Here is a 64,728-nt window from a genome sequence, read left to right as displayed (position 1 = left end):
ATTCCTAACTCACATCTTAGAACGGTTTTGAAGCACTAATGCTGGGTTTTTGTTTCATCTGCAAATGGTAAATTATGCCTTTAAAAGGGACTGTCACTAACGACTACACTTATTTGCCATTATCTTACTCTTCATGATAGAGTAAGCAGTCAAATTTACTCAAACCGAATATACAAATGATTTAGAACAGCACTCTTTAAATCAATAATCGGCACGTAACACTCTTCATGGACTTTTTAATACTAAATACCTCTTGGTGCAATCCTGTCATTTTCAAAACTTTGATTTTAATTCACCAAACATTGGCGAATGCCTTTGCTGCCTTTGGCAGTGGAGGCATTATATGACCCAATTTTAATCTCTGTAAATACAACCTTGCTTCAACATTTTATCATATTCAACAGTTTTCTCTGGAATAGAATGTGCGACAATAATGCATTAAAGTACAGGGGACTAAGAAAATCCGAACAACTAAATAAACAACGCACACGAAGACAACTTGCATGGACGTCATTTACTGGTATATTTCCAATATGAATGATAACAGACTGTGAACTCTGAGAACTACATTTCTTTGAGACAAAACAAAAACACGTAAATCAAAATCATAAATAAACATTGAATTGCTTATCTTTTTGTGTTTAAATGCGACAGTCATACAAATATCTTTCAGTAGTAAACATATAAATACCATTGAGTACTGGAATCTGAGTACATGACAAGTAACCGAATACACTGCTTATAAAAGCTACAACATAATTTGGTCCATAATGTTATTGTTGTATGCCTGTGCTTCATTTTGGTAGACAGAAGGTAAGTGCTGGATCTGTTGAAATGAGACATGACAGAATAATATAAAGATCCATATCTTACACACGAACATTTCACACAGAGATATATCGTTTGGTCACAGGATAGTATTATATTATAGCTTTTCCTTCCTCTTTATAAATGAACGAGAGCAATGACATGTAATCGGAAATTCTTCTGGCACTTCGGCGATGTCAAAAACAGGACAAATTGATACATAATTAGTCATGTCACAAAAGTATGGTTATTAATGTAAAATGCAGTGGCAATATACTTGATTTACACCGTTGCACATATACAATGTACCTGCGTCTCATTTGAAATGATGTTATTTCCAAAGTAAATTAAGATTAAACAAGGCCGGCGTAACGTGTGGGGGGGGGGGGGGGGGGGGGAGCTCGCCCCTCTTCACTATTTTTTTTTCATAATACGTAGGAATACATAGGCTGAAACAACTACCTATTTTTCTTTTCTTGTTTTTTAACCCCCGAAGTGGCACCAGAAAAACAAGGAAAAGTAGAAATTACGCGGTGCGTAATATATGTCCCCGCCGGAAGTAGCATTTAGTAGCAAAATGTACAATATAGGTAAAAAGATGAAGGTCAAAGGTCAAAGAAGTCAAAGGTCAAAATTCTATGTAGAAGTTTTGAAGCCCTCACCTAGTGCCATCACATAAAGCAAACGGAATCGAAATCGGGTTAGAAATGGCGAAGGAGTAGCATTTTGTAGCCAATGTACAATATAGGTAAAAAAATCAAGGTCAAAGGTCAAAGAAGTCAAAGGTCAAAATTCTGTGTAGAAGTTTTGAAGCCCTCACCTAGTGCCATCACATAAAGCAAACGGAATCGAAATCGGGTCAGAAATGGCGAAGGAGTAGCATTTGGTAGCAAAATGTACAATACAGGTCAAAAATCAAGGTCAAAGGTCAAAGAAGTCAAAGGTCAAAATTCTGTGTAGAAGTTTTGAAGCCCTCACCTAGTGCCATCACTTAAAGCAAACGGAATTGAAATCGGGTTACAAATGGCGAAGGAGTAGCATCTTGTAGCAAAATGTACAATATAGGTCAAAAATCAAGGTCAAAGGTCAAAGAAGTCAAAGGTCAAAATTCTGTGTAGAAGTTTTGAAGCCCTCACCTAGTGCCATCACATTAAGCAAACGGAATCAAAATCAGGTTAGAAATGGCGAAGGAGTAGCATTTTGTAGGCAATGTACAATATAGGTCAAAAATCAAGGTCAAAGGTCAAAGAAGTCAAAGGTCAAAATTCTGTGTAGAAGTTTTGAAGCCCTCACCTAGTGCCATCATATAAAGCAAACGGAATCAAAATCGGGTTAGAAATGGCGAAGGAGTAGCATTTTGAAGCAAAATGTACAATATAGGTCAAGGTCAAGGTCAAAGGTCACAACTGAAATTCTGTATAGAAGTTTCAAAGCTCCCATGTAGTGCTATCATATAAAGCAAACAGAATCAAAATCGGGTTAAAAATGGCGAAGGAGTAGCATTTTGAACATTTTGATCACACACGGACGCACACACGGACGGACACACGGACGGACGGACGGACGGACGGACGGACACACGGACGGACACACGGACACACACACGTACGGAGCCCGTTTCATAGTCCCCTGCTCGAACTCGTTCGGCGGGGACAAATAGAATGTGGTTAAAAGCAGTTATTGTCAAATATAGCCGACCGTGTTAAATGAACACTTGTAAACAACAGAAACAAAGTCATAACCCTTCTGGAAAGAAAAATTAAATGATCGTGAGAGTGGCATGATCTCCATTATGCCCTATATTCACAAGTCAGTATTCAAAGTTGTTCAGTGCTGTTGCCATCTCCGTATCTGAACGCACTTTCGGTATACTTAGAAGTAAACAATATCAGCTCTGAGTAAAATAAAACCGCATCAAGCCACGAAACAACACTTTTGACTGAAACATATCCTCTTTAGACCGACTTTCAACGAATATAAAGTAGACAAAATTCAGGTTTATGAGGTGCTGACAAAAGGTGCATTTTCCCATTAGTTTTATGTAGACATGAGAAAATAAAGAAAACCGACCAGAAAGCAACCTATAGTCAGCAATTTTGCCAGCTATGTCGTCATTGCAAGGCAAAACGAACGGATCCGTAGCATTGTAGATATTTGTAGGATACATCAAATCGAACGCATTGCACTCATTTTTATTTTATTTTCATTTGATTTCAAAATAACCACTATAAATGGCAAACGCAATCTTATAGAGCGTCCTTCACTCTATACATGTTCATGTGGTGAGATATTTTATGGACAAGCCTTAATGAAAAATTATACACTGGAATCTGTCATAAAATGTTTATCATGGGTAAATGAGGAGCTCTACTGTGCAGCAGAGAATAGAGAGGGGAAACCCATATAAGTCCTTAAAAGCAGGTGAATAATCCCGGGCGCACATGACGTGAACGCTGAGATACCCATTCCAGACCGAATCCAACTTTGCTGCCAATAATCATCCCACAGCCGCCAGCGCTTCTGAAACATTACTGGTCTGGAGGCATTTGCGAATTGGGGTACACTGAAATTTCTTTTGAAATGTCCTCACGTGAAAATTTTTCCCGTTTCTATCGCTGGCTATGTGGACTACTCCAGAGAAGATTACAAGCGTTCATATATTTTGGGAATGCATGGTATATCAAAATCCGTTGACTTCTGCGAAGCTGTAACGGGTACGGGTTGGCATCATCTTGACCTTATGTGTTATAAGGCTATTACGTCTTTGGACAAGGCAACACCTTGAAATGTACATCACATACATTCTCTCGCTATACACGTCTTGATAGAAATCTTCCGAATTCCCGTGAATCAGAAAACCGGATTTGAACTCACGTCATGCGACGTTTCACCGACCGTATTAGCTTCTTCTGGCATCCTTCCAGTGGAAGAATGGGGGTTATACAATAAGTACTTCAACTTGATGAATAATAACCTGACGTGTCTGTTTTTATAAATACTTCAATATAGAAAAACAACACTGATTGGATGGAAGGCGGCTTATTGATTTTGTAAGGTTTAGCAGAGTATGGTAATTCTGTGTTAGCTTGAGGTACGTGCCGACGGGAGGGGAGGGAAATAGCACAAGGACAAAGACCGGAAGGGAAATAAGGTGGAGGAATTTGATTAATATTGTTTGTCTAAATTAGCTCATTTTTCAATTCTGCTGCCGAAGCAGCTGACGAAAGTATAGAAGGCAAGGTAGCTTGTCCGTGCTCAACGGATACATCGCAAGTTGAGGCGGTGGTCTCACCGCCTCGGCAACATCGGCAAGCCAGCAGACGGTCCATGGGCTTTAGCGAGTGCATCCAGGCGGGAAGAAAGTCCCAAGTTTTCAGGAATTCCGGTAACACTCGTGGAAATTTCCTCTGCAGGATACTCACGACCACGACGACGGCCGAGACGGCGAGAATCGGGATTCCGACGCCCATGAGGTACTGATATCCAGCGACGTTGAGGCCGAAGACCGCCCCGGGGAGGAGGAGGAATACGACGGCGACGTAGAGAATGGCGAACCAGCGGTACTTAGCCGTCTTGTTCCCCAGCATTTCGGCTAGCTTGACAGGAATAACGCGCAAGAATGGCACTGGGTACCAAATGAGAATTCCTGTAATGTTAAAAAAGAAGTGACAGAGAGCTATTTGCAGCGTGTCCTCTAGCTCGCCGCCATTGCTGGCTAGGGCTGCGATGATACCAGTCAACGTCGTTCCGATGTTCGACCCCAGGGTCAGCGGGTACATCCGCTCCAGGGACAGCAGGCCCAGTCCCGCCAGCGGTGTCAGCACTGACGTGAAGATCGAGCTGCTCTGAACGACAGTCGTACACACCGCGCCGATCAACATGGCGACGTAACCGGTGAGGAAAGCCAAATAACCGGGGAAGTCGGCGTTGATGAACTTCTCAACCACTCGCGCGATCCCGCCGCGGAGAAAGGAATTCAAGAGCTTAACCGTGACGAGAAGACAGACCGACGTCCCGAAAATAGCCATGGCTAGGACGATGAATCCCACTTCGACGTCGGAAAGCGACGTCCAGGCGAACAGGTGGTTATATTCACCTATGCAAAGATTTGAACAGGAGAAAGACTAATTACCTGATAGTTTCGTAAAACCATTGTTTTTTTTTTGTTGTTGTTGTTTTAAGTTTGGGAATGTTATTTTCAATGCTTGACAAACCATGGTCAACCTATCAAATAGATAATAATTTCATAATGATAATGCCCACTGAAAGGAGGAAATGGCATTCGAAGGGCCTCTAGGAAAATTGAAAAAAAATATTTGGAAAAATTGGAATCCTTGTTATTGTCTGATGCCTTACAATTCAATGAAATTAACCTTTCTTTACAGCGTAGCAGCAAATGACTGCAGTTGGCAGTTTTTAGACAGTAGGCCCTCTTGCTTGCCCGTGATGTATTATGGTGAAATCACAGAAAAGTGAGTTGAAGTTGAAGTCATTGACTAACATTTAGTGAGGCAACCTATATAGGATCACGTGGAAATAAACTTTATTAACCGGAAACCAAAACAAACTCTGGGTGTTTTTTTTTTACATTATTAAAAACACACATAAACAAATGCACATATACACAAACACAAACACACACCAGAGTTCAGTTAAATTTCAATGAATAAAACTGTTCTTAAGCCTTTTTTTCCAGCAAAACGGACGCAATGACAGACAAACCGCAGTCAGAGCAATGGCTACAGCCATTTGATCATTATGCAAAAGGAAATTGGATATCAAGGGCAGAATTTATAGTAAATCATATTATAATGAAGTAAAATTCGCAGAGAGGTTCGAAACCTAATCATTGGAAACGAGATTCCATGTTCTAGATTTTACAAACAAAGACTTGTTATAACAGGGTTTTAATGTTACCCCCCCCCCCCCCCCCAAAAAAAAAAAAAAAAAAAAATGCGGTGGCCGTGACAGCGCCGAAGTCCCCTCCTCACAAAAACACATATATTTGTTATATCATGCGTCAGAAATGTCCTCGTTATGCAAACTGCCATCATTATGACCTCCAGTATTCGTCTCCCTCGTTTTACGCAATCATATAGTTTCCGGTGGGACAACGTCCATGAAATTGTTGAAAATGAACTCACAAGTGGCTCCAGTTTCGTTGGTACACCGCAGTAATATGTCGATGTTTCGGCTATCATAGCCCTCAGCTATGTAGAATATAGCGTCGTTGTTCACCTGTAAATGACATGAACACAACAAACTATGATTATCTTTTAATGGCAAAGGTTACCATCGACGCAAGGTATTATTGTTTCTTCATTCCCCATTTTAGATTGTTTTATTAGGAAGTAAATCAATTCAATAATAACAGTTATAGTATGAATCCAAAGTGCAAGGAAAGTATTTTGTTTGAATATTAATATCCAGAGGGATGGGGTGCAATAATTGGACAAGTGCAATGTCGATCCGTTATCGAGATATGTACAATTCTCATAGCATTATTAACTCTTTCTTATGTGCCATGGACTGTGGAGACTGTACAACGTTATTGTGTTTTCTGTTCCGATCGGCATTCCAAGCAGAGAAAGGGTCAAATTGCACACACGGTCCTACTTAGGAGTGGGATAACGCTAACATCAGTTAGGACATCATATGTCATGATTACATGATGATGACTATATTCATTCATTCATTTATTCATTCATTCTTTTGTTTGTTTCTTCTTTTTTTTTTCATTTATAGGCCTGCATGTATTAAAGCATGGAGAAAGATCCCCCCCCCCCCCACTCAAGTTGCGAACAGAAAGGCTGAATAAAACTATTGGAGCGTATCATTCATTTTGCGTGATACTTTCAAGACTAGAATGGTCTGAAAATTTATAACTCTCTTTGAATTATGATGATTTTCGAACATGGCCCGTCCCTCTCCAACTAACAGTGTTGTCTCTTTGTCGAGATTGCTTCATACGCGTAGAAAAAATGCAATACTCTTCAACCTACACTGCAAAAAGTCCGGTGTTAAATAGTGAACACCGAGCTGGTGTTAAATTTTCGGTGCTCATTTATGGAGTTAAATTAACACCTCCGGGTGTCATTTCCAAATTTTAAACTGTTTTTGAAGAGTTTCTTAGTAACTGCACTTCTTGTTGATTTTTAATGTAAACAAGACGATCAAGAATTTTACATTAAAATACTAGATTTTTGAAAAATGTGAAAAAGAATTTACACCAAAGTAACACCAGCTGGTGTGGTCCCTTATTGAAGCTGGACGGGTGTTAAACCATTGATATTAACACCAACAAATATCAAATCAACACCATGTGGTGTCATTTTTTTAATTAACACCAGTACAGTGTCAAAATAACACCAGGTACAGTGTCAAATTAACACCACGAAGTGTCAGGTGAACACTTTTCAACACCATCACAGTGCATTTTTAACACCTGTGGGTGTGGTCCTCTATTGAAGTTTGATCGGTGTTAGATTTAACACCCGTGGTGTTAAATCTAACACCGATGTTTTTAAGTGTAGTGCTTAATTCTATGAAGTCATATACCACGTCGCAACAATTTTCCAAGTTTGTCATTCAATACCATAGGTATTTGGTTTATACCATTTGGTTTATAGAATGAAAATACAAGTTTACAAATTCAGGCACACAAACATTACGAAGGGATGTTGACTTGAATAGTCGACTGCTCATATACGTAGCTTTCATTTCAATGAACTTCACATTATCTGGCACACTTGAATAGTACAGTTGTACCAGGATTCCAACGCGTCTATTGAAGAAGGATTTCATGTTCACCCCGATTCTTACGATCGGATGTCCACATCGCTGCAAGGGGGCCGGGGAGGGCGATATTCATGGCGTCCAAACGTCCAAACGGAGTACTTGTTAGACACGCGGCAGACAAGATTAATGGACGGCAACCTTACTAAATCACAGCTATTCTAGAGAACGAAAACTGGTGGCCATACCACGAGACCGACACTCACGAGTCATCCAGCCCACGAGCTCGACATTGGATAAAAAGTCCATGAGTTCGACAGCAGGCCTATAGGTACAAACAGCTCACGAGTTCGACATCACAAAACGGGGCTTAATGTGTCGGTGTCGGGGGCCTTGTTTTCTTAGTGTCGGTCTCGTTTTATCAAATAGCTTTGTTTTCTTAACGTCGAACTCATGGGCTGTATGACTCGTGGGCTGCGTAACTCGAGGGCTTTATGACTCGCAGGCTGTATGACTCGCGGGCTGTATGATTCGTGGGTGTCGAACTCGTGACGTGAACCCTAGAACTCCGATACACATTCATGAAGCCCTTAATCATACCTGTCTTTAAGTCCTGAACCATACATAGGCCTACATCTAATTAAAGGTGATGTGATAACTGGGGAACTCTATAGCTGTGTTATTGTCGAGTACGAGCCGTCCACGTTAATATTTTATAAAAAACGCCCTTGATCATGCGCGCCTTACCTGAACAATACATCTAGTTAAAGGTGACGTGATGACTTTGAGGAACTCCACTGTCGTGTTTGTCTCGTGGAAATTGAAACTCTCGACCACGGCTTTGGTCATTACCTCCAGGTAACTCGTGGCCATCTCGACGGGCAGGAGGACGACCACGGTCATGCAGTTGAAGAGATCGTGGACGGCGGCACAACTGAAGGCTCTGCGGAATTCGTCTTGTTCTTTAACCTGGCAGAACAATATTCAAAACTTCAGTCTCTAAAATCATCATAAAGTATACAAATTATTCTATCTAGATTTACATCTCCGTGAACTTCATAAGTAACTTTCAAAGCCATATTAGAGGCATAATTTACCATTTGCATGTAAAACAACAACAACAACAAAGCATTACTACTTTGAAATAGTTCTAAAATGCGAGTTAGGGATAGAAACAAGCACTGTAAGAAATGAATCCGTACCATCGGTGTTAAATATTGTTAAATTCACAAAATGTGAACAATAGCTAGAATAAAAATGTTTCCAGACTAAACCGCCTACAGTTACGGTTTATCAAGAAAAATACTGATATCTCCTTAGAGTTTAGGATTTATTGCGAAAATTTTGTATGGTAGGATGTTTTGAGATACAACAGACCTACACACTATGGATCAAATGTGATATCTTGAATTTTTTTTTTAAATCACTGCTCCCAAAGGTAAACTGGACCTTTGGAAACGTGTATTCAATCTCGCAGAGTTTTGGTTTCTGTTTTGGAACGTATCACAAGGAGAAAGAGGTTTTTGTTTGTTTGTATGTTTGGTTGGTTGGTTGGTTGGTTGGTTGGTTGGTTGGTTGGTTGGTTGTTGTTGTTGTTTTGTTTCTTGTTTTGTTGTTATGTTGTTTTGATGTTTGTTGCTGTTGTCGTTGTTGTTGTTGTCTCTACATGATTCAAAGATACCAAAGAACTTTATTCCTTAACTTTGATACACGGATATACCATAGCGAACTTTTAAACTGAACAATTCTATTAAAAAAATGTTGGGTCAGAGAGTAACAAGCTATTACTTGCTGGCGAATTTCATAACCAAGGAAATAATCGGTAGAGTGTTTCACATTTACATTATGAGTTATGAAATTCATTTCTGTTCGATTTAGACATAAACATTGGCATTATATCATTTCAATATGAACGTCACTTTTCTTTCATTGTTTCTACCTTTGATTGTCTTATAATTTCAATAAAATTATGCACTAAAGTTTAGTCATCACAGGATATGTTTGACATTATTTTGAAGTATTGTTATCTATTTACATTTTTTAACATATCAGCTTTATCGAGTATAGTCCATCGATTGGTCTGTATTTGCTTAGTTGTCTGTACGACAATCACGCTGTTAAAAATGAAATTTCAGTAAGAAACACGACTCCGCTCATTGGTGAAATCGGAATGAAAAATCATGATTCATTGTCGGCCTGAACCTTTCTCTTGTCGGAGAGAAATCCTAGAAAGCTGCGTTACTTAATTGAAGATTTGAGTTCTGCATGTGATTAGTATAAGATCGCGTTGGCAACGTCAAATGAACGTGGCACGCCCCTGTATGAACAGTTCTGTTTTGTTTGTGTTACCCTTTTGACTTCGTCTCCTTATGGGGATTTTACAAATGAGATTACCCCTGAGAATCTTCATGCGGATTTCTTGTTTGACTGTTTTGTTTGTTTGTTTGCTTGTTTGTTTGTTTTTTTCGAAGACAGTTGAATTTGTTCACTATATTAAACACGTGTCTTGTAAAACAAGTTGATAAGTGTATACTTCTTTCTTTATGTTCATAATCAATTTACAACATGAACAAGATGCCAGTTGATTTGTCAATGTCATCAACGAAAAAGAAAGGATGTTCAAAAGCAGCATTCTACACAACAGATGTGACTGCAACTGTGCATTATACAGTTCTTTGACGAGCATTTAAAGTTGTAGCAATAGTTAATATGTTGGTGTATACATATAGGCTTGGTGAAACACTTTAAATCTCGGATGATGATCGAAACAAGCGCGTTTAGCAAATAAATGCACTGAAAGCAAAACTGCCTTGCCTATCAATATCAAAAAGAAGACACAGGCCGCTTACAGCATCTGATTTGGGCGTCCAGACTTCGTTTTCAATGGCGCTGCGCTAAGTAAAATATGAAAACAAATCAAATGGCCTACACGAAGATTGTGATACTGCTTGCATATTAATCCCTGACTGGTATTCCCATGTTTGATACCAAAAAAAAAAAAAAAAAAGAAAGAAAGAAAGCTGAAGATGTATTTTGGTTCTGAGTGAACGGTTGTCATATTTTCTCATTTTGCACTTGCAAAATATCTTAACTTACATTATGAGTCAGCCACCAAATGCAATAAAAAAGATTAGTCAGACGTTAGTTTAACGCGTCATTCCACGAGCCATGCGGCCTACGAGCTTGACATTGAAAAAGGTTCATGAGCCTTATAGTCCATTGTGTCATACAGCTCATGAGCTCGACGCAAGGTAAATAAGGCCCATGAGTCCGACACTAGAAAAAAAAAAGGCCCTCGAGACCGACTCTGCGCATACATTATGCCCCGTGATGTAATGAGTGTCGGACTCGTGGGCCTTGTTTGCGTAGTGTCGAGCTCTTGGGCTATATGTTTCGTGGGTGTCGGACCCATAACAAGCACCCATAGTCCTATATCCTAGGTTTGCGTTTGCGAAATACCTTGAGCTACATTAGTCATCCATCAATTATTAACTGATTAATACTTGATCGATTTGCATCAGACATCATTTTAGCGAGATTTCCCTTCCAACTGCCTGCTTTACCATTGGCAATTTGGAAAAAGAACCTATTATATGATGGGGTCGCAAGCTACTACGCCATTAAGATTGATGCAACAAGGCAACCCGTTGATCCAGATGTATTACTACGTCACCAAGTGGGTTTCGAAAGGATCAAGTAACATGGGGGATTCATGGGTTGTCCGATCGAATCGATTTTCATTCGCTCCACCAACCGGGGTACATTCGAAAAACCATGAATAGCACCCATCAATGATTATGTTTCAGTTTTCAAATTGAAATTCAATTTCAAAATTTTCAGCTAGTTCTATTTCTCCACTTGTACAAATGATATCAATACGTCAAAATCAACAATCTTTCTCATCAAAACATAAACAGGAATGCTCTAAAGAAATTGTTATTTTTAAAGTAGGTCTAATACATTAAAATGTCATCGTATCTGAAGGTATACTGGTGGAGGAGACCGCTATCGATAAGTATGAGCTTGACTGGGATATAAAGGCACTTCGCATGACTGGAATAATAGCAAGCGTTAGTTCTACGACGCGAACGCTAAGATATTAGGCAAAAACAGAAAAGGACGTGAAAAAAAAGAAAGAAAGTAGTGTTCTACACAAGCAGGAGAAAGCTGATTCAGTAATTGTCCAACCAGAGAGGAGGCGTTGTCTAATCTGATCCTAATTCTAATTAAAAAATATTTAAGAGAACGCATCCTAACTATACACAATTTGTCACAAGTATTATGAAATATATCAAAGCCGAATTAGCTTTCTCACTCCTTGAGACCTCACTCTACTGAGTCTTTCACAAAACACAAAAACAAAAGCAAAAGTTAAAAAAATCTTGTCGTTTCGTGTGCTTACGAATCTTTATTACACTTGCCACCATTAACTCACGTAAAACATGAAGCTAAATAAAGAAATGATAAAACCAAACAAACCACCAAACAAAGGAACAACTAGAAAAGCACTCAGAGAGTATGGACCTCCGCCAAGTAGCTCACTTCTATACCCATCAACGCATGCTGAACTTCGCCCAATTTTCCAATAATTAAGAAGTCTTGTGTAAATTAACTTACCTCATCAGCGGCTTGCTGCGCTGCGCCTCGAGCAGAGCGATTGCTTTAGTGCGAGTATGCAAATACGCGCAGCTTGAACTCCCAAGTTCATTGACCCTAGTTGTTAAAAAGAATTCAAAAATTCATTAAAATTCAAGGATCACTTCCAAAATTTAATCATCTGTTCCTTGTGTCAAGTTCATATCAACTTTTCCTGTAAGTTTCATCCAAATCCATCAACAACCAGCCGACAACTTTTTTGAGTTTATATTTTGCGAACAGACAGAAAGACAGACAAGCAAACAAACAGACAAAAACCAACAACAAAAATCAACGCCGACAAAAATGATAGATAGTAGATAATAGCCTCACTGAATAGGAGCTTTAGATCTGTTCTGCGCATGCGCAAGACCACTTATCAAAATTGATATAGCGTCGTCTGAGATTCACGATGATTCTGGGCCATAAATAGCGTCGGCTCATTTTTACGACGCAAAGAGTTACTGGAGAGAAATTCCATACGCAACGAACGACAAAATATGGGATGGGGGTATTTACTGCTTATAGGCTGCGTCCAAAGCTTCGTTGCAACACGACGCAGGGAGGGAGAGAGGAGAACGGCCAATGTAACCGTCGTCTTAGCGTTCGCGTCGCAGATCTAAAGCTCTCTAATAATGTCGCAGAGAGGCTGACGCTAGAGTCGCTCCCAGTATATAGCCACGCCCTCCAAGTTTGACCCGCCCTGCCCTGCACACTGCAGCATCTGACTACGATCTCAGTCATCCAACTTTTATTGGAAAAGCCCAACAGGAGCATTGACCTACTTGCATGAATTATACGTTCAGCATGTAGAGCGAGAGAAAATTGTATGAGATTGAGAAATAGGTTTATTGATTCTTCGCTTTGTTTGGACTTTATATTATGTTGGCCGAGCGATCAGTCAGGAAAATCAGTGCAGGAGACAATTTTTCATCAATGCAGTCACATTTTATGCAGACTTTGAAATAAAGGATTTTTTTTTTCCGGCTGGATATTGAAAGATCTTATGTTTTTTTAATCATTCACCGTCTCCGCTTCCCAACAAATGTCATGCGTGACTGTGTGTGTGTAAATTTGGTGTGTGCGTGAGGGGGGGGGGGGGGGGGCGTGTGTGTGTGTGTGTGTTCGTGTGTGTGCGTGTCTGTTTGTGTGCCTGTGCCTGTGTACGAGTGTCTTTTCATGTTAAATGATACCAGTCAGATGAACAAAATCGCAGGGAAGAAATTATATGTTTTGAACCAGTGATTTTGCTGCACACACTTGATTTGTTAGATTCCAGCTTTCGCATTGGCTAATGACCTACAATGAAAAACAAAAATTGTTTACTGGAACTTCTGGAAACGAAAAACACTATAGAACTGACAAGCCGAGACGTGTGCCTATCTCAATCACTATAGATGGCACAATCCTATTCCTCTCTTTCAGTGAAAATTTTCACGCGAAAATCTTCTTTAAACATGTCAAAGGAAACTGAGACAGAACACCTATGTCATGTTCCAACTTCCTGCTTTTCAGTCACTCACCTGCCCAAAAGCTACCAGAGTGTTCGTAATGGCGGTTCCGATGTTAGTTCCCATAATGATAGGGATAGCGTGTCCCACAGTCACTGTAAGTTGGAAAAATTGACACTTGGAAGAATATCAATGACTAAAGTACGGATTCGTGTGACATACATGTAATGGGGAAAAGTAATGAGCCTTGATTAAAGCTCACCAGCTGAAACTGAAACCATAATTCACTCGTAGACATTTGGAGCAGCAAACAGCTATACTAACCAATTTTCTCTTCATTTCTTTGTTTGTTTGTTGTGGTGTTTTGTTATTTTGGTTGCGATTGTACTGCAATTGTATTACGGAGGACCAAATAAACACTGAAATACGGCAGCTAAAAGTATGAAGAAATGTTATTATTTACTTTCAAGTAAAGATCATTTCCTGTTTCTATAACGTATACCACTGGGCGTTTCGCATGCCATATCTACTAACGAAATGATGATAATATTATCGTATTTTAATTTCGTTTCTTTTGTGTTAGATCTTCTGCATCTGGGCTATAGACTTCATGATGTTTTATCACTTCGATGGCTCACCAGTATCAAAGATGATGATTATTAAAGAAATAATAATTATAACAGATGATAGTACCTGTGTAAAATGTTATTCAAAGATCGGTCAGATTAAAAGGTAACGTAAAATAAACTTATTTTCCGAAAAAAACCCGACAAACAACAAAGAAAATCTATTATGCTAGATATAACCAGGTAGAATGACTTTTATAAGCTCACAATCTTAACTTTCAAGTGAATATGGCACTGCACTGAGTTTTTGTTACTTCTACTCTTTTTTTTTTTAAATTAGCTGCCTGAAACTCTTTCCTTTGCTTCTGATGTAGAAAACGTATACCATGAGTTACTTGCCAATATCATTGTACATTATAAATAGTATACATTAATATGACTCGCGTATTTCTATTCAACTGGCCTGTCGAGTTTACTTTTATAGTTGTCTTGCTGGCTATATTGAATTCTTTTGTGTGTGTGGGAGGGGGAGGGGGTTAAGGGTAAGAAACAAAAAAAAAAAGAATTTGGTATCACTGTCCCTCCACTGTTTGCTTTGAAAAGTATAGAAAATTGCTTCCGTATGTTTAATTGTTTATTTACAGACACGAGCCGACACCATGGCAACGACCACAGAGGTTGACGTGCTCGAGCTCTGCACCAGCACCGTGACGAGCACGCCAATCATCAGTCCGCACAGGGGGTTGATCAGGAGGTCGTTGTTGGCGATGACGGCGCCGGCAGCCGCACCGCCGATCAGACTGAACCCAAGCGAGAGAATGTCGAGGGAGCAGACGAAGAGGTATAGGAAGGCGAGCAAGAGGCACCAGCGGACCACGACCCCGATAATGATTCGATTCTTCTCCTGGAAGCTGGCAGCTGGATTAGAATATAAATCGAAACAAGGGAAATTGTGATACTATACTACAAGAATATACCATCATCTCGACGTTTGTGTTACCCTTGGATATTGTTTGGAAATGAAAATGAAATGAATGAATTAATCAAACCGAATTCAAATAAAATTTTTGCTGAGAAAATGGCTCTTCGCGGGCAAGAATATATAGTAGTAATGTCGGTAATGCATGTTTTACCCAAGGTAGAAACAATGGTAGAACACTCACAAATAGAAACAGATCAAGAGATACCATTCGAAGAGGTAAATGTATTTAAATAAAACGGCTGAAACTACTTTAATCGTTAGTAGTCTGCATTTTATAAGTCAGCATCATCGGCATTACCGTGGTGTTCTACCAGTTTGGGAAGAATCGCTTAATGTATCTCTTTGTATAATCAACTCTCAAATATTCGAATGTGTGTGTGTTGTTGTTTTTTTAATGACATGCATTTTCACATTTTACATATTCTATTTTATCGGCTTTACCTTTCAAAGCAAGGATGCACAATACAGTTTGATATTTATAGGGTGGTGTTTGGTATTACAACAGACAACGTGCAGTTAAGATAATTTAACGACATTACTGAGGTCCTTTCTTTTCTGTGCTCTTTTTTGTTAACATCGTATGGAATTTTAAAACGGAATGCGATAGAACAAGATGATATTTGGCTTAGGGGTGTGTGTGTGTGTGTGTGTGTGTGTGTGTGTGTGTGTGTGTGTGTGTGTGTGTGTAAGTCAAGGACAAACTTAATCATGATAGTCAATATGTGCAGACAGTCACCGCGGAATGCCACCGGATTTTGTCTGGACATATATGTCGTGCCAAAGAAACTTCACATGCAAGCGCGTGTCCGTGGCTCTAACAGGGAAATTATCGACATTGCGACGTCATTGGCATTTGCCTACAGGAATTCGACGTAATCATCCCATCTAAGCATAAAGATTGCGTGTGAAATGCTGCAGGAACCACATATAACACAAGTGACACACAGATACGGGCTACACACAACGCGGCAAGTGAATATGCAAGGTCATCAGAAGTATTCTGTAATCACTTCAATTAATACCGTTGAAAATCATCTTTGCACTATAGGGGCCTAGTGCGCATGGATGTTTACCATTAGTGTATAGCTTGCAATATTGTTGCAGTATTGTCACTAGTTTGACATACTCAACCCAAATAGTTGCTTTGTACTGACTGCAACACTCTTATTGGTATTTGCAAAGATTGCAACTTGCAGTAGTTTCAAGCCCATTTGTGGAACGGACCTCAGGGCTGTTAAGTCAAATGTGACCATGCATCACAAAACAAACAAAAAGTCACACCCCTTGATTTTACGTGAGGACTCAAGAAAAGTGAAATAGTTCACCTAAGTCAATTTTGAGTTTTCCATATTTTCTGAAAGAGCTATTCTTCTTCTACATTATTCTTGACGTTGGGATCATAAATTGAATGGGAAAGTGGGTTTTCAACAGTTTTTATACAACCCCTTTTTTGGTAGAGTGTTGTGATCAGGTTTTTCTTAGAGAACCCTTTCATTTCTGAAAAATCCTTTGCACCCTCTTCACTTTCAACACTAATTTCTTTTGAAAAGATGATGCTACTGCTCTGAAATTTGACATTTATCATGGTCGGAATGTAGTAATAGACCATGCTCAATTTCAGTTTAATCTGACAATCCCTTTGTTGGTGCCACAGTAGTTAACATCATGTTTTTTGTCCCATTCATGGCACAGGTAACACAGCTTAGTAAAGATTAAGCACTTGAATAGACCCTGTACTTCAGAGCCTCTTTTCTCAGTTCACACTTTCCAGAGTGTGTGCTTTCTTTGCAATGTTTATAAAGGTTAGAAAAATCCATTTGAATTGAGTTATACATCATTTTATAGCTGAGAGTCTGCTCTTTCAGAATCTGCCCTGAACTGAAAATCCATGTCTGACGACTTATTGTTTGTTTTGTGGTGCAGGTTCACATAATGCTCTTCGGGATTAGCTATAAAAATGGAAGTGTTCTTTTCATTTCCATCATCTGACAATGTTTAATGCGTCCTGCAGTCACGTACGGCTATTAAAGGGACATAAAGCCTAATGACGCCGGTTGAACAACGAAAGTGGGCAGAGCACTGGGACTAGCTCACTCTACGAACCTCAAAAACTAACCGTGATTAGTGCCTCTCTGACCATGCTGACCCTAAGACGTATCTTGCCCTTTTGGGCTCCACTAGGAGTGATGATAAACACGTATTCACAAACACAAGCATTTACCGACGGACCGACAGTCTCTATGCCTTTGTCACAAACGTATACACAAAATATATTTTGTAGGCACAATTGCACAGCACTGCCTTTATCATGTTTATTTCATAGATAAACGTGGCATATATTATACAGTTTGTATCGATGAACTGAATGCATATTACCAGCATTAAACGTTTACAGCCATGTACAGCCTTCTTCAGTTCTTCTTAATCTTCAAAGGGCTACGCAGCCTATCAATTTACCTCTAAATTTGACACGGGGATTCCTTTTCGCCCGCGATGTGACCTCCACTGGGTCTAAAGCTGCTGGTTTTCCCCCTCCTTCATGTGAGACCCCGCGGTATTCGTTTTCTCGATTCTGCCCTTGGGCTTCGAAATCACCGTCGTCAATCTCCGCCTTATAGTCGGGGTGGTCTTCTCCGTCGATTTTTCTCGTCTTCTGTGCACCCTTGGACCACCTAAAGGAATCGACGTCGCAGTCTCCCTCATCGAACGCCGGATTGACTACGCCGTCATCAATGTGTCGACGAATTTCGTCAGAGACGATGAAAACGGACGATGTCTGATGGCGACCTCCACGACTTCCATTAGCTGTTAAATCCATGTTGGCTGATTGATCTCGGATATCGGGACTCTTGCAGTGCTAACGAAAAGAGACGAAAAATGAAGGTCATGCAATAAGACAGTCATGATTCTGAATTTTTCCAAGTTTGCTGCTGTTAAAAAATGTAGTCGGAACACAACAAAACAAAAACAAAACACAACAAGCCTTGCTGCCTTGTTCGACAGCAGAATAGGTCAAATGATAAACCTAGCATATACGTTCATTTCATATAAATATGATTGGAGATAATGTAGATGAAAGAAGCCTTTGATGTCAAGCTTTCATGAAGTCATATATTGTCATTGCGGATTGGTTTGTTGTTGTTGTTGTTGAGAGAGAGGGAAATATCATCTACTTTTCGTACTCAGCTTTTATGTGGATTCTAATTCAATATAGACGTATAGTCTAATGAGGTATCATGGTAAGAATGGTAGAGAAGTTCTACAGTTCTTGATCTTCTTCTTCCTGTTTTCAAATCATCCAGATTGAAAGTAGAGATTATCAATTGACGTCAGAAGAAGTCTAAGACTCTTCTGTGAGGCAAAAAAAAAAATATGCCACTCGAAGAATTAAGGCGAAAACACCCAACTCTCTCAAACTGCTCGCTGTACTTTAACTACTGGCAAAATCAGGTCTATTCTTCTTTACCTACAGTGAATTCTTCCAATGCCTTCATGCAAAGTAAAATAGTTTTTTGTTTTTGTTTCTATATCATTCATTCTTTTTTTTTTATGCCTCCGCCACGAAGTGGTGCCGGAGGCATTGTTTTCGGGTTGTCCGTCCGTCCGTCCGTCCGTTCGTCCTTCCGTCCGTCCGTCCGTAATGAATTTTGTGGACAGGGTAACTATCGAAACCTTTTGAGGTATCCTCATGAAACTTGGCATGTATGTGTATTAGGAGGTGAAGTTGTGCCTATCAACTTTTGGGTGCACATGCTCAAGGTCAAAGTTCAAAAGGTCAAGGTCAAATACATAAAATTTCACTATTTCCACCACATCTATGCAATGCCTAAAGATATTTTCTTGAAACTTAATATATAAGTGTATTACCCGATTAAAATTCTCTGGTGAAAGTTTGGGTCTTGAGGTCAAAGGTCAAAGGTCAAAAGGTCAAGTAAAAATATCAAAACTTCATCTTTTTTCTCTGTACCTTGGAAATTGTTCAAGGTATCTTCATGGAACATAGTACACTGTATATATACATGACTGACAGTGATTAACTAGAGAATTTAGGGTTCATGGGGTCAAAGGTCAAGGGCAACACTTCAAAATATTTCACTATTTCCCTCATGTTTATGCAATGCCAGCAGGATTATTATTATTATTTTTTTTTTTTTTACACTTGGTGTATGCATGTATAACCTAATAGAGATTCTCTGGAATTTTTTTTTTCTTTTGTTTTTGCCTCAAAGGTCAAAAGGTCAAAGATCAAATGAAAGTGCTGAACTAAGTTTTTCCTCCATATCTCAGAAGTGGCTCAAGTTATCTTGAAACGTACTACATATTTATGCATGTTCTGCCTGACAGTGATTATCTTATGAATTTTAGGGTCAAAGGCCAGATGAAAATGGTAACAATTTACTATTCAATACAGAAATTGCACTTTTTCTCCATACCTTGAAAATTACTCAGTGCATAAATGTTTGAATGGGTCAAAAGTAAAGTTAAAGTCCTTACATCCCCAAATACATGCTCTCCTATTCATCCAATTAAACCCACGTCAAGGAAAGTGAACATTCAACACATTTGTGACAAACTTGTCATTTTAATATTCTGCCAATTTTGTGAAAATGTAATCACACTTTGTCCACATGTACATTGTACTATCTAGACCTATTAGGAGAATCATGCATTATGGCGGAGGCATACCAGTCGCCATAGCGACATTTGTAGTTCATTTTATGTTTATTCTTGCAAGGGGAGATTCTTCGTCTTTTCAGGAACTTGTAACGACATGATTACGTCAGTAGAACAAGTGTTGTTATCAATAAAGTTGCTTTTAGGGACAATTTGTGTCATAGTTCTGAATGCCTCCAGATATGGAAGGACTCTTTGCTTATAGGCCTACACCAAATTATAACCAGACTCCACACACACACGCACACACACACACACACACACACACACACACACACACAACTCACCAGTGATTTATATTGTATTTAACTTGATTACAAGTTAATGCACTAATCATAGTATTATTTCTTTTTTATATTCACTGTTTAAAGGGGATGGCTAGTAACTGATCAGTGGGAATGCTGAGGGATGATTGTTCCAATCCTTGTGGGATTCATTGAAGAGTACATTATATATCTATTCTTGTGTGAAAATTAATTGCTTCAGAATGGTCTCATATTCAAGTAAGGTGCAGTTTAATGTTTCCAGGTCAGCGTCCCTGGTCACTGACGGGGTATTTATCTGCACATTACTTGAATATGAGACCGTTCTGAAGCAAATAATTTTCACACAACAGTAGATATATAATGTACTCTTAAATGAATCCCACAAGGATTGGAACAATCATCCCTCAGCATTCCCACTGATTCCCACTGATCGGTTACTAGCCATTCCCTTTAACAAAGGAATATGACATGAAAATTGGAAAACTATTTTTTTTTAGATTACGGGTGAAAAGAATAGCCTGGCTCACAGGGCACTGTTTTCTTGCCTCATGACAGCAGTAAACACGTTTTCTTCCTGTGGTTTCAAGCAGAAGTGAAACGTCTTTTCCTTTTTTTTTAAATGTTAGCATTACTGACCCTCAAGAAATATAAATAGATTATGTACATGTACTGTGTTTTTTTTTCTTTGTTGCTATTAAGAAAAAGTGATACCTGAAAGTGACTTAAACAAAACAAAAAAGACCTACGGAAGGAGTATACGTAAGTGTTTATTCAGACATCAAACTTATTCTTGTCAGAATGAAAATGGAGAATCCTGATTGTTATCATATTCTAAAGCATCAAAAATTGGCAGGGGAACTTAACCAGTTATTATCACCTTTTTGTATGACGCCAAAATCAAATAAATGTGCCCACGCGCTAAAATCTCCAAACAACTTAGCGGGTTTCATATCCACTGTATAGGACTTTTTCATGCAATGACATTAAGAAGTTTATTTATTTAGTTTCGTATTAGACAAAGTAAGTAAATTTGCCAATGTTCATCAAAGAAAAAATGCGCAACATTATTTGCTATTTTTTTTCTTTTACGTCATCACCCTATTCAGAGGTTAAAGAAAAAAATAACAGCTTTGAAATCTCTTAAAGCTTTTTTACACTGTAAGATATCCAATGTGAATGAAAAAAAAAAAGTGATGCAGTCTGCGAAAAGGCGGCAACAAAATCATCAGTCCGTAATGATGCGTCGACATGTAATCACTGATCACTATACATGGTCATGGTGTAATTCTGATCTTGAAATGATATTGGACATGGAACCAAACATAAATTTTGATTTAAACCTGATATCCTTAGACTGTTAGAACTAACTGACTATGGAATTTACGATACAAAAATCTTCCAGATTAACATCAGATCATAATATAACATGATAAAGTACGATAATACAATAAAATGCGATGTTAAATTTATTAGATAACATGATCGTATAACATGCTTTGTTAGCATAACACAAAATGATACATTACGACACAACTTCAATATTAGACTTTACAAGAGTCACTATTTCGACATTTCTTCCATCTGAAGGGAAAAGAATGAAATTCTTCAATTTCCCACAAGTTGAATATTGTATTGTGATTGTCATAAAACCTTTTACCTTTTATAAGTTTGAGAGTCAAGGCAAAATAAAATTTTCATATCTTGAAGAAATATCTAAGGATTAAGATGACCAGTTTGATTTGATTTTAACACGTATTTGCAATGATTTTTCTGCACAATTCTTCAGAAAAACATCAGACTTTGACTCAAATAATTATATTATACAGCGGAATAACCTATACTACCATTTGAAATCCTTTCCTTCACAGTATCATTCCTGCATCTTTTATTTATTTCTTTTATAATCAGTCCGACTGTATTATTCCCTTCCTTCACTGAAGCATGAATTGATTTTATGCCGTTGGTTTTAATTGGTTAATTGAAGAATACAATGTCTTACGAATTAAATTAAATGAAGTCCTTTTTATATATTTTCATATTTCTTTTTCAACCTGATGAGACTGTGAGAGTGGAAACGCGCGCGAAAGAGGGAAAAAGAATATGACAATGCTCTCCCAAGGTAGTCGCAAATCATCATAATCAAATAGTGAAAGGAGAAAAGCATTCAAATAATTCATACGAAAAGGACGGGCTACACATCCCTTTTAGATAGGTCTAACACAAACTTATACACACACACACACACACACACACACACACACACACACACACACACACACTCACAAACGCACACATCCATTAACGAACACACATAATATGTTTCGCATAGTAGTGGTTCATATAAACAACTAATTAAATACATTAACACGAAAGCGCTCTCTCCTCTTCAATTCAATGTTGCCCATGCATCCACAACATGCAAAAAAACCAACAACAACAATAGCAACATTATGCTGCTTGATTTACTCCTATATACACTCTCTAAAAAAATTCGAGTGAAAATATTCACTCTTAAAGGAGTGAATACAAAAAAGACTGAATTTAGAGTAAAATTTGAGTGAATTTTGAGTGAAAATGTTCATTTTCACTAATTTTTTAGTGACTTCAAGGATCACTCGAAGATTTTGGAGTGATCCCTGACGTCACTCTAAAACGAGTGAAAATGAACATTTTCACTCAAAATTCACTCTTTTTTGTATTCACTCCTTTAAGAGTGAATATTTTCACTCGATTTTTTTTTTTAGAGAGTAGGGGTCTGGTTGTGAATGAAATTGTATCATCCTTAGTATTTCTCATTTATCTCTATTAGTGAATTCCTAAAGCAATACATCAATGCAAACCATTCTTACAGTCAGAACTAAGGGAAACTTACCTCTTTTCGTTTTTTCATCACAGGATAAAGCGCAGAATCATGGAGTGTTGATTTTTACAAAAGTACTGAGCGTTTTGAATGATAGCCCTTTGATGGTTAAACAGCAATTGCGTCGATGAATTCTGGCGAACAAACATTCTGTTGAAACACTGATTGACGACAGGATGTAAGTAGAAGCACAAAACTGTGACCTACAACCTAAGAAGAATACGTTAGTCTTGAATTCTTTCTCGACTGATCCTAGCACTCCCGATGTAGGCGCAGCTTGAAAATAATACGCATGCAGTTGAGAGTGGTGTTGGATGCGATATCTTCTCTACGTGTAGGCATAAGATGTTTCTAACATACCTTTTATTGGATGGACTCATATCAGTTGGGATATAGGCATTTTGGAGGTGCTCCTTCTTTGTTTAACAGTCGGATTCACTGCAAGAAGCGGTGCAAGTCTATATTATATGCGTGTGGGTTTCATGTGTGTAAGTGTGCATTTGTGTACATTGTACATTGTGTGTGTGTGTATGTGTGTGTGTGTGTGTGTGAGTGTGTGTGTGTGTGTGTGTGTGTGTGTGTGTGTGTGTATGTGTGTGTGTGCTCCTATGGATCTAAATCATTTTCATGGAAATTTATAGTCTTCTGCGTATCACTGTACAGTTTAACAGTTTATAAGAAAAATTCAGTATACACATGAAACAATGTTTCAATGGAAAGAGAAGACTATAATCTCCTCTCTCATTACATAATAGATTGCCAAAAGAGACAGCAGAAGCTAGAAACCTTTTCTTTGCCATGATCAATTTGTTTTCAGCTGTTCTCTATTCTTTCTTTTTTTTTCTCTCTCTCTCTCTCTCTCTCTCACTTAAACGATATCTTCTCAAGCTATTAAGGAAATGGCATGTTCATGGCCTGCGATATTCTGAGAAGTCCCTAAACGCCTAAACTCTTATGCAGTAGGGCAGAATAGGCACTCACAGGTAATGAGTAAATATTTGTAATTAGATGTAAGTAATCATTTATTGGTGTCGCGACTGCAGACGCCAGTGTTACAGTCATCCACCTCTTGCTTGCTGTCTGAATTTTCCAACGAATCAGATTTTAATACCTCATTAAGCATTCATCATTACCTCTCGATGGTCAACTGTGTCAAGTGAACTGACGTTCTACTTTTTAGGATTATACTCGGAAACCTATCACCGGAATATTAATTGCTGCAAAATCACCTGAATTAAGAGCGCTTTTTCCACTATTTCACATCGGTGGAAAACTACATGAGATAGCACGTTAACATGTTGCCCTGCTAATCATCCGCTTTAGTTGCCGAACATTTCCAGATTGAACAACAGATCCCATTTTGTTTGTATGATTCGGATTATAAGGTGGCGGGTCAGGAAGACACTACAGCAACATCAGACTAAAAAAAAAAACAAACAACTAAATAAAACTAAGATAGCTAAAGAACCCATGTGAACGTATAAATGTTATGATATCTTTTCTAAGCTGTTCGTACAAGTCAGTAATGAATTTCTTACATGCCATCAAACGTATTAGGACTGATTGTCCAAGATCGATAGTCAAACTTATCTTTGTAATAATTCCATGAATATGAAGACAACAAATACTATCATAATCATAATCTTCATATTTTCATGGTTGAGAAAGTGTTCTTTCGGGACGGGTGGGGCTGTTGATTCTTTTATGCCGGCGTGGCGTTTAACGGAAATCCATCTCAGTATTTTGTAAGACCGCGCTATTTGGCTCAGTGTGTACAGTGTGTTCAGTGCGTCTGCCTCTACATGCAAAGGACCAGGGTTCGATACCTGTTGCCACCTGAGCAATGTTGTGTGTGTAGTCATACCGTCCCTTCTAGCAAGAGGCAAAACACCCTATCCTTCGGAAAGGACATGAAATGGAGGTTCTGTGTGCGAGAGAATCCCAACTCCTGCAGGTAAAATATCCCTCTTCATTCATTCATCGCAAAGAGCAGGCTGCATAACCTGGTAAAAGTGGTCTTGCCTCACACGAACAAATAAATATCAAGTAAGGTAGTGTATAAACTCGAAACGTTGTTGCTAAGAAGATAGTTAAGGTCATTGTATTTGGAAGCGATTCTATTTTTTTTTAACCATCATGAGTTTTCATTAATTGTTCATTCAGACTACATACTGCCTGAAAGAAACTATGTGACCGTGCACCTCAAAACGAACATAAAGTCGCACACACTGATTTTGCGTGCGGACTAAAAATAAGTGAAATGGGTCAACCTAGCCGAACTTGACTTTTTCATATTTTCTGAAAGAGCGTGTCTTCTTTTACATTATGCTAAAATTTGGTATCATAAAACGGGCAGGAAAGTGTGTTTTTTTAGCAGTTTATCTCGAACATTTTTGGTAGACTAGTGTGATTAGGTGTATCTTTAGAATCCCTTTTTCATTTCTGAAAAACCTTGTCCAAACTCTTCACTTTCAACTCTAATCACTTTTGAAAAGATAGTGCTACTGCTTTGAAAGTTGGCATTAATCAAGAACAGAATGTGTTAATGAGGCATGCTTAATTTCAGTTTAATGTGATAATCCCTTCATTGTTGTTACTCTGGTGGTTTACTTCCTGTTTTTTGTCCCATTCATCGCAGAGCCAGCACGGTTTGGTAAAGATTAAGCGCTTTAATAGACACTCTACTTCAAAGCCTCTCAGTTTCTCAGTTCACACTAGTCTTTTCCTGAGTTTGTGCTTTCTTTGTAAATATTTAGATAGGAAAGGAGAGTTTATTTGATTTGAGTTATACATCATTTTAAAGCTTAAAGTTTGCTCTTTCAGAATATGGTCTTAACTAAAAATTCATGTCTGGCGACTTTTTGTTTGTTTTGAGGCGCAGGGTCATATATATATATATATATATATATATATAGAGAGAGAGAGAGAGAGAGAGATAGATATTTATCAAGAATATAAACAGTCACATAAAATCACCGTGGGAGCAAAAAAAAAAAAGAAGATTTTGGCTTGTGCGATGTTTTTATACGACTGTTTTTACTCTTGATATCTATCATTTACACACCGACGCAGAACTTTCATATTTTGATTTTATATGATATAAAATACGTTCATCATCAGATGCATTGTTACTCCAAACACCTACAGTAAAACGTGGATGAGGTGATCGTGCTTTCTCCGTTATGGGACCAAAATAATTGTCGAATCAGTTACTTATTCAGTTACATAAGGCAACTGTCATCAACAGAGACATATCCAAATTTAAAACGTATCTGTTCCTCTCACACTGACGACTGTAATTGCTATCATTAATGTTCGGAACAATATTGTATTCTTAATTTGATATATGCTTGTTTGTTTTTTGTTTTTCCATTTTCTTCTTTGTTGACATGTTTAAACATGTATATGCATTTATATATCTACCTTTTCATTTCTGAAGCGCCATGCGCACTGAAAGGTGGACCTGTGCACTATACAAGTAGCCACTTGTATATATATATATATATATATATATATATATATATATATATATACATGTATATACTGGACAGCAAAAGAAAGTACCCACTTCTGTCAAAGGCCGAACACAAAAATTCACCCCCTAGAATTATACAATTTTTGTACACAGGTGTGCTACAATGCCCCTTTCTTATCACATGCACATAAGCAAGTGAATGTGTTCATAACAAAGAAACTCTTGACATGCACAGCATCTTGGTCATTGAATCAAAAGTCCCACACAACAGCAATTTCCACCATGCAAAAATGGCCACTGAATGGATAACATTTTTAAACAACCAATACGTCAAAGTGAACACCTGCTTTGTCAAAATGATGTTAATGTGTATATTCTGTATTTAGAGATGCTATCCTTCCTTAATATGCTAGTTCTCAGAATAAAATCAGTTACCCCTTTAGATTGGACATTACTTTACTCTGGTCTAAGCAAGCTTCCATCAGAAAAATTATGCCACGTCTTGTAAGGCTTGTAAGGCTCATTCTGTTACATTTTTTTTTCTTTGTTATAAAGATAATCACTTGCTATTGGGTATGTGATTACCAATGGATATTGCAGCATACCTGTGTACATTGTACAAAAATTGTATATTTCTAGAGGGTGATTTTTTGTGTGCAGCCTTTGACAGAAGTTGGTACTTTCTTTTGCTGTCCAGTGCATATATATATATATATATATATATATATATATATATACATATATATATATATATATATATGTGTGTGTGTGTGTGTGTGTGTGTGTGTATGTATTGTTTCGTACCAGAAGAATAAAAATTGGTTTGATGGCAATCGCAGTAAAAGTTGTATAGTGGTAGATTTACATTTGGACTTGAGTTTTAAATGCAGTGATGAGAAGACGGGGTTGGCTACAGTTATCAATACAAAACTTTGACCTTGGTCCTTAGAAGAAATCACAGTCAGCAGTACAATGTATGTGCTCTTCATCATACAGTCAACAAAACCAATGGGAATGATTGAGCAAAGGAATATGCAAGCCGGTATGACGAGGATAGTTTATAGGTCCACGCTTTGAATATCGGTAGGATAAGAAGGAACAGCGTATATAAACATGCTTGCTGAGCAGCTCATCCGATTACGTGTTAATCACATTATCAAAATGGAATATGTCTTGAAATGATTAGATTAATACATTCTATGTTTCCCTTTCCAAACCTTATGTAAGCTGCCTTTCAGCCTAATTCGATAACTGCCTTCCCTCACACTTTGTTACTGTGTTATAAAAAAGATGCACTGGGATAGATTCATTCAACATAATTTGTGACCGTGCACCACAAAACAAACAAAAAGTCGCACCCCTTGAATTTAAGTGAGGACTCCAAAAAGGTGAAATGGTTCAACTAAGTCAATTTTGAGTTTTTCATATTCTCTGAAAGAACTATTTTTCTTCCATATCATTCTTCAGTTTGGTATCTTAATATGAATGGGAAAGTGTGTTTTTAGTAGTTTTTCTCCAAGCTTTTTTGGGGGAAGAGAAGAATGATCAGGTATGTCTTAAAGACCGATTCTCATGTCTTGAAATCCTTTGCACACTCTTCACTTTCAAGTCTAATAACTTTTGAAAGGATTACGCTACTGCTTTGAAAGCAAGCATTAATCATGGGCAGAATTGGCTAATGGAACAATGTTTAATTTCAGCTTAATCTGATAATCCATTCATTGTTGTTGCTCTGGTGGTTTACATCCTGTGTTTTGTAACTTTCATGGCACAGCTACACACGTGTAGCACGGCTTGGAAAAGAATAAGCGCTTGAATAGACGATTTACTTCAGAGCCTCTTTTCTCAGTTCACACTTTTCCAGAGTGTGAGCTTTCTTTCCAGTATTTAAGTAGGTTAGGGGAGTCCATTTGAATTGAGTTATACATCATTTTAAAGCTTAGAGTCTGCTCTTTCAGAATCTGCCCTTAACTGAAACTCCGTGTCTGGCGACTTTTTGTTGGTTTTGTGGAGCAGGGTCACATTTTAATTATCGCTTATCTTCATCTTGCACATGTATACTTCAGCTGAAAAACATGGACTCGACTTTCCATGTACAAGTCCCTTAACAACCATTCTTCTTGATCGGATGAACTATACCCATGCTTTTACCAGAGGCGATTGTTACTATATGAAATGAATACAGACCACGTTAGAATTATAGCGAATTAAAACAAACAGAAACAGACAAAGGTAACAAAATAAACAAATAACTTGTATAGACAAAATAGAAAAAATGGGAAATACAAATGAGAAATTGTATCTGTTATCCTCATATCCTGTTTAGATTGGAGAGACACGTTCATTCTGTAGTATCGAAGGTACCTTATATCAAGTGACGATTTTGTCATTCAAAGTTATACGTTCTTTCCTTTTAGTGTAACCTCATATATCGGGGTCATCCATAGGACACCAAGAAATTTCGTAAGATATTTTGTAATTCCTAAAATGAAATGAGGTTTCATATTGTCTCCGAAGGTTCTTTCCCCCCAAGTGAAAAATAAACTTTTCTCGTTTTTTTTTTTAAAAAGAGGAAAGAATATAAAGAAAGAAAAGAATGTGCGTACTACGAACTAAAATTACGAACTTTCGGAAAAACGAACTGTAACTGAGAGAAAATACTTCACATGGAGAAAATGACACCATGGTATGCCTATGTTTTAACTTAATGAGCTTTAATCAAGGCAATATTAAGTTTTTAATACTGCTGCATTTGGCGTCACCTTACCTTCCCCCTTACATATCCCACTACGGCGTACATCTAAGTGACGGAGTATGAGTTTGACAGGTTGAGCACACACCAGCGCTTACGCGGGAAGCGTTCCTAGCAACCACCCCTGGACATCAATTTTCAGTTGAATACAACTGAGAAACCTATTCATCATCAAACACTTGATTTGAGTTACCGTCAATCAGGAGGTATTCAAATTTAGATTCTGCTTGCAGAGGGGTGTCGGGTGTTTCTAGACCATCGAAGATTTGTTTGAAGAAACGATCTCGATAGAGGGTGGAGGATAGCGAAAATAATTATGTATATGTAAATGTATACAGACGGAGATTTACGTCAGGTTCCTGTAGAAAAACGAATGGCAACTTAAGTCCGATGGTATCATTGTCAGTAGCCACTATTAACCGAGTTCACTACATACTTTTCTCAACGGATATCTTTCTTCTTAGGTACATTTTGGCATGATATCCACTGGCCCGTCGTTTTACTGTCCGGCACACGCACATACACTCTCAATGACACATCATAATTATCATCTCATGAATTCATGATTTAACGATGATGCAGTGCTGTGAGAGAAGGGACATAGCCTCACGTCAAGCTTTTTGAAAATGACTGCTCAGCTAGACATTGTCTATAAGTCGTGATCAACTGGTAATATTTTGTATCATCAGCGTTCGGTGGTGGTGCTAAAGAGAGAGAGAGAGAGAGAGAGAGGGGGGGGGGGGCAAGGACAATGAAACCTCGTGTCCTGGATGTGATGATATGAAGAGAAATATCAGCTGTTATTGTTGGTGATGGTGGTGTTGGTGATAATGCATGGTGCTTTTATGTTTGTTTGCTTTGTGCTGCAGCTTGCGCTGCAAAGGAAGAATACATGAGATGCCTAAAATTTTCATCCCGTCGCGGCATATTGATCATGAATAAGTGACACCAGGGACGACTGATCTGAAAGGTTTTTGTAAATTATCTATTACAATTATCAATCACATCATCCATGAACACCACCACCACCCCCCCCCCCCCCACACACACACACACACAATACAGCTTTTGGGAAATTTTTATGTGCAATCATTGGGAGGGTCTGTGGTAGAGGACACGTCTGCAAAGTATTGTGCACTGCAAGCACATCCAGTTCCAATGGGTTTCAATCTTTTCCGAATTCCTTTCACGCAGGAGAAAACTAGACCTACAGAAATGTCCTTACTAAAGAACATCGGTTCGAAGTGGAGAGTTTGATAGCAAAAAAGGAGTTAATTGAACTTTATGTCAAGTTGAGATATTTGCAATTAAACTTGCGCAAAAACTCATGAAAACATCAATACATTTATGGAATATTCTTCTTAATCATATCTTCAAGAATATTCCATTTTATGCAACAGGGGAAGTATAGATGAAAAACTTTCATTTTGCATTATAGAAGGTAGAGAGAATCCTCCAACTTTACTTGGCCATGACGATTGTATCATTTTTTTTTAACTGGCAGCACGCTTGATCACTGGCGAACATGCCGAGAGACGCAGTAAACGTGTTCGCCCCTCAATACCATGCATCAGTAAAAGGTATTCCAGGTTTGCTTTCGTTCTTTTTATACAGAGTCATTTATGTCAAGGCTATTCCTGAATAAATGAATCATTACGTATCATGTGCATTTTTGCGCATTCTTACAGTTACGTAACTATGTTGCTCGGGTGACAAGGTATCTCATAAGCGCAACACAGGTGGCTACTTAGTATTTCGCTATGCTCTCGTGTATCTTATCTGTTTCTCTTGCTCTTTTTGCTCTCTTTTTTTTTGCGTCCCTATCCTTCCTTTCATAGTTTTCGTTACTAGGTTGTTTAAGAAGACCAACATTTTCATCTATACAGGGACCTATACATTACAAGTTTTGCTTTTTAGTAGGTCCCCACATTTCATGTTTGCTAAATTGTCTTCTCTTGTATTCTTTGTAATTACGACGCAATGTCCAGTCTTATGTTCAATTGATTGTATCATGTTATTTGTGTTTGAGATGTGGAACAATAAAATCAATCAAATCAAATCAAATCTAATCAAACTATGGAATTTAGACTAAACCCACGAGGCGAAGCATTCCATAATTACCTTATGCTCACAATTCTTGCTGACACAATCAGACCCGTGCACTATTAAATGTTATAAAATGGGGCTTTAGAATCTCTGCAATATGATTGGTCAATTGTCATGCATTGATATTTACTGATCCACACTGAGCCATGCGTCCGGTAAAATTCGAACGCATGCCCATGCGTCCGGTAAAATCCGAACGCATGGCTGAAGTCTTGTGTACAGTGTTGTAGGTGTACCGTACGCATAGATGATGAAAAATGGTCATATTTCTAGAATTTAAGGGCCCATTTTATAACACAAAAATGATGCACAGGCCAAGTTTGTGGATCAGTGAGAATTGGATGTTCTCGTTTAACTTTGGAACAGTCTAAAACCAACTCACTGCGATCGTGGGTTTCAGAGTTAAACTCGCGCATCCAATTCTCACCGAGAATCCACTCTGTCATGTGCATCATTTGTATATCATTTACTGTCTAATGACGGATTTGATTATTTCAAAATGCTTGAAAATGGCGCTTAACCCATTTTGCGATCTAATATTCTTCAAGTTCTATGATAAAAGGTCATCATATCATTATTTGAACATAAGAGTTTTATCTATCTATCTGTCTGTCTATCTATCTATCTATCTATCTATTATTTTACAATTTTCCCTGAGGTACCCTATTGTTTTTAAATGTGATATTTTCTAAATATCTCCGTTCACTAATGAGGATGAATTGTATTTTCTTCTCATTTATGTAGTGTGCTGTTTGGATTTCAGATGTAAGTACGTTCGACAGTTTATGATAATCCTTAGGCCTACACCACTCACAGGTAGGCGTACCTCTTGTTTCCTTTACCTATAGGGATAGGAGTATTTTCAAGGAAAGTATAATGTACACAATTGAAACATTTACAACTTATGTCATCAACTTACACATTGCAGATGCAATCTTTGAGACAACACATTCATACACTACCAAAAAAAAAAAAAATCGGATGTTAAATATAAAACACCGAGCTCGTGTTCACATTTCGGTGCTCATTTGCGATGTTAATTAACACCTCCGAGTGTCAGTTCAAACTTATGAAATATCAACTTATTATAAAACTTATTTTATATATAGGTTACTATAGTTCCTGTTCTTCTTGTTGATTTCGAACTTCAGCAAGACGAACAATAACTTCCTGACAAAGTACAAAAACCCTACACATTTTGACCACAGTAACACCAGTTGGTGTGGTCTTCCGTTCACATTTGGCGGGTAACAGGACTATGAATACCATTTATAATTGACACCAATGTCAAATCAAAACCACGTAGAGTCATCGTTGAATTAACACCAGCCCAGTGTCAAAAATATCACCAGCTATAACAGTGTCAAATCAACACCACGAAGTGCTAGGTAAACACTTTTCAGCACCATTACGACACACTTTTTACACCTGTCGGTGTGGTCCACTATTTCTTCTGGTTTGTATTTGACTTAACACCCGTTGTGTTAGAATTACCACCCATCTTTTGGCAGTGTAAATGAAAATGATTAGGAGGAAGGAAAGAGAGGAAAGACGGAGTACAAGGAAGAGAAAACAAGACCTAGATAAAATAGGGCAATTAAGTAGCTTTCGAGCTTTTGTCATACATAATGTTTATGACACTCATTAGCGCAACTCACCTTTTACAGCAGGAAAATGAAGGGATTCTAACAAGTTTCGCTGGTGTTCTGCTCTAGCGATGACGTTCTCCCCCGCATTCTCTTTTGTGATGGTAAATGATTGCGATCCTTATTATGAGAACAAACTTATGCCTTCTTCAGGTGACAACCGCTGGCATCTCAGGAAAAGCATAGTTTCATGAAGACAAGGCGAACATGCAAAGGTTATCTTCCTATATAGTAAATGTACATTAAAAAAAAATCTGGAGCGATTACGCGCGGGTTGTGTTCTGTTATCGCTTGTGAACAATGTGCTTATCTTCCAAATAAGATCCGAACGGCGTTATGGAAAACAGAAGATACCAAATTCTAGACGATGAAGGGGGCTCGCTCAAAAAAAAAAAGAAGGTAGGGGGAGAAAAGGGGGAATGGAGAGGACGCGACGAACAATAACTGGATCAAAGTGAAATTTCAGCCAAAGGAAGTCTTCACCATCCGGATTCCCGACGCACGAATCAATGGCGCTCTGATCGGCCGTGTGTACGAAACCGAACTGCCTCCCCCGCGGCGCGCATTCCGCTTTTTAAAGTCAACCAAAAGAACCATGTTTACAGGACACGTTCGTCGCTTACCTAAACAAGTCCCTTGACTGGAGAAATCTAGGTAGGTTCATCAGCTACAACTGCACTTTCAACGAAACTTGTGTACCAACATTCATCACGTTGTGTGGGTGAGTGTGTGTCCGTTTCGTTTGTTTATTTGTTTGTTTGTTTACGTCGTCTATATCTTGCTATATAATGACTTAGAAAAGAAGAAAAGGGAGTTGAGCTGGAATGGCTTATTTAATTACGATCGTATTCACGACAGCGGCCGAAAGGATGCTTATAATGTTTAAAAGTGCAGTTGTAATTTTGAATCAAATGTAAAATTTTAATCAACCATTCATGCGGAAGATATATCAAGGAATGATTCAGGAAATGTCGATCGTGCTAGTTGATAGCCCCAATTAATAATCACTTCGATATGAGTTGGAAACGACATGAAATATTTGTGCATTAAAGAGACGTGCTAGTGTGTGACGTCACTACTTACGTCCAACGCTAAAACGTAACTATATAATAATGATTTATCTGTAAACAGGTAAATATGCAATCAATCAATAAAGCGCGATCATTAACAGTAGAGCGCACCTGACTAAATGGTACACATTGTTTCTGACGTATACAAATTCCTATACTCTTTCATGTGACCAGTCACTCCGACCTTTTAAACCTATTGGTCTCCTTTCCCGATCTTTTATCTGAAATTGCAATTGACAATGCAAACAAAACACGTCTGGTCACCGGGTGGTGTTCGTTATTCCGAAGGTTCGTTAATCCGACAATGATATAAGGCTCGTTATTCTAAAGAATCGTTATTCTGAAACACACACCTTTCCCATTCCTATGAAGTTCATTAATCGGAAAACTCAAAAGGTTCGTTTTACATCGAGTTATTTAGGTTCTTCATAGCAGAACGGAATAATTTTCGTTTTGTCTAAAGATTCGTTAATCTGAGAATTAATTAAGTTCGCTATTCCGGAGGTCCGTTAATCTTGAAATTGAAAGTAGGTGCGAAACAAACCTTCACTGAGAATTACAAACTTCATTTTGTTTTCGAATTAACGAACTCTAGGAATAACGAATTTCCTAACAGCGAACTGTAGGCCTAACCTTGGAATGTTATAAGGATTGAATGAACGAGTTCAAAGTTCTTGAAAGTGATCAGCGTGAAGATATATAAGACGAAGATATATATATATATATATATATATATATATATATATATATAAACAAGAAAGGGTGTGTGTATGTCAAAGTTCTCACTATATATATATATATATATATATATATATATAACCAATATGAAGGGCTAGCTTCCAAAAGGCGCTAAATTCATTGAAAAATGATGGATTTAGCGCCTTTTTGGAAGCAAGCTCTTCATAAATACATATATAAATGGTTTTCTTTAAGTACGTGTTTTCTTACAGGAATACTTGAGAGAGAGAATTTATGAGTTACAAACAAGATAGCATGAATGTTTTACGGAGATGAATAATGTAATCAAACGATATCGACGAATGAAGACATGTCTCGTCGGTGCTGTCGCGAGCGTGCCAAGTTGTGAGTTGTTTGCGCCGATGATTAAACGGGTTTCATAACGCGCCGTCATGGCAGCACTGCTACAGAATATAAGTTGTACAATGTTATAACCGAAGTGAGATGACCTGTACAACTTATCTTGGTGGAAAAAGAGCAAAATGATTATGTGTTTTCGATATTTTCAGCTCTTTGTTGACATTAATATCTAGTATGACTCTGATGCCCATAAGGCACTTCGCTCTTTTTTTTTTTTTACTGGATTAAAGGGAAATTCTAGACCAGTTAGAAGTTGATTTGAAAAGACATAATGAAATAAAAATTATGACAAAATTCATAGGCCCGTTTTCGCCATGACATATAATGGAAGTCCTGCGTCCAAAGGCCTCTATCCCTTCTTTATATTTTTCATTCACTCCAAGCCTTGAAGCCTTTGTAAGAATTTGGTTATTTCACATCTACGCAAGAAGTATACATTGCAAAAGCGAGTGGTCACTTTTACATGTGACAATGGAAATCATCCGCCTGCTGTGGGAAACTTTTAAACAGATAGCAAAAGAGCTAGATTATCATACTTGCATTCGTTAACAGGTTAAAGTCGTCAAACTGTAAATTACATTTTGAATCTCTTCATCTCTTTCATATCACCACTACGTGAATATCATTAGAAAATCCACCTGAGGCACGCGGCTGGTCGTAATTCATAACTCTCTGCCCCAAAAAGGAACATGCGCATAAAGACTGGAAAGATTGGTCCGTCGGGCTTCCAACCAAAGACCCGAGTTGGATTCCCGGCGGAGACCAATATTTCAACTCTTGCGCTTTTCCGAAATGGAGGAATGGAGGAACCTTTGAATTGAATTGAATTGAACAGTAAGAGGTATAATGATGTCAAAGCTACGCACCGATTTCTCCTTCCTTTCTCACATCTCACATATACATACACATATACATATACATATACACATACATATACACATACATATACATATACATATACATATACACATACATATACTCATACATATACATATACATAATTATACATATACACATACATATACATATACTTATACATATATACATATTGTAACGAAATTCGGTGGAACCGATTCGATTTAATTATTCGATTATAATTTGTTATGATCGATTGTGCTTATAGCATAGAAAGGGGGCGATTATCGGAATGTTGGACAAACATTTGTATGTGGTAGTGCATTATTATGAGTTTTAACATTTATTATTAGATATGTGGTTACTTGTTTGTCATGGGCAAGTTTGGGTTATTTAATACCAACTCCGGTTTGGACCGATGATACATGCCGAATTATAGTAACCATGTACAAGAGATACTGCTGATATGTATAGTCGTTGTACGAATTTGATAACCACGCCAACATTGTAAATAATTTGAACGACTACTGCGAGTATTTTCCGCGTTGCTCACGGTCGTGCGGGATTGCCTCTTCGCTCCGCGATAGGAGGAGAGGCATATAAAGTGGCCGTTGTGTGACATAGTCGGCAACAAGTAGCCCGTGTATGATACATTCAAATGTGTTGTTTATGTTCACTTCTACATATAATAATTTATACATGTGTTCCTGAATTGCTGTCTTCACTGTGTCTTCTTAAGGGTTCTACCACAAAACAACAGCTTGGAGAGTGGTGGTACATATTCCTGAGAAGACCAACTACCAAGTCATTGGATTTCGGGTAAATGGTAATGTGACCTGTCGCATAGTCCGTGCCCTATCCAAGTTCCAGTCGTCGCCGTTGGATTTCGGGTATAATGGTAATGTGACTTGTCGCATAGTCCGTGCCCAATCCAAATTCCAGTCGTCGCCGTTGGATTTCGGGAATAGTGGTAATGTGACTTGTCGCATATGCCCTGTGCCCAATCCAAGTTCCAGTCGTCGCCTGAGGAAGTTGGTAACGGTGCGATATAGCACTTTACCCCGTGCCATCAACGATACCTGTGCCACCATATGGTTGTGAAAGGTGTTCCACGTTAGCGTGACTGAGTTTAGTGGGGTGGCTTAGTGAAATTATCGTGACACGGCGGACAAAAGCATGATTTTTTCACCAAAGGTACTTCATGATGTACCTTCTCAAAAAATAGGGTGCTCCAAGAAAATTGATGCTGGGAAGGAGGTCAGAGGTCAAAGGTCAATGACCTTTATTTGTGAAATAGGTTTTTTGGCTATTTCTCAGGTCAGGAATATCCAATCTGGATAAAACTTGGCAGGAAGAATATTGAGAACAAGTAAAATATTTTGATTGAATTTGGAGTGAATTTTCCAAAGGTCAAAGGTCAAAGGTCAATGAACTTTTCCTAAAAATCATGTTTTTGTTTATTTCTCCAGGTAGGAAGATTCAATTTTCACAAAATTTGATATGAACGTTGTATAGAAGGTACCAAGAGTATAAACCAGGGGTCAAATATAATTGTTGATTTGTGCGTTGCCATGGTAACCCAAAACTAGGGTTTTTTAATTGAAGTTAGTTACAGGAGGCTATTTTCCAGTTTGGAAGAGATTCCATTTGAATAGGTACAACTGATCGACGGGATGTATAGAGGTTTGAAATACTTTTCATTAGTGTTAAGTGGTATGTTGCCATGGCAACTACATATATAGATTTTGGTTAAACTTAAAGGAAACTTCAGAACTTATGAATTTGAAGAGATTTCCATCAGGGTTGGTATAATTGATCAACAAAAAAGTCGCCAGACAAAGATTTGTCACCTTTATAGCATGTGGGTTGAGTGAATGCAGCAACAATAGTAGAACACATCAGTGAGAGTTTGAGGAAAATTGGACAATCCGTTCTAAAGTTATGAATTTTTGAAGTTTCTGCTCATGCAGTCGAGGCTGGATGAGAAGACTACTATACCTTGTAATGTTACATGTGTACAACGATATAAAGAATGAATAAAGAAAATTCAACTTAAATTATTTTCGCTTACAGAAGGATACTCGACTTCTCTTTCAGAAGGCAGGGGGAATAATATTACCCTATACGTCAGTAGCAAGTCAAAGAAACTATGTGAACTTTATTCAAAAAGTATGGTTTTGTGAAATTCTCATTTTATTTTCCTTAGAATGTGCGCATGTGACATCATACACTGTGGTAGTCTTTTCATCCAGCCGCGACTGTGCAGATACCTTAAAAAATCATAACTTTTGAACGGATTGTACGATTTTTTCCAAGCTTTCTGTGATGTTTCCTACTAATATTGTTGTATTCACTGAATCCACATGTGCATGAAGGTGGACTTGTCCTTTAAGGACAGATTCTGAAAGAGCAGACTGTAAACTTTGAAATGATGTATCACACAATTCAAAGGGATTCCCCTAACCTATCTAAATAATAATACCGGTACTGGAAAGAAAGCACACACTCTGGATAAGTATGAACTGAGAAAAGAGGCTGCATTGTCTATTTTAGCGTTTAATCTTTACCAAGCTGTCTCATGTCATTATGTTCATCTTTTCTTCCCCCCTCCAATTTTCATTTGAGTTTGTCATTATTAATTTTTGATGATAAGAACGATGCCATAAGGCATTGTTTCTTAACAATGCTTCAACTGCTCCTTCAGGTCCAAAATCTACATCAATATATATTTTCCTGATCTCCTCAACATTCCTCCTTTTTGTGGATAATCAAAGGCAAAAACCCAAAATTAGTGCTTGAAAATTATTCTTAAGTGTGAGTTACGGATAGAAAGAACCTCTGTAAAAAAAATGAATCTGTATAATCAATGTTAAGTATTGTTAATAACACAAAATGTGAACAATATTTCTATGATAACATGTTTCCAGACTAAACCGTCCGCAATTATGCTTTAATGAGAAAAATACTGATATCTCTTTATATGTTTGCTTTGATTGCAAAAACTGTATATGGTAGGATGTCTTGTGATACAACAGGGGGGCATTTCATCAAGCAGTTTGGTCAGATATTTTTCTGACAAACTGTTACAAACTACAGAAATCCTTGCATCCGATTGGCAGAGAGCAAATTGGTCCGACAATTTGTCGGACAAAATGCTTCATGAAATGCCCCCAGACCTACACATATTATGCATAAAATGTGATATCCTGAACATTTTTTTCAAGTCACTCTCCCAAAAGTGTATATATAGGACCTTTAAGTTTTTCTTGTGTTTGTTCCTGGCAGATTACTAGTACACAAATGCTCCAATCCATGATGACCTAACGGAAATTAAGGAAATTAAAATGAATATACTGAAAACCAAAACTACAGATACAAACAAGGGCGTACCGAGGGGAGGTGTTTTGGGTGTTCAAACACCCCCCTTTGCCAAAAGGGGGGTGTTTAAGGTGTTCAAACACCCCCCTTGGGCAAAAAGGAGGTGTTTGAGCTACTCAACACCCCTCTTCAGCAATGCTTAGATGTTGACAAATGAAACAAAAGCTGTCTTTACCGCTTTTATTTCCGTTTTGAATTCCGCCTTTCCTTTCTTTTGCGTTCATTTTCTCTCTCTCTCTCTCTCTTCCTTGTTTTAATGTTTTTGTGGATGATGATACATTATGGAGTTACATAATATCATACGCACTAAAGAACTCGTGTACAGTACGTGTTAATACTACGTTACTGCACCGCGCGCGAAGCTGACGCGCAAACAGAAAACCAAATCAAACAAGATAGAAACAAAACATGAATTTCATGTTTTGTAACGCTGAAATATAAAAATTTTCGGCTCGCTCGCTGCGCCCGCTCGCCAAAATTTATCAAAAAAAAAAGAATAAGAAGAACAAAACGTAATGATGACGTGGAAATATAAAAATTTCGGCTCACTCACTCGGATAGTAATTCAGAGTATTTTTCCAAGTCCTTAGTTTGTTGGCATAAATCGTTATCTATGAAGCCGTCACTATATCTTGATTAGAATTGTAAGATTTAATAACCAAAAAATGACAAGAATTCCATGTTTTGTAAGGTGAAATACAAAAATTGTCGGCTCGCTCGCTGCGCTCGCTCGCCAAAATTTATCAAAATTTATCAGATTTTATATCACCCTAAAAAAAAAACCTTTTAAGTGCTCGAAAAAGCATATCAAGTGGACCTTTTTTAAGTCCCTACCGGGATGGGATTGGGGTTGAACACTGTTGGTATATAATTGTTATCTATAAGACCGTCACTATATCTTGATTAGAATTGTCTTTCGAAGATTTAATAACCAAAAATGACAAGAATTCCATGTTTTGTAAGCTGAAATACAAAAAATTTCGGCTCGCTCGCTGCACTCGCTCGCCAAAATTCTTCAATATCTATATTACATTTAAAACACCTTCAAAAGATCCCTTCTATAAGTGCTTGAAAAAGCACATCATGTGGACTTTTTAAAGTCCCTACCGGGATGGGGTTGGACACTGTTGGTATAAATCGTTATCTATAAGGCCGCCACTATGATTAGAATTGTAATTCGAAGATTTAATAACCAAAAATGGCAAGAATTCCATGTTATGTATAAAGCTGAAATATAAAAATTTTCGGCTCGCTTGCTGCGCTCGCTCGCCAAAATATATCAAAATTTAGGGTTGCCTATTTATACATTTAAATCACCCTCAAAAGACCCCTCTAAGTGCTTCAAAAAGCATATCATGAGGACTTTTTTAAAGTCCCTACACACAGAGAAATTACGGTTCTAATTTGCACCCTAGAGGGCGCATATCGTTGTAACACCAGCGGCTCCATTTAGGGTTCTATTTTTGGGGGTGCTTATTTAGCACCCTATATTTAACACCATATATGGTGCATATTTGCACCCCTCCATTGGGTTCCCTTTCTGCACCCAATAGGGTTCATATCGTTGTAACACCAGCGGCTCCATTTAGGGTTCTATTTTTTGGGGTGCATATTTGCACCCCTCCATTGGGTTCCCTTTCTGCACCCCATAGGGTGAACAAAAATTCAGGTGCAAATTTGCACCCTTTCTGGTTCATATCGTTGTAACACCAGCGGCTCCATTTAGGGTTCTATTTTTGGGGGTTCTTATTTAGCTGAGCACCCTATATTCAACACCCAAAAAGGTGCAAATATAGACCTCTATGCAGGGTTCCTCTTCTGCACCTCATACCTGCACCCACTATGGTTCATATTGTTATTGTTGTAATTTTGCACCCTATGGGGTGATAAAGTCACCGCAATATAGGATGCAATACAATTTGCACACGTCTCTATGTAGGGTTACCTTTCTGCACCCCATATGGTGAAAATTATAACCTTTTTGTTAAAACCAAAATAATTATATACTGGATGCCTTCACTAACTTCACAAACAATTACCTAAGGTCTACTGGATGCCTTCACTGACTTCACAATTCAATTCATTTTTTTATTTTCATACTTCTCATTTATGAACATTACAACAGAAACCAGACAAGTTCTTTTACCTTGTGAACAATGTGCAGAAAACAAACAATATACATGGTGATAACACAGTAATTACATGTAATGATAACTGGTCAAAATCGAAATCGAAATGGGGTTGATCAAAGAGAAGTATGACGGGACCTACATGAAAGCTAGCTTGTTTGGCTGTAAGCCCCGAGTAATCAGTGTTTGTGAAAAAGAAACGGAGAACGGATAGAAGACCAGAATGATGATGTAAGGTTGCCAAATTTTATGTAATAAAAAAGAAGAAGAAAAAGAAGTAGAAGAAAAACAAACAAACTATACATTAATATGAACTTACTGTGACCGAGCCATCATTATTATACAGCCTACTTTGGTGTATATACTATAAACTATTGTTGCATTAAAACTTTCACCAGGATATGATCAGTAAGACACAAAAAGTAACATGTACAACTATTAAGCCATTTGGTGCCTGCCGTCAAGCTCTGCATAGAAGGTTAGAGAGGGGCAGAGGGAAAGAGGAAGAGAGGGAAACGAAGTAGAGTGTGGAATTGCTAATGATGAATTCAGAGAGCCCCATGGCAAGACCCTAAATGGAATCTGTAACGTGTTGACAAAATGTTTGATTGGACAATAACATACCACAGTATTACATAAGACATTACGACTGTTCAGTGTCTGCAAAATATGCACTCAATAAAAACTCTTTTAATTTACGTTTAAAGGAATATAAAGACGAGCAGCTTGTTATTTCGGGGGAGAGGTCATTCCAGTATCTAGGGCCCGTATACATTATCGTTTTTTTAGCGAAAAATTATCGTTTATCGTTTTTATCATTATCGTTTTTTTAGCGAATTAACTAAGGTAACACTCCAGACATGAAGCAAAATAGCATGCATACAGTAGATTTACACACAGTTTCTCAGTCAATTAAATCCACAATCTTTCGAAAACTGAAGTCAGAGACTTCAATTCAACAACAAATAGAACATAAACATGATGAATACAGTGCATACTTACATATAGATTATTAACATTTTAATATATGTCTCATGGAAGAGGGACAAGTTAACAGCGAGTTTCTTTTTCATGGTTTACTTTAAAGTGAACATGAAATATACATTGTATTTCTACAAATTCTAATACGAGATGCATATTTTGTCATAAAAAGGGCAATGTAAATCAAAAATGTATGAAATTTGGTCAGTGCATTGAATAAGAAAAATAATATTCGTTCTTTCCATCACATGATTACCTTTTCTTCTTTTAAAGGAAGTTACCACATTGACAAAAAGCACTAATTCTTTTTACTCAAAAAATCCCTGAAGCTTGCGCAGAGTAATAGTAAACTATGTGACAAATATCTTTCACATTGTCCTTCTACTTCTAGAATGGATCATAGATATGCACCTTGAATTTACCGGTACATCTTACGGTAATCAAAAGCACCTTTATGACGCTCTTAGACATTAACAGCGATATGTCAACTCTGATTTCTGGTACACAAGTTATTGCCAAAACAATGAAGGGTATGGCAAAGTTCTGTCATATATATTTGAAACTCACTACTTGTACTGACATATTCCATCCAATTCCAAGCTTGAGAGCTTGCAAATGTGCCCCATTATACAATTAGTATACTTCACATTTTGTTTTTCATATATAATTACACCAATGATAAGAAAGGTGAAAAAAAGAATTAAAAAATGAAGAATGCACATCTAAATTTGGTTACTTTTTTATGCACACAGCTAAAGATATGTCCCAGTTATAAATCTTGGGCAGAATAGCACATGAAAACACTTTTCATTGCATCAAATTAACATTAACAATTCCACAGAAAATGTTAATTCAGAAAGGGAAAATAAGGTTAACCAATCAGTGGTATTACAAACTGGACATAAAGAGGAAGGAATATGTCTTGTGAGACAAGTTTAAAAACAAATTTTTTGATACATTGTGGTTTTTTTTTTTCAAGCGATGGAAACAAGAAGCACATTGTACTCAGAAGACCATAAATATAATTACACAATGTATGCAGTTTAGCCCCAACATTCAAAATATTGTAAAGAGCAGTCGATTTTTCACATTCATAAAGCAGGTATTGGTATTGGCACCATCACAAGCATAATGATCAGGAGCAAAATATATTTTTATTACTATTATTATTATTATCATCATTATTATCATTATTACTATTACCATTAATATTTTACAGATTTATGATCATGCATGAGAAATACCTCAAGTGTTGATGTATACAGTCTCACAACTCTTCCAATCATTTTAACACTTAATTTTCACCAAACCTTACACAAATATATCAGCACTTTATACAACCTACTTAAAGAAAGCTTAAAATTATAATCAGAGTTAGAGGGCAAGTCCACCTTCATATAGACCTACATGTGGATTGAGTGAATGCGCTGCAATAAGCCAGTCCGGAGATAGCTCATGTGCACAAAGGTACAAATGACCTTTCATTTTTCTCAGTTGGTTAGGCACTTCACTCAACTCAAAGTGACATAATGCAGCAGCTTGCCCACCATAGCCATTTATGGAACTCATATTCAAAGAAAGAATGAACCTAACCAGTGTAGATGAAGTGACCAGTATGGTTCGTCAATCAACACTTAGGGAATCATCTATTTTATCAAGTGCTGTTTTGAATATGTTAACAAACCTTTTTTTTGTGTTAACATTGCCAAATACCAGGCTTGCTGTCAAGTGGATGTACTGGCAGGCACCATTTATAAGGATTCCATGAATAATCCTAGCATTACAGATGCTTATCTCAGTGAAATTAAAAAAAAACAACCTGTCTCTCGGTACAAATAACCTTTTTTTCGCACATGCTCAAACTGGTACCCCGAACTGGCTTATACGATTAGAACACATCAGTAAAAAAAATGAAAAGCGGACATTCAATTCAAAAGTTAATAATCTTTAAATCCTTTGTGCAGTCGCATGCGTAGAACAATTCAAGGAAAACCTAAAGAGAATTTCACATTTCTTTTCTCTTAGGAAAAACATGCACATTTCCTCGACAAGTCACTGACGTAAGGGCAATGATAATAGTTTCTGCCTTCTTAAAGAGTGAAGTCCAGTGTTCTTTTATATGCAAAAAAAAAGTAGATATGATATGTTGAGTTTTCTCAGGTTTTGGAACAAACTCTATTTTTCAATCCTTATATCATACATAAAGGGTTTGTGAGAAAATCATGCTTTTGTCAAGTGTCACAAAGCTACTCCACTTATGACATTGCATTGCCAGAGATTGCCCAAAATTGACATACATTGTGTGGCTGTCTACTACAAAAAACATCAGGCGACTTATTTTTTTTTTTTTTTGTTCTCTACTTAAACAATCAATTCAAAGTGTGCAGGTGTTGTTGAAGCACTGAGGCTATCGATGGTGAAGAAATATCTAAAATATGAACAATACAAACTAACCCTATGTAGTATGAAATATAATGGAAAGCATACTTTGAGTATTTTATATCCATTAGCAGATTCATATTTTCATCCATAATCCACCCTCCCCCCCCCCTAAAAAAGAAGAAGATAAAAGTGAATAGAAGTCAAGTTCTCTTAAGTTCGTTCTCTTGTATTTTTCTATTATATATTTCTTTAGAGTATTCTTGTAAATATTCAAGGCCAGTGCATTCTAAGAAAGGGAATAACCTGACAACAGTTTAAAAGACAGAATAAATAGTTATCATTATCTATGAAATTAAACATTTTCACATATATTTTGCAAAAGAAAAAATGCTAATCTTCATTTCATGGAGTGGCTTCATGCTCACCCTCGGCTAAAAGCAGGGAGTTGATTACTTTCTGGATTAAAATGGAAAGATGTTTCTAGAGCCGTGGTGTTAAGCAATTCTAATGGGGGGGGGGGGGGGGGAGGGGGGAGATTCAATGTGACCCGTCTCAAATTTTATATGGTTTAAACATACATGACATATTATAGGAGTCTCATTATTATGCCTCCGCCCTGAATGGTGCCGGAGGCATATGTTTTCAGGTTGCCTGTCTGTCTCCCGGTCTGTACGGATGTATCTACGGAAAGATTGATGGGCTTTCATCAAACCTGGTTCAGGGATACTACATGATGCTGATGATCTTATTGGCTTTTGGACTATATCTGCTAAAAGTCAAAGAAAATTTGAAAAGAACTTTTTTGCTACTTCTCTAGTCAGGGAAATCGGTGTACTCGTGTGTACTGGTTGGTTGGCGCATTCAGTTGGATACAGCAAGGTTTCATCCTCTGCTTTCACAGGAAAGCCGACTCCCAACTTCTTGTTCTCGTAGTCAAGGTATATCTGCTCCTCTGCTTCAGCAACCTGCAGCTTGGTCTCATAGCTAATCTCATCTTACGCTGCATAAGTCGAAACTCCTCGAGCTCTAGTTTTTGATGCGTTTCTATAGCAGCTGCTTCAGCTGCCAAATAGTATGCCCTTCAGGCCATCACTCTCAGAAGAACTGGCATGGCTTCCACACTGACTCAACGAGGAACCAGGATTGACATCCTGAACATCTTCCATCTCCAGCTCTGGCATCCTATATGGCTCACCAGTCTCTCGAGGTTGACCTGCATCACTCATCCTGAAGACCATTATTGAACTTGATGCATAGCGAACTCGATGATAAATAATCAATCAAACACAGGTCCCTTTGGCCCAGTATGAGACCAAGCTAACACCATGCATCAGCATGGATCTGCAAGGTTCAACCTGTAATTGAATAAAACAAAGTTCAGCATACAATCAATATTGGAATAGGCCTACATGTATCTACCTGCTAAAGTATGGGATCAAGTGGTTGTACTTCTGAAGTGATTTACCGTTTACATTACATACCTTGTTTGTGTGACTTATTTTATGTCATGTCTAGCACATGCAACTTCTCCAGTGGATATTATCTAAATTCACATATCGTGTATCATTGCTTATGCTCTGTGACTATGGCATTGCTAATTTATAACACACATTCTAGTTTCATTGATAGACAAGAAGGAGTTAAGGCCAACCTAAATTTTCTGACTTCCCATCTTCATACATGTCTTAAATTCTCCTAAATGAACCAGGAACACTATTTTTCTTCATTAGGCACATCATACATGCATACATCGTTCTTTCTGTCAACTTCACAGAAACCAATATCCAACTGAGCCTCAACTCGGCTCAAACGTAATAATTCCCATTAACGAAAATGATGCGACTATATCCGGTCACCTATTTACGTACATACCTTGGTAACTGCGTCCAGCAGCCCCATACGCATAGCGTAATTACGCTATGCGTATGGGGCTGTTGGTCGTAGTTAGTACCTTGGTTGAGGCTTTCCGTATTACCGTGCACTTTCATTGACTTATTCGCTATGCTTTACTGTAGGTATGATCGCACTTCTGACATGTTAGTACACATGTACCTCGATACAACTCTTTCGCATCAGTTTTCACCACTCAGCATTCTATGAGCATAATTCACACATATCATCATCGATTACTGTGAAATATTTTCAACGGAATTACAGTACAATTATCTACTCACAACGTTTGGCTCATCAAAAAGATTAATTCATCACCCCAACCTCACGGTCGTCTGTCCATTCCAAACGAGGAACTTCAGTAGTATGCACGTACGTATACCGCGCGACCTACGGCGTGGCGTGCGCATGCAATTTTAGCTTTGCCATTGACCAAGTGCTCAACGGTCCACGCGTGCACGCATAATACGTGTACTTGTACTCGTTTGCTTTCTCTCTATGATAACGTCATTGAAATGATATTCTTGATCCCGGTGCGAAAAGAAAAAACAAATGTTTAATTCAAGTAGTAATTTTTTGAGTACAGTATTACTGATGACACTGTTACTCTTTAACAACGTGTAGTTATATTTTCAAATAAAAATATACGATAATATCCAAAAATAGTGTGGCATTTTAAGCAAACACCATTCAACACCCACATGTCAGCTTTCGGGAAAGACTATGGAATGGTTCCAAATTCGAACCCTTAAGACTTGGCTCCCTTTAGGGTTCGGATTTGCACCCCTACATCCATCCCGAACCCTATAAGGTGCCACGTAGTTAGATTTGCTCGTAGGGTGAAAATAAGAACCCTAAAAGAACCCTAATTTCTCTGTGTGTACCGGGATTGGGTTGGGGTTGAACACTTTTTCAGAAATTAGGGGCGCAATTTTCGCGCTTGCCACGGGCGCCGTTTTCCCTAGATACGCCACTGACTACCAAGTACAGTCAGTATAGTAGCCTACTGGAAGCAGCAAGCTCTGGAAGCTCTGGGAGTAGCAAGTTACTTGTTACTCAATGTAATTAGTAATAGCACATGGACTTGGTAATCTTTAGTAATAGTAGATATGAATTTTTTCAATGTCTGAATGTTAAAACTGAAAGATAACTGAGTGTGAGTCTACAAATTGTGGTTGGATGACTTTATTGCGCCTAAAATTCATTAGATATCTAGGTCTAGGAACAGTGGCGTAACTACGGGGGCATGGGGGGGGGGGCACGTGCCCCCCCCCCCCATCCGCTGATTAAAAAAAAAAGAAGAAAAAAGAAAGAAAAAAACCTACGAAAATGGTAATTCAAGGGTTAGTAAACTGCTTTTGAAATCGACATGAAAGGATGATCAAGAAAAAAAATATTTTTCTAAGATTTCTTTTAACCATATTATTAAAGAGGTATAACATTGTTCAAAAAGCCCGGAGACGACAAAAGATTGTGATTCTGCGTGATTCCTGGTTGGCATTTTGACTACAAGCAGGATGTGCGCATGTACTCAGAATATCGGAATGGCAAAAAGAGTCGCTGCAATGTTGCGCAATGTTTGATAGGTTGTACACATTTGCTATCAAAGCTTGATCATTGATTTTGCAGTGTTGCTTTACATACTAGTCTATATTAAAATGCCTTGCATTGCCAATAATATGACTTGACCTTGGCTATTTCCTAACTTTTCCATCTATATGAAACACACACACTCACAAACACAAACAAATTAGGGGATGCTCTATATAAAGTGCAGATTTTGGACATCCTTCTCCCGCTTGGTCACTTCGACGCCCCCTCGCTGGTCATACCTCCCCCAATCATGAACATAAACCGACACCCTGGACTACCAGTGGCGGATCCAGGGGGCGCACCGGGCGCCCCCTCCCTCCAATGCGAAAAAAATATACATGTAGCTACAAACGACAGTTTTTGGACGGTAAAATGTCAAAATTTTCAAGCTCGCTCGCTTCGCTCGCTCGCATTTAACCGTTATATGCCATTCTCCTGATGTTACTGCCAGTAATTGCCAGCAGTTGCGCCCGGTGCGCCCCCCCCCCCCCCGAATTTCCAAAGCGAAAAAATATAGCTACAAACGGCAGTTTGGGGACTGTAAAATGTCACAATTTTCAAGCTCGCTCGCTTCGCTCGCTCGCATTTAATCGTTATGCAATTCTCCTGATGTTGCTGTCAGTAATTGCCAGCAGTGGCGCCCGGTGCGCCCCCTCCCCTTAATTTCCAAAGCGAAAAAATATAGCTACAAACGGCAGTTGGGGGACTGTAAAATGTCAAAATTTTCAAGCTCGCTTGCTTCGCTCGCTCGCATTTAATCGTTATGCAATTCTCCTGATGTTGCTGTCAGTAATTGCCAGCAGTTGCGCCCGGTGCGCCCCCTCCCCTTAATTTCCAAAGCGAAAAAATATAGCTACAAACGGCAGTTGGGGGACTGTAAAATGTCAAAATTTTCAGGCTCGCTTGCTTCGCTCGTTCCCATTTAATCGTTATGCAATTCTCCTGATGTTGCTGTCAGTAATTGCCAGCAGTTGCGCCCGGTGCGCCCCCTCCCATTAATTTCTAAAGCGAAAAAATATAGCTACAAACGGCAGTTTGAGGACTGTAAAATGTCAAAATTTTCAAGCTCGCTCGCTTCGCTCGCTCGCATTTCGTTCTGCAATTCTCCTTATGTTGCTGTCAGTAATTGCCAGCAGTTGCGCCAGGTGCACCCCCTCCCCTTAATTTCTAAGGCGAAAAAATATAGCTACAAATGGCAGTTTTGGGATTGTAAAATGTCAAAATTTTCAAGCTCGCTCGCTTCGCTCGCTCGCATTCAATCGTTATGCAATTCTCCTGATGTTGCTGTCAGTAATTACCAGCAGTTGCGCCCGGTGCGCCCCCTCCCCTTAATTTCTAAAGCGAAAAAATATAGCAGCCATAACGGCAGTTTGGGGACTTAAAATGTCAAAATTTTCAAGCTCGCTCGCATTTAATCGTTATGCCATTCTCAGGATTGATGTTACTGCCAGCAACTGCCAGCAGTTGCACCCGGTGCAACCCCCTTAATTTCCAAAGCAAATATATATACATATATTATCATATATGGCTACAAACGGCAGTTTGGGGACTGTAAAATGTCAAAATTTTCAAGCTCGCTCGCTCCGCTCGCTCGCGTTTAATTGTACAGTTATGCAATTCTGATGTTGCTTCCATAAGGTGCGCCCCCCCCAATGTCTTGACCCACGGTACGCCACTGAACACCCCCCTCCAAAAAATCCTGGGTACGCCTATGGATACAAATAACTTACTTCATTCTTCTCTCCCCACCCCACCCACCCCTTCTTTTTGGTTTCTTGATATACTAGTAGATCTAGCTGACTTTGATAATTGTCATTATGTAACATCATCTTCAATTGACAAGGCGATAAAACTTAACAATCATTTCATTATGGTGCTGGACTAATGGGGTTAGTTGAACTATATTGTTTTTAATGTACTATACTTTTTCCTCCTATCAATCACATGTATTTTGGGTGGAATGTATTTTTACATCAAGCATCATAGAATCAACCGCCTTTGGGGTCGGGAATTTTGTCATATTATATTGTGATTTAGATTCTGCTCTATGCTGATTTTGTTTTATTTCTATCAACTTTTTAAACTTCCCCATAGACTTTGTTCACCAGCCAACTACATTCCACCCTCTTTGGATAATGTGAACCAATCAAACATTGCTTTTACTTTTTAATAACATGTCTATACATAGCTATCAGGCCAAAAATATTCAAACCACTTTAAGTCTTTATGAGTGAAATGACAAATATCGATAGGCCTATATTTTTAGAAATATTCAAATTGTCTAAATTCAACTTCATCTATGAAAACAAACTTTTAACCTTTTTAAACATTTGAATAACCCCCATAAGAAATAAGAAACATATAGAGAGGGGAAGTGCGGACTATAAAAATTGCTTACGGGAACCAGGTAATCCCTGCGCTAAACCTATGGAATTCACACAATCTTGGAGGAAACGGGTTAAATTTGTTAGGAAATATGTAGGGCAATACCCAAAACCTTAAGTTCTCAATGGAATATGCAGCTCTTCTACTGGTAAACTAGTAGTTCTGGGAGAAAAAAAATGAGCTGTGACAGAGTCCTACACCTGGCTCAGTCATTGCCCAAGATTTAAAGTATCTGAGCCAGAGTCACATGTCACTCTTTGCCATTTCTCTACAGGAGGTAGACAGTCCTAAAAAAATCCTTTACCAGAAATTATATCAAATTATTTAATGAAAAGGTGCTTAAGAAAACTGGACTATTCTAACACACCTCCCTCAGGTCTGCAACACAGACTAACCACCTGTTACTATAGGAAAACCAGTAAAAATGGTGTATTACTGTAAACATGCACATAATATGTCGTGTTATGGGTCTGAATTTTAAGACTAGCAACCATGTACATTGCATTGCATTGTACAGAAACCTGGCGAATGCCCTGTGTATAGTCTTTGAATTCAGACATTATTATTATGTACAAATTAAGGGCATTTTCTCATTTTTTCTGTTAGCGGATTTCTTGGAGCACCCCCTAATTTTGATCCTCACATATATACAAATGTCTGAGGAAAAAATGACACTTTTGTCCGGCGTGTCACGATTATCAGTATATTTGTCACTAAGCCACCCCACTATTGGTAACAAAACTTGGCAGCAGAACTTGGTAGCAACAGTTGGTAGCAAGAGTTCGTAGCAGAACTTGGTAGCAAAAGTTGGTAACAAACTAGACGTACCAATTTAACACCATCTACAACTGACGTTTGGAAGTGACATTTGTGATGCTGAACTTTGTATGTGTGCCGCTTGTGTTGGTGAGCTGCTTCTGACACAACATATTACATGGTAGACACAGACTGGTAGTTTTAATGATTTAAAGGGATCGTTGTAAACTGCAACAAAACGAACCCCGCCTACTCGGCCATCCTGACACGGCTCGCGGAGACATTTGTACAGTCAAATACACTCTCACAATCACGACGAGAAGGCGAGTTCGTCACAATATATATATATATATATATATATATATATATATATATATATATACATATATATATATATATATATATATATATATATATATACATGGAATGAATTATGGTTTGAATGGTCTGAAAGCTTATAATAAAACATTCAAAACAAAGTAGTATGGTATCATCCATGAAAAGAGGTATTACACTGTTAGAAAAAAATCAACAAGGTTGTTTAAAATTTTAAACAACCACAAGTTAACCGGTGAATCGCTCAACTGTTGTTTAAAAATTAAACAACACGTAGTTGTTTAAACTTTTAACCCTTTGTTGTTTAAAAATTCTAAACAACTGTTGTTTAAAAGAAATTTAAACAACTGGGTTGTTTAAAAAAGTTGTTTAAAAATTTAAACAACTGTTGTTTAAAAGTCATTTTATACAACTGGGTTGTTTAAAAAAAGTTGTTTAAAAGTCTAAACAACTGTTGTTTAAATGTAATTTTATACAACTGAGTTGTTTAAAAGTAATTTTATACAACTGGGTTGTTTAAAGCAAATATTAAATATTCATGTTTAGAATTTAAACACTTCTTAATCCCATATTACTGTACAACTCACTTGTATATAAGCACAATAACACAAATATTTATTTTTTGGCCGATTATATATTTCAGCACATTTTCACTGTCTATATCACTGACAGCATATCATTAGAAAACCTTCAATCGGTCAATCTGTCCATCGATGTGCAAACATATTACAAATAACAAATTGAGCCAATCAAGAATTGTCTCATCCATTTTCAGAATATATACAGAGTAACAATTCTTCTTTTACAGTTAACCTTTGATAAGTCGAAGTTCTCGAGAACCGAGAAAAATGTGTTGACTTGCGCGGATTTAGTAAAAATATGCAGTTTGACTGCAGAGGAAAAATCACGAGCTTTTGTTATGCTTGAGTTAAGTGATTTTCCAGCTGAATTGACCTCGACTCATTTAAAGCTTAGTGTATTGTCAAATGTACATTTTGATTCCACTTACATACAAATGGGGCGCTTAACGCCGTAAAAATCACATTTCACAATATTTCAACTAAACTGCAATGGCAAATTGAATTTGAAACATGCAATAATTAAAGAATTAATCATTATGCATAACATGGATGTGTTCAGCTTGAGATTATCTATACCTGTGCCACATTGAATATTTTGTTGCTTCATTTCTCATATTGTGTGGGTGCATGGGGACCATCAGTTGCCCTCAGATGGGTCCAAAAGGGCTAACTGAATGAACAGTACACAGAGAATGTTATTTTTCAGAATGCTTTTACAGTCCAATGCACACCTTACAGACACATTATCCAGTTTTATAGTGATCATACCCTGACAAGACAAGATAAATCCTGAATGAGTCTTATTTCCTGGAATAATTATCTGATTTTCTTAGAACAGCTGACTTTGTTCTTGAAGTGTTTGTCACTATTACATGCGCTTGGAAATCTCATAAGCGAAGCTTAAGGGAATGGCCCTCTAAGGATTTGCTTTTCTGTCCCAATATTGTACTTTGTTGCCCCACTAAGAAAATATTACTGAAGGTATTGCACTACACAGCTTCTCTATTAACTAGATCATTTTTAACAATGTTCAATTTGATGTAACAACATTTTGAATCATTTCAGTCGCAATGCTTTTGGGGAACATCTGCAATAGTAAGTCAGGGGTTATCAGATTATATTTCCTTGACAGTACAATGATGACTGTAAATATACTGCAGATGGAGAAACCATTCACATTAAGAAATAAGTTTTATCTCTTGTGAAAATTCTACTCCATACCTATATTCAGCATATCTGAACAGACCAAATAACATATACAGTACATTGTAATTATAATGAAACTTACTCCTGTTTACTAGTGTAATTTGAGAAGTCATACCTGCTACCAACACATACAGTTGTTGTTTTTTTTTTCATAACTGGGATGTGCCAAGTACAGCACATCTGTCCAGCAAAGATCATCTCTGTCACTCCTGTGATAGAGATGGCAATAATGAAGATTACTCTATATACAATGAAATAAATTCATAATGGAAATATACATTCTACGAAACAGTTCATCTTGAATTTTATGAAGGCCACATTCAGTACAGAGTGTGACCTCCATGATGCTCAACAGATATGAGGTTTTAATTTCACAATTGCTATATTTCTGAAAATTGACTGTCATGCTTCAGTATAAACCTGTGAAGATCTTTCCCAATATTTCATTAAGTCACTACTACGCAAAATACCCTTTTTAATTCATTTCTAACCTATCTTTACCACAAGTTTTCAAGGGCCAACATTACCCACTAATAGAACAATCTTCTCATGACCTTTGATCTTTCCATGTGACATGTATCCATTACTTATTGAGTTATAAACAAATAAAACATAGATACCAAACCTTTGCTTTGACGAATGACCTAAAAGTCAACTTTGTCAACTAAACTTCTGATGACCATGAAAATCTCATTCTACGCATCTAATCTTCCTGATTTGAAGAGTTCAGGTATGTCCTGATCTCTCTCACAGAATTGGACGTCACTTTACCAGGCGTTTTGTACACAACTGTCTCCAAGAACTGCCAGGCAGCAAAACATTGAGCCTGGTACTCTACATCTAGGACATAATGCACTTTGAATGCACAGTCCACAGCCTTTGTCAAAGTTGGAAACAAGAATCCCTGTCTCTCTACAATAGGGAGTTTTCGCAAGCACAACGCGGCCGGGAGTTAAGCGTGTCGTGTGCGAAATTTGCTTCTGCACATGATCAAATCCGAGGAACGTCCCGTCCGGGGGAAAACGAGTACGGTACTTGGCCAAAATAGCGTTCGGTCCCGATGCTGGGCAGGAGTGAGCCAGCCAGTCAGCCAACCAATCAGCGATCTTGTCCCCATGCCTCCGTCCTGTACAGGAAAGCGAAACTGCATAGATATGTGGATGGGAGTCAGAGTACGGGGACTGTCACAAGTGATCGCTTCCTCGTATTCTCGGTCTTCGCGTCTGTAGCGAAAACTTCCTAATGACAAAGGTTTGCAATGGCTTCTTCCAGGATCCTCCCATCAGCAAGATGAAGGGCTGTGGTCTCTGCTTCCTGTCAATTTGTCCAATGTAGAAAGCCAGGTCTGTGCCCTCCTGTAAAATGAAATGGAAGTGGAAAAGAAACATGCATATACATCTCGATAAAATCTTGAAATAATCTACGCAGAAGTGTTGGGTTGAGGCATTGGTATAATGAAGTCCATCAGAACAGATATATTTCCCACACCTCTCCAATGTTCAAGGTAGAGTTCATAATAAAGTGCCTGGCCAAATTCTGCAACATTTCATTTGTAAACATATACCCTAAATTGGGTATTTTATGTAGTATATAACATCCATGTATTACATTTTCTATTCTTGCAAGGGCTAACCATGACCTGGCTGAATGAATTTTCAACTGTGTGGCCTATGGGAACTTCTGAAAGGCAATTAATTTTATTGCTGGCAAGCCCAGGCAAAAAGTATTATCAAACAAAAACTACTTCTGAATTGCATTTCATTATTTTGGGTAAGTTACTCTTTCCAATACTAGTAGTATAACAATTTTGTCCACTTACATTGTAGGAACATTAAGGAGTATGCGAGGTCTTTTTTCTTTTTGGTATTGGGGGGGGGGGGGGGGGACACCCTGTATCACATTGGATGTATATGAGTGGTATGTGATATATTTCCAGCATCTTGCTGAATATAATGATACCATAGGTCAAGTGCAATATTTATTGATGAATGGAATATTCCTTGTTGGCGACATTTGGGACCAATTTTGCTTTTCATGCGAATTTTTTCCCCTTTTTATCAAAATGAAAAGGACATAATTGGACAAGTGTGTGATTGAGCAGTCAAACACAAAATAAAATAAATATGTATGTTGACTATGTAATATAAGATTTTTTTTTATTAAAAAAAATTATTGTGATTCACAGCATACATTAGCAACATAGTAAATTTGCATAAATATGTAGAATCCATAGACTAAACTAACAAATGAAACAGCATAAACTGGGAATTTCTGTAACTATGGACCACAGCTTGATGATTTTTATATTTTGTATTGCAATGTCAAAGTCCATCTCATCATTTTAATAAGAGGGCAATACATCACTTGTTTTAGAAGATTAGCCTCCAAACAGTTAGGTACTTACAGGTTGAAAGTCGTAGAATAACTCCAACGACTCCTGAAAGGAGCACTTGCCCCACACCCTCGCAGTCCAGCCTCGGCAAACTAGCGGCAGCATGCTGAATGCAAGCGTCTCTTTTTCCTCTGTGGAGCAAAATGTATGACACAGGGGGAGTATTTTGAATGATAAGTACAAATATACCCTTTAAAAATATTAACACAATCAAGGCTGATAAAGAGAAATGCTGACAAGTATCAGCTCATATTCAGATGCTAGCTTATGTACTTATATTGTACTTGATTGCAACCAGGATTACTAACTGTGAGGAGGGGGGGGGGGGGGGGCTGTTTTAAAGTTGTTTGGAGGGTATTGTAGAAAATACTACACATTTTGAATGAGGGACTGATTCTGGCAACGGCATTTACTACCAAGACGGGCAAGTAATTGTGGATGAGTAGAGCCAAACTTGTAAGGCCAAGCATTAGAATTATAATGCTGTAATAATCATTATGCTATTCTACAAAGCAGCAATCAGAGTTACCATGAACTTGGATGAAAGAAAGTTGAATGGTGTTGACAGCCAGTGCCTTAATAAGAATAATCTTGCACTACTGTTAAGTGCTTAACAAAGACTATTGCAATATGAATGACATTTGGGCTTTTGCAGGAGGTTCATGTCATGTTCATGGCATTGCATAAAGCAAGATCAGTTAATACGCATATATCTTAATTAGATTAGCAAGAGCAAGGGATGTTCAAGGTCCAGTGATTTTTATTCCACGTAGTAGGAAAAAGAAAGCAAAAACTTTAATAGTTCATAAAAGACTTCTCTGTTAATGTTATCCTATAATGACAAAAGCTTGATTATCATGTGAGTTGATCAGGCAGTGGAGAAGAAAAGGGGAATGGTAGATGAAGGAGGCAAGGACAAACCGTCCAGAAGTTTCAGTGTACATGAACTGTGTGGCCGTGGGGTGCTATAATGTGAGAGAGGGGCAGGAGACAGCCTCTCCCAAATAATTGTCTAAGCTGTAGTTACAGTCATTAAAGCTGCACTACCGCATGTGATACAAGGAGCGAAAGAAGCTTGTATGAGCACAATTAAAGATGTTCTGAATCCACATGTCATCTCTTGAGGATTCAGTTCCAGCAGGACGAGGTCCAACATGAGCTAAGGAGGGACAATCTCTGCCTGACTGGCCTGCCAGAGGGGGCTGAGGAGACAGAGGAAGAGCTTACTGAGGGCGAGTCAAATGTTGCCAAGGAAGTTGGCTTAGACATTTGGAAAGAGGACATCTCATCTTCGTGATCTTGTCCTCATCTTGGGGAAAAGGCAAGAAGGAAAGAGCAGGCAGATCAAAGTCCACTTTATTGCAAACAAAAGGAACAAACTGTATTCTGGGCATTCTAGTCTGAAAGGAAAAGAGAACATGAAAAGTGTGTACATCAATGAAGATCTAAAGGCATGCTATGTGTCACTCGATCAGTGCATGATAAATGCCAAGGAAGCTCATAATGTCGAATCGGCAACAAAACCAAATACGGGAACATGACATGCAAGTTGAATGATGGACAAAGCTGAGTCATCAAGAGCCCGGATGATCTCTTTGATATTGGCTTTGAAATTACAGATCCACTTCAGTTTTTGCAGGTTTTTGCGAAAGTCTTAGAAATTAATTAACATGCATTGAATGAATTTCTCGGTCTAACAATTTTTTTTTTATAGTCATGTACATACTGTAAGTATTTTGTTAATGCTATTAATAAATTCACCTCAACTTAAACGCAAAAAAGGAAAGGGTGGTACTGGGGCTGTAGATTAGAATCTCTACACAGAGCAATACTGTACCTTGGGAAAGGCCATCGGTGTCACCCGTGTGACGAATAAGCAGCGTTTGCTACGATGGACATCTTGATTCCCCATACTAGAGTACTTTGTCAGCATACATGGCCATGCTGCAAACATCCTGTCTTCAGCCATGATCTCCTGGCTGAAGTCTTGCTTGATCTGTACAAATTAGGGAACAAGATTGCATTTGTAATCATATTAAGGGTGGCCCAGAAAGAATGCTATTTAAACCAAATGGAAAAAAATATAATACTCAAGTTAATAACAAAAACATAAATGACGGAGTGAATTATGCATGATCATTAACTTCTGCAAAAATGTTCATTCTATAAACATCTTTCTCACAAGTTTGTGTGAATTTGCACAATGTGCTTCGTTTGGCATGGAAATCTTGACAGTGAGAAGAAAGCTCCTTTAACTTTGCATAGAAACTTATTCGAAAGTGACAAAAGTGCCAAAAATTGGTCCCAAACCACCTACCTATACGAAACAAATAGAACTCTACTAAGGTACCAGTATATTATTACTACAGGCATTAAGTTTACGTGTGGTGCATAGACTATATTGTGCGTTAAAAACACCACAATCTGTTTTCTGTCTTTATCTTCATTTTCTATAGGGGTTCTAGGCCTTTTTTTCTACTGGAAGCTTACGTAGACCTTAATTCATCGAGCATCATTGATGGCAATGATGCTCAGTAAAGAATGAATTGCTCCAGCAAAAGTAGCAGAACTTAACTTGCACTTTAGTATTGGATTTTAGGGGGTTCGTTATGTTTACAGCATATTTTGGTTGTACGGTTGGACCTACTACTCATCGACCGCCCAATGTTTATTTGCTTGATAAGAATATTTAACACTGAAATTCATGCAAAAAACTTGACCTGCGTGATTGAGAAAATCCAGAGCTAGGCTATCAAATGCCTTTGTTCCCTTTTCGATTCGAAGTTTCAGTGCAAAAATATCGCCGTCGAACTTGCGTGTCCTCGTTTCAGATCCCCGCAGTAACGCTCCTTATTGAGATCGACCGCTGTTTTTGCATTGACAATGCACGCAAACCGAGTTGTATTGAACACCGTGTTGTACGAAGCTTTTTAGAAACTTCCATAGACATTACATTACGATTCGGTGAAAATATTCATTCGAAATTTTGTCCTTCATTAAAACCATTAACTTTGTTAATGAACGGTGAATTTTCGCGTTTTCCCACACCATCCTCATCGACAGTCAAAGCCAATCCATTTTTATGTGCTTTGCGTGCAGTGAAGTGCGTACTAACCCTAAGCGTTCAGTGCGCCAATTAATACACGGTCGGCTTATTACAAGAGGGTAGTCGATGTAGTAGGGCTATCATACAGCCGACCATAAGTTCTAAATTCATTTATGAGGTAGGAAATGATCGAGACAGGTCATTGTGTAATTGAACTTAGCTAGCACTAGCAGTCTAAAATATAGGCCCTAGCCCTTGACTAGACTAGGCCCTAGCATTGCCTAGCTAGGCCCTAACCGTCACGTTAGACCATATGCCTAACTAACTTGTTAGATTTCTACATCATCGAACTCGGACACTGCGACTATATTGTGCATGATGTGATACGGTGCCTGTATAGTCTTACTGTTACAACTTAGATTAGAAACGAATAGGCTACTGTACTGTGTCAACTATGGGAATATTCCGTACGCTGATTTAGATGATTAGTTTTTGTAAAAGAAATTCGTATTTTATGTGAAGTTTTGAAAATGTATGTAAGGATTGAATTATGCAAGTGTTTATACAAGCACGAGTTGGTTGAAAAACATAATGTACGTACCGGTACAGACGACCTTAAACTTAACGTGCCAGTTTGCATAGATCTAACGTTACATGCATGAAGGCGAGGCGTAGCGCAGCCCGGCCAAGAACCCAAAGCGTGAGCCGTGACTAGCTTCATACATCATGCAAATTACAGATGGGCATGAAGCGATGTAACTATATCAGTTAAATAAATAAATACCTTGGAATGACTGGCAAAGTTCTTCTATAGCTAGACCCCATTTGCTGAGAATGTTCGTGACTCCATATAGCTGCATTGCAGTCATCGTCACCGCCGTCCATCATGATGAATAGCCGCGGTCCATAGCTATACGTACATAAACGTGTGACGTACGTGTGTGTGTGAGGCGCGGTGGCCGCCCGACCGGCGGCGATCGGATGAAACGAAGGATATACATGCAAGCCCGCTGATTGGTTCATGACTATCACATGACTTTTGCCCATCAATTTCTAAACAACGATGTTTAATTGTTTGGACAATCATTCCGAATTGTTTTTAAACAACCGCTGTTTAAGCCAATCAAGCTCCAATTTTCTATATTTAAACAACATTGTTTAGAATTTTAAACAACAATATTTTAAACAACGAAATTTTACACAGCGTTCTAACAGTGTAGTGCAGATTATACCCGTTCCTCGACTGCTTGTAGAATAATGACAGTATATAAGGCAATATCAATCACGATCAAAATGGATATAATGGTATTATTAACATTAGATCAAGACAGGGATGTCATCATACTTGTGTCTTAAAAATGAGAAAGTTACTACACCCACCCATGCTGTTTTCTTTTGGCGATGTAGAGTGACACCATTTTATATAATATTATAAGCAACGTATACAAGTTGTCACTGATTGTGAACTACACGAATCTCAATGCGGGTGATTTTGGAAAACTAGAGTTTAACAAAGGTACTGTTTTGTAATGTATTTTAAAAAATGGGTTTTGTAATAACACATGCTTCTTTAAACTCTCTTGTTTTTTAATTAATATGTGAATCAATGAAAAATGGGCTAAAAACATACAGCCTTCACATCCTTTGAAGGAAAGTGACATTGTTTTAGTTCAGGAATTTGCCACTCTCACCGGAAGTTTTCCCGTATATCACAATTTATTATACAGTAGTTTTACAGTAGAGGATGAACCATCAAACTAGGAGTGGTGACATTTGTTCATAGATATCTTGATGGTGACGTAATAATTAAAAAAAAAGAACTACTGGAACGTGTGTGTGTGTGTTTGTGTGTGTGTTTTTGTGTGTAATTTCCATGTCTTTATAGAATGAGTTCGACAATTTTTAAAATCGAGCCACCAGGCTGTGAACTAGTGTCTTTAATCATTGAAATAACGTGTACGAAAATGATTCATTATCTGCATATTGAGAGACAAAATGGCAAACTGCAATGATGAAAAATCCAAAAGGCTGAACGTACTACACAGCCGGACAACAATCTCCCTCGTCACCCAACCATAAATTTGACGCTTGAATTCGACAATTATTTTCCATTGATATCATTCAATTTTATGATGTTTAATGGAAGTGTTGTTTCGTGCCACTCATAAATCTTGTGCCCACCTGTATGAGGCAGCTAAATTTTCACTCTATTATATTTTTCAGCGAAAGTTATTTGATTACGTTAAATGAAAAACATGAGACCGATAAAGCGTGTTCGATTTTTTTTTAATCTCCATTCAGCGCCTCGACGTGCAGCATGGTAGTCACGTGGTTAAATATGAAAGACACTTCCCAGACCCCCGCTGTCATATTGAGATCACGTGAGAGACGGTGGGCAGCGAGGATCTGTCACGTGACAGGACAGCCGTTCACTTTGATACACTACAGTTGAAACAGGTACCTTTACGATGAAAGGTTTCATTTCTAAATGAAGTGCCTCATCCATGTTCTACGTTATCTGATCTTAGTATAGTTTGTTCGTGTTTGCGGGGTTTTTTTGTGTGTGTGTTCGGGGGATTGATAATTTGCCTTTTTAGTCAAGTTTTCTTAAAATAATTTGAATTGTTTTTTTTCTATCTAACAAAAGGACACGCATGAATGATTGTCTTGAATGGAATTATTTATAAAATGTCTAAGAAATGCATTAAGTACAAAGTATATTATGACGTATGTTACAAAATATAATATCCCTACAATTGAACTGAGCCCTAAAAATCCATCCGTAATAGCAAGGATGACAAAAAGTGAATAATAATGGTGGAGAAGAATAATACACACACACACACACGCACTTAAACACATTACTAGACACAGAAACATTGACACACAAAAGCATGGATCTTTCAATAAATAATGTTCAAATCATATCGTCCAAATGATTTTGTGAAAAGGAATTCTGTGATGAGCGATTTTTGATGGGTATCACGAGGGACTTTGTGAACACTCACCTTCTAACCTGGGAAGTACCCATATGGATGGGGTCATTATTATACTATGAGGACATCAAACATTGACGAGGTATAGAGTTATTCTGCGGTTCAAGACAGGCATTGCTTATTTTCTCGTGGCAAAATAAGTATCGTATAATCAACCCTGTAAGTCTTACTACTCAAGCCACAACATATCGAAATGGTTTCCTCGAGTTGAAGTAAATTTCATATTCAGGTGAAGAAATAATCAGCGTGTACGTGCAGTGCAGGTCAAAACATACATTACTGAATCACCTAGTATTTTGTATTCCTTTGTACGCATATGTATAAACAGTGTACTCCCGTTATAACGAAGTCCTTGGGACCGGCAGTTTTTTTTTTCATTATGCATCAAAATTCGTTGTAACCGAACAAATAAACCATTAAAATAGAGAGAGTGGATAATGTTGCTGCATGATTTTTTTTTCCTTGTTTTAACCGGAATGTCGTAAAACCGTGTTCGTTATAACGGGAGTGCACTGTAATTATCATTGTTTGTTATTCAAACCATGAAGGCCTACTATAGCACTAACCTTTTATAAATAATCACAGTCATGTCGCTACCGTGTGTTTGTTCTCCAAAACGAACGATCGACGGCTGAAATGGTCCTCGTGGAATTTTATATTGTCCAAGAATAGCATCCTCCTTGACTTGCTTTCTTAAACACCAGCGTGAATGACTGACGATGGTTAAAGCAGGCACAACCCTAGAGTTGATCAGCGCTGCGAACACATGTGCCAGGTATGAGCCATATTTTAGCTGCTATATTCCGTTAATTTGCTCTGTTTTCGTCCACCCAAAAGACGCAACTTGAATATCTAAGAGCATCGTTTATCGAGGAGGTTAGTTTTCTTTTCCTTTTTTTTTTAATCCAAAAAGCGTTATGATAATCTACCATCATAGAGGCCCTCTTCCAAATCTCGACATATCGCATCCATATCCTTTCTGTTACATTGGCGCCCACTTTGTCTTGATTTTTCTGGTAGTACATCACATGAGTGGACGTGTTTGGTTTTGGCGTCTGAAGGGTCGAATTGCTCGTTGTTTAATTGGCAGCGGCAAACACGACCATTTGCAATGACTGATTCTACGGTGCTACCATGTAAACAGACCGACGTACAGGAATCGCTATAATTATGCTTGTTGCACATACACCCACATCCATGAGCACGCAAGCATATCACACACATACAGACATGAGCACACAAAAACCGCACATACACACATACATACTGCGGTATATACTGGATATCATTTTCCTTGATTGCTAGAGGAGTAGCGATGACAACGCGTCTGTATGTCAATTGCTATAAGAGCTATCTGCAAACAATTCGTGAGGAAAACTGAAACGGAAAACAATAAAGAATTGATTGACATTGCCAGCAAGATCTTTCAATTTCTAGCTGTACATTCCTTCCCCACTTCCTCACCCTCTCCATCTCTTTGTGTGTATCTGTGTGTGTTGTGAGTACATGGGTGTGTGTGTGTGTGTGTGTGTGTGGGTGGGTGGGGGAGCGAATGAGTATAAAGCCCGCCGCACACTATACGATCCGACCGGTCGTACGACCTTATAGTCTGGTAGGAATGGGGGGTCCCCATGCACCCCCCGAACACATTTTTTTAACTTACTTTTTTGTAACGCTCAGGGTGTCTAGTTAATGAATTTTTTTGTTCCCAAGAAAAAATCGTGTCCCATGGGGGTCATTGGCGGCCATCTTGGCAGCCATCTTGGATTTTCAGGGAAAATCATTATCTTCCATAACTTTTGAACTACACAGCATAAAATTATAAATAAAGCATTTCTGCAGGGTAAACATGACACGAGGAATCGATTGCAACGGTTATTTTCGTGATTAAAGCAAGTCTGAAACAAGAAAAGCCTAAAAATATGCACATTTTGGTGTCATTTTCACCGAAAAATACCTAAACAGTTTAAATTTTGAATTACACAACATACAGGGACAAATAAAACAGTAATTCAGAGTTAATATGGCATGAGGAATCGTTTGAGAGAGTTATTTACATGATTAAAGCAAGTTACATACAAGAAAAGTCCAAACATGTGAGGAAAACCAGTGTCGTTTACTCTAGAAATATTCCCAAGTAGTCTATATACATATATACATGACAATCTCAAATCTCCTATCATGAGTAAACTAACCTCTTTTTCTTAACAGTCTGGTAGGATTGGGGTTGGGGGTCCCGTGCACCCTCCTTTTTGTATCCCTTAGGGCGTCTATTTGATTCTTTTTGTCTCCAAGTGAAAATCGTGTCACATGGGGGTCATTGGCAGCCATCTTGGATTTGCGAGGAAAATCATTAGTTTCTATAACTTTTGAAGTTTCCAACATACAAAGAAAAATAAAACATTTTTTCAGGGTAAATGTGACATGAGGAATCGATTGAGATGGTTATTTACATGATTAAAAAATGCTTGATACAAGAAAAGTACCCAAATAGTTCAACTTTTGAACTATACACAACATACAGGGCCAAATAAAACATTTCTTCAGACGAAACACAGCATGAGGAATCAATTGAGATTGTCATTTACATGATGAAAGCAAATTTGATACAAGAAATGTCCCAAAAATGAAAAATTAAGTGCTGTTACTCTGGAAATGGCCCAAATATTTCATGCTACATACATGACAAATTGCATACC

General features: G+C 38.0%; 1 protein-coding gene across 1 annotated transcript; it reads right to left on the bottom strand.

Moving 5' to 3' along the window:
• Positions 1-3,986: 3,986 nt before the first annotated feature.
• LOC139734664 (sodium-dependent phosphate transport protein 2A-like) lies at positions 3,987-17,994 on the bottom strand. Its single transcript, XM_071645451.1, has 6 exons — positions 17,634-17,994; positions 14,837-15,112; positions 13,701-13,783; positions 8,290-8,511; positions 5,952-6,045; positions 3,987-4,903 (listed from the first exon to the last, which is right to left on the bottom strand). The coding sequence occupies exons 1-6, from the start codon at positions 17,992-17,994 to the stop codon at positions 3,987-3,989; spliced, it is 1,953 nt and encodes a 650-aa protein (XP_071501552.1).
• Positions 17,995-64,728: the final 46,734 nt, after the last annotated feature.

Source organism: Diadema antillarum, unplaced genomic scaffold, assembly GCF_040938485.1.
Source record: "Diadema antillarum isolate AM-2024a unplaced genomic scaffold, OU_Dant_1.0 seq00000538_RagTag, whole genome shotgun sequence".
Taxonomy (NCBI): Eukaryota; Metazoa; Echinodermata; class Echinoidea; order Diadematoida; family Diadematidae; genus Diadema; species Diadema antillarum.
Note: the sequence above shows the minus strand (reverse complement) of the source record. Positions and strands in the feature narration are given on the sequence as shown.

Bases quoted from the DNA above. Each gene is read 5' to 3' on its own strand.
- LOC139734664 (XM_071645451.1), bottom strand. From the start codon at position 17,994: ATGGATTTAACAGCTAATGGAAGTCGTGGAGGTCGCCATCAGACATCG. The intron at 13,784-14,836 runs GTAAATAAACAA...TCCAACTTACAG, and splicing joins CATGGTGTCGGCTCGTGTCT to TGACTGTGGGACACGCTATC. The intron at 8,512-13,700 runs GTGAGTGACTGA...TTGTTCTGCCAG, and splicing joins CTCTGGTAGCTTTTGGGCAG to GTTAAAGAACAAGACGAATT.